The following is a 71,906-nucleotide window of genomic DNA, read 5'->3' on the forward strand; positions in this document are numbered from 1 at the left end:
ATGAACATAATTATGTAAATTGGGTAAAAATATATTACAGATTGAAAATTTTTTCATATCAGTCTCTTGAGATCAGTTTAGGTAAAATAAATATATAATACTCTATTTGTTAGTGCTCTGTTGACAAGGGGACAGATTCTATAGATCTAAGTCAGCGTTTCTCCAGAAGCAGGATTTTGTCTGCCAAAGAAAGCAGCTTCCTTTGGCCAGAATGCAAAAATTATATTGCTATAGGAAAAGTTATAAGGGAAAAGTTTAAAGACATGATTTAATTTTGGCTCAAAAACTGCATTTGCTTAACACTGCTACATAATTTGGGTGAGGTTTCCTTCTGCCTGTTTTTCTTGACCTAGATAAATACTTTTTGAGAAACCGAGATCTAACTAATGTCAACCAACATTGAACATAGCTGTGTGATTAAAGTGAAAGGTGAGTGGTCACTTTTTAATTTATTTATAATTAGCTTTTGCAGGACATGAAATAAAGCAGGGAAGAAGTAACATGCTGCTTTCAGACTGAAAAACAACTGAAACTAAGTATCTTAATAACCCAGAGGATCTAAATTTATTATAAAACAATAAAGAAAATGTTAATTTCTTGTTTTTCCCCAGAATTATATTTTAATGTCTGTAAGTGTATTCCAGATATTCAGTCTTAAGATAAAGGCTTCTTAGCAAATGCTTAAAAATAACATCTTTTAATTCTATAAATCAGTAGTATCTCTTAACTTTTTTTTGGACAAAGTAGTTTTATTTCTTCACCTTATTTAAATGTTTGACACCAAAAACTTGCAGCAATGAGTCAGCCTGATTCCAGCATTTTATTACCTTAAAGCACCATAATTGGCTTCTTTCAGTGTTTTATAATCCTTGGTTAAATTCGTATGTATTTGATGTAAAATAGCTAAGTTACTACTGAATGCTCTCTTAAGGGGGGAGGGAAAAGGCCTTTATTTTTATATGATTAAAATGGAAAAAGTAGGACTTTCAGCAGGATTCATTAAAAAAAAAAATACCTGAGATATTTAGAAACTTGGGTTCTTTATCCATCCAGTCATGTGAATGCTTGCCTGTTATACGTTGAATAGATATTGAAAATAAGTCACTGGACACCTGGAACTACCATAGCATCTAAATGAGACAGTATTGAAGAATATTTCTTGAATTAAAAATATGTGTTTATCCATATTCAAGTATTTTAATACTTCAAATTTGTTATTCATGTTTAAAACTATTGTAAATGTTAGTGTATTCTTTTGAATTGTGCCTTTGTGTTTGTGTCATGAGTCAACTGAGAAAAGTAACCAAATAATATGGAAGTTACTGCCACAGCATGAATGTACGATTGTATTAAATTTAATCCACAGAAGTCTATTTGGATGTGCTTTATGTTATTTGTTAAAACTTCAGATCATCCTTTGGAAGGAAGCTATTTTCACTTGCTAGTTTGGGTTTGTCTGTGCTTTTATTAACCCCATGTTTTTTTCAAATGACTTTAAACCTCTCTTATAACAGGACATCTCTTTTTTGTCATATTGCTCCACAAAAATTTGCATTATTTTCATTTTTTCGGTTGGATTTCCTAGCGAACAAAATCTCTCAAAAATAAGTTCTTCCTTTTCTGTACTAATTATCTCAGGTATCTGTATTCCTTTAGCTCTCCTTAAGAGACTTAGTCAGAATATAGTGACTTTTTTGTTACGTACCCACCAAGGGCAAGGAAAGTCTAGGCACTAAGGACACAGTACTGACAAAACAGTTCCAGCATGTGAGTACAGGAATGTGTAAGGCTTAAGAGAGAAAATATTCTTAAAAGAGCTATTGTGTTCTACTTTAAGGGCCTTTAAGAAAAACAAGCTTTTTTAGAAGATACACATGTAGATAAACCTCATCTGTAAATTAAGATTGCTTTTTACAGAGGCAGAGAAGCTAGTAGCTTTAAGATGGTCATTTTAGTATTTCATTTAATAGAACTTTTAAAAATAGAGTACAACTTAAGTGTATTTAAGGCATTCAAACACTTCGTAGCCAGTATGCTTGAAATGAGACTTTAAGGTAACACCAGAGGAAAGTGGCTGACTGCCAATCTACGCTAGTTCCTCCTGAGTACATCTGTCTTTCAGCAGTGGGAGAAGGAGCCACAGCAGTACAGTTCCAACTCCACCCAGACCAGTGTTCCAGCTTCCCACCTTTTTTTTTTTTCCTCCGTCAACTTAACTTCAGCTTAGATATGTGTTGGCAACTTTAGATAGGTGAGAGAAAAGCCTTGTTATTAAAGTTCTTTCCAAATGTTCACATTAGCTAGCTGAAATTCCAAAGAACAGAAAGATACAAAACAAGCATGGTTGACTTTGTTTCCCTTGTTTTGATCCATGAAAATAACAAGTTAATTTCTGAATAATTACATAGAATTCCAAGGCAATTACATACCAAGACAAATACTATTAATGTTCATGAAAAGGTAGGAATTACAACCTACACACATATTTTTAAAGTGTACTTATTTATAATAAAGGGCAAAAACAAATTCAAATACACAATTGCAGATTCACCTTCCAGCTACTTGTCTAACCTCAGAAGCAGGCACTATTACTGGTTTCTTGAATATCTTTGCAGAGATAATTCTGTGTATATACAAATATGGGGTGAGCAAAAGGTTTATAGTTGTAAATGCATAAAAGTTTACTATTATTGTATTATAACTGTAAACCTACTTTTGCTCATCCCTGTATGTTTACTTACAGCATAAATGGCAGCATCCCACACCCAGTTTTGGTCCTGGTTCTTAATTACCTTGGAAAAGTTCTTTGCCAGTACATGTATGTGTACGTATACACACACACACACATATCTGCCTCATTCTTTGGCTGCACAGTATTCCATTTTTCTACTACACTCTCTTGTCTACCTGTTCATCATCATTCATCTTAGGCCTTGTCTATGTAGCAAGCAATACAATGAAGAGTTTCTGGCAGAGGAAACCTATTCCTTTACAGGTCAGGTCAAGCCCCCAAACTGTAGCCAAAGAATAACTATGTAATATATTCATAAGTATCTGAGATGAGCTGTACTTAAGGAAGAAAGAATGGAGAATTACTAATCTGGTAATCACCACGACTGTAATTCCAATTTCTTTCACCCAACTGTATAAGTCTAGACAGTCATTTAAGCAATCTGGATTGATTAGGTGATTTCTAAAATCCCTTTCAGCAGTAAAATTTGGAATTCCTGAGCAGTTAGAGCTCACAAATACCATGTGATATTCTGTACATTAAAATATATCTCATTTGGTCTCAACCAGGTAGGCAAAAAGGATTAAAATAAACATCAACATTAAAAATTATAGCCAGGGTGATAAACTTAAAACTTCCTAAAATGTTCATCTCAAGCTTTCTAGATAAAATTCACCTCAAATTTCTCAGCAGAGGAATATAATGCAAGCTTGCACCAATTATATGTCTAGCCTTAAACTATCTCCTTGTATTTTTGTAGCAACCCTATAAAGTATAAGTTCAATTTTAAAGATGAAGAAAATAAGTTTCATAGATTAACCTGCTTAAAGGTCATTCATTCTGCTTCCTAAATAAAACTGAACTGGAATATTCATTGAACAAATTATGTTTTACTTCCACGCTTTCTTTGTGGCTATATACTTTGCACTGATTGTCTTACTGGTACAAAAAAAAAATAGGCAAAATGAAGGAGGGTTTATTAACAAGCTGACTATAAATACTGTTCAAATTAACAGAGGTTTTATTTTCTATTCCTTGCAAAGGGGAAAAAAAAGTCTTTTTAAAAGGTCTTTGCTTACATAAGTAACCACATATCAAAAATCTAGTAGTTAGATCTAGCTTAATAGAACAATTCCTTTTCTGACACTCTTCACTTGTGTTGACCTGAGTTACTGAAATATCTCTTCTCAAAGACTTCTAGGAAGTTCAGAGCAATTTTTATATATTTTTCCTTTACTATTGTAATTTTCTTTTCATACCTGAAATTAATCCAACCATAAACACAGGATGTGAGCCAGAAGGGACTGGCATGAAATATTCAAAGGAATGAAAAGCAAGGACCTACAAGACTACTCAGCAAGGCTATCATTTAAAATTGAAGGAGAAATAAAGAGCTGCCCAGATAAGAAAAAGCTAAGGGAGTCTGTTACCACTAAACCAGTATTATAAGCCCATTCCTCCCACCTCCACTTCTGGCAATCACCAATCTGCTCTCTGTACAGAGTGAACCCTAATGTAAACTACTGACCTTTAGTTAGTAAAATTAAAAATAAACACAGGATATGACTACATGAATTATTTTCAACAGAGGAAATTATTTTCTCTAAAATGCACCTAATATGTATATTCAGATTGCTTTAGATGGGCACATTTGTGTTCAGTAAATCCATTTTGTCTTTAATGACAATGCAAATAATTACCAGGTCCAAACAAAGAGCAGCACAGATCTACATACAATGGCTCATTGTCTTCAATGATAACACTGTTGGGATATCTCATGTATTAAAAATTCTTTTTGAAATAGGAGAAAGGTGGAAAAGCATTTATTGAGGAAAACTTTAATTCAGTGAAAACTTAGCCTTCGGTATAAATTAAAACTGATTTGAATATTGCTCTGACGTTTAAAAACTAGGGGGCAGGCTTGACTTACACTGGATGCCCAGAAAAACCAGGATCAGATTAAACATTTGTGTGAATCACAGAACTAGTAATCCAAATTATCATCTGGTAATCCAACTGTTCTCAACCCTAATTATGGATTAAAACAACCTATAAGGTCTATCAAATACAGATACCTATCTAAGTCTATAAAGTTTGGACCTAGGCATGTATTTTTAGGAACTCAAAAGATTAATGTAGTAGACATTGTTGGCTGCCCGCCTTTTTTCCTTTTTTGCCAGAATTCTGATGTGAAAAATCACCCATTCTGCCTACATGTGTCTTAGAGGAAGAAAATTCTACTTCCAGCTCAAGTAGAATGGACTGGGTTAAGGGTTCGTTCATACCACTTGCTACCAACTGGCTCAGCAAGTGGTATGGTCTAACCACATCAATGAGACCCAATGATTTGGGTAGCAAATCATAGTAGCAGGTTTTGGAATTTTCCCATATTAAGAGGGGGCCCATGGAATCCAGCCTGACTCCTCCACAGCATGTAAGTGAAGGTGCACTTGGCCTGAACTGCTACTGGTAACCATTCCACGAAGGCAGCCGCCTTAGGATTCTGCCAATGCTGCAGCTGAAGACGAGGGAAAAAACCCAGACGTTCTGAACAACACAGCTGATCACTGGATGAGAAACACCGCAGCCTGATATGTCAGTAGATTTCGTGTATTACAACTCAATACCTTGTCTTGTCATTTTAAGTTAAATTTTTAGGGTTCTTTTTTTTGCATCTGAAAGCTGAAAAGTGGCCCCAGTACAGCATTCTTTGAGCCGTAATGATCTGTATTAAGTAGATACCATGGGAACACCCCTTTGTATTTAAACTGTAAAATCTGAAATTGATTTTCCTCTTTTAACAAAGAATTATATTTTTCTAATATTTGAGCTTAACTGTATTTAAGTTCGTATGTATTGCATTCACTTCATTATTTACTCAAAGTTTTTGCTGTAGGCTTTGTCTTGTATGTGTAAGACCATTCGCCGTGCATAGAAGTCCCTGTATTCCTCTGGTAATTCAGCCAGTGTTTTCAAGGCTCTGTCCAAAATTTGTGCAGCTCTTGACGCTGCAGTAGGATCTTTATTTCCATAGGTATCTGTTTTATCATAGCATTCAGATGGAAGGTGCTTCCAAAAGACATTCACTCCCACTCCAAACTCTTCAGAAATTACATTATGGAACCATAAAGCTGAGGGGGAAAATGTAGTAAGTTAAAAATAATACTTACAGTTAAAGAAAAACCAAAATGTCACTGAAATATCACGAATTGCATATACCCAATGTAAGAAATAATTCTTATAACTAGATCCCTTCGTTAGCACACTCAGCAGCTTTTAACACAATCATTTTAACTTTTATGAATTGCCAAGCAATTTCAAGTGTCAATAGCACAACCCTACATTTCAAATTTTTGTAAATAGCAATCTTTACTTTTTAACTTGAAAAACATAATAAAGTTGTATTTGTTTTGTAGTTCTGTGATTTGGGGCTGTGTTTTGTTTATGCTTCTGAGTCACCCAACCACGTCAACAGTGTTTACTTTTTGCCCCTGGCTGGTATGGCTCATTGGATTGAGTGCCAAGCTGCAAACCAAAGGGTCGTCAGTTCGATTCCCAGTCAGCGCATGCCTGGATTGTGGGCCAGGTGCCCAACTGGGGGGATGTGAGAGGCAACTAATTTATTGATATATCTCTCACACATTGATGTTTCTCTCCCTCCCCTCCCCTCTCTCTAAAAATAAATAAAATCTTTTTTTGAAAAGTATTTATTTTTTGTACACAGAACATTTCAATTATTTGAAGAGTATTTCTGACCTTTTCTGACTCGGTAGAATACTTTCATTCTCAAAGACTTCCTGTTCAAGCTGCATCTGCTTTTCTAACTTACTTAAATTTGCCTTCACTGTAGCCTCCTCAGTTTGATATTTCTAATGCAATTATAATTGTATTTCAGCTCTTTTAAAATAAGTATGTTAAACAAAAGCAAATACAGGGTTGGGAAAAAGTGGGCTGGTAGTTTTGAGTATGCAAAACAATTCCCATGTTTTTATTTATTAATTATTGTATTATTTATTTGTATTATAATTATAAACCTACAAAATACAGGCCCAGCCCTGTATTTTGGTGAAGGAGAGGATGAGTAATCTTTATCCTATTACACATATAGCTAATGAATTTATTACTTCCACTAGAAAGTTTACTTCTTTGCTTTCACTTGAGTGGAAATATTTTCAATAATACTAAGGCAATACCATAATATAAAAAAGGTAAAATACTATCACATCAAAAAATGTTTTAATTTTGGAAACAAACTCAAAAACTACCATAGGAAAAACAAAAGTTTAAAATATTTTGATTTGTAAAACTAGTTTTCAAACATGGTTTTAATCTTAACCACTCTTTCTTTCAGAATCTTTTTTTAATTCAATGTAAAAAATGCTAGCCATTTTGTTCAATTTAAAGGTGGAGCTTTTAATTTTATTTCAAAATATATGCAAATAGAGCATTTCTGGCTTTTTTTTATTTTTTAAAAATGTAGACAGAATAATGGAAAACTATAGCCCTTGACCATGCTCTAAACAGGAAAATAATGTAAATAATGGCACAGATTTAAAGATTAGTGTGCTTGTTGTTTTCAATGAATATAAGAAGACGACAATGTATCAGATTTTTATAGGCAACCAATTATGTGAAGGACATTGTACCAGGTCCCTTGGGGCACACAAAGATAAACCAAACATGGTTCCTTGTCCTCAAGGAATTTATAATCTGTCCTCAAGTGAGATCAACGTATTTTTATTAATACTTTTTACTTAATTCTATCACCAAAAAGAGGTATTAATGTTTACAAATATATTAACTTAGATATGGGAAAATAACTATATATATAGAATTTATTAATGTAACCATTTCATCTTAATTATGATTTTTATGACTTTCAGGTATTTCCTTTAGAATAATTATAGATGTTTATTGAAGAGGATGCCTATTTATTGTATAAGAAATTTACAATAATTCAGACTGTAGAAAAATAACAAAGACAGGTGTGGGAGATTATGACATTTTTATATTTTATAAAATCTGTTTTGGCTTTGAAATATATTTACCACTTCTTGGAAAGAATGACATAGTTCTGAAAATACATAAGTATTTTAAAATAAAATGATTAAAAAGAACAACCTGGTATAATCTTTTCCCTGATATAAAGCATTTTGCTTTATGTCACTTAACAAAATAACTTGAGTATAATAATATATTTATAGGTTGCCTTTGAAAAACAAGGCTCCATTTTATAAGAATTTGTCTAAGCATACTTTAAACACACAAACACACGGCTGTGTATAAACATCACCTTGTACAGGACAGGATACATATAACAAACATGCTTTAGTGTATTTACAAATAGCAGTCACAGAGGTCCAGAATTCTTACCAGGAATGAATAATACATCTCCAGCTTTAAGGGAACATTCATATCTTCTAGCCTTTGAAAACAGTGGATATTTCGCTAAGTCTGGGTTATCTATATTCAGTACTTCTGATTTAGTACCTGAAAATTTCCGAAAGAGGATAATATATATTGAGCAAAATTAGCATTTTAAAAAACATAATTACAAATATAAATTTGAAAACTTGTTCTCTTCTGTACAATTACTTATGCACCCACACTGTGAAAACTACTATTCTGAAACCTAAGACCTTTTTCAATGACCCACCCTTTATCTATGACAACTGACATCCATGTAATGCAATTAAGAAAATCAGTAAATCTCATTCTTCCTACAGTCTGTCATTACATGTATACATGTACACAATGGAGAACACCATACGTTTTAATTAAGAAGAAGCCACAAAATGTTTTTTTATGAGAATAAAGAGATTTCTCAAAAACAAGTACCAAGTAAGCCAGACTTTGAAAACTTAAAAAAAAATACCTGATAAATACAAATATTGGGCATCTCGAGGACTGAACAGTACAACACGCTTCTTTCCTGTCACTTGTATTAAGAAGTTATCCATTACCTAAAGACCAAAAAAAACTTAAGAATGAACAGTACCTAAAATTTACAGAAATAGAACCAATGGTATTCCAAACAGTTAACTATAAATCCTATCCTTTAATAAGACTTGTCTCAGATTATCTAAAACTCTTACAGTAATGAAAACATTTGTATCCCAAACACAAATGCTCCTTTATTAAAGATATTTCTGTAGCACTCCCTTAAAATGCAAAGGGCTGGCAAGCCATTAGGAAATGTGAAGTCAGAACTGTGTGCCTTGCCCCACTATGATGGGGGTTGTTACACCTATCTGAGGCTCCCCTTGCTGGTATTCTCATGTATTACTTACCTGTCAAAGAATGCTACAGGGCCAATGTTCAACAACAGGTTAAAAGCACTTAGAAAATTAGGTGTTGGGAAAATACAATGCAGTGTGGCAACCACTGCTCTTTTAATAATTTCTGATATGTGGCCAACATAATTTGACTACAGGCATCTTGATTTCTAAATTATTTCTACAGGACTTGCCAATTTCCTTGGCATAGTTATTGACGGAGCACTTTGACTTTTCCTGTGCATGCATGGGTGCACTTCATAGGTGAAGAATGTGGAAAATGTTGGAAGGCAGAGCTACATTAATTCTGATCTAAGGAATTAAATGCTAAAAAAAAATATATTCATGATTATTTACATATCACTCCCATGTAAGGATTTCTCATTTTACCACTAACCCTTTACTTACATAAACCTTAACTACGGAATAACTATATACTAGCATTCCTTTGACTTATTTTTAATATAAGAAAAGCTTTATCATATTCCATTATAAGTCAATATAAAACACATACTACTTAAAAATATAGTCAGAGTTCAGTTAAAAATGTATTCAAGTTATCATATCATTTGCTCACTACATATAACATTTATGTAAAACTTAAAAAACAATAAGCTATGATTTTTATGTCTATTTCACTTAACTATAAAGTTCCTATGTTAAAATCCTCCCAAAAGGTCCTCAGCTGGAATTAAGAACACTCTTATAAAAATATAGTTGGATTTAGAACTTTAAAAAAATACCTTTATAAACCCATTAGGTATTGCTTTAACTTCTTAAATTTCTCTACCCAACACCAAACCATACACAATGCTAGCTTTTTTTAAGTTTTAAAAATATATGCATATATTTAAGCAAGTAAAATTATTAACACCATAGAATAAATGATGGAGATGAATAATTACATATCCTGCTTGTCAACAAATACAGTAGACATCTGACATCCTAAGACCTCCAGATTCCCCAAATTATAACTTGAAAGGGCTCTCCACGAGCTTCTGCCGCCCTTCTCCTGAATGAGAGTTCCATTTAGTCATGTGTATCATTCAACACCCTCATACCACAGCCTTGTCACCTCTCCCACTTTCACCACTTGGCCCCTCATCTGGTGGTCATTTTCACATGTACAAAAAAAAACCACTTCATAAAACTCTGTGTGTGTGTACGTAGTGAGGAATAAAGAACAAAACCACAGAGAAATGCAAATGTGATTAACTAGGCTTTGGCATTAGCTAGTAACTCACTCCCAGATCACCACCTTGCAGAGCACCTGTTTTCAAATGTCCTGTTTCAACAAATTACATGTTGAACTCCTTCAGGGTACCCTACAGAGAGCTGAAACAGTAACTGTTAACTCTATAAATGCTAAGATCTACAGAGACTTTAGATTTCTCATTTATGTAGCATACATCATAGTGGGTCCAAAGTTGTAATCCTGGGGAGCTAATTCGAAAAACACTGGAGAAGAACTGCTCCTCTTTGAAGAATCTTGGAAACTTAATATCTCCTTCCAATAAAGGAAACTGCTTTCTGATATCTGCAACATCCTGCATTGAGAGAAACAGTAAGAATTTTAATAAACACAACACTGGCGTAATCCTTATTGTACCTAAGGCTGCCATCAGAAGCTATGATATAAAGGAGGAATGGAATAAAACTCTGTTCACCGCTTTAAAGCACTAGGATGTGACCAGAGCCAACGAGTGAAGGAATACACAGTTACAAGAATGCAGATTCAACAAAACCACTACTGTTAAGCTTAGTGTGCTTCATTTATAGTTCCTCCTACTTTAAGCAAGATATAGACAATTGTCATCTAATATTCAGTATTTTAAGTTTAGGAGTCAACAACTTGAATGTTACCAGCTGTGTAAAGCCTGTGGTTCTATTGAGGGAGGAGAATTACAAAAGGTAAATAACTAAATGGTGACATAAATGGAAAAAATATTCTTAATCATTTTAGGGACCACTCCTTAACATTGCAGCCATATTAATTAGATTCCAAATGCATAGCAAAGCTTATATAATGAATTATTCAGATTTTTAAAAATTATTTAAGATTCTATTAGCTAAATTGCAATCCATAAAGTATACAGTAGAAAGAATTTAACTGTGTAGAAAAGTTACAGTAGATGACTTTAAACACTAAGATTCTATGGTCCTACTTAAAAAGTAAGTTGTTAACTTTTAATAATTTTACTTATTCAAGGACATGAATCACTGAAAAAAGAATGAACAAGGATAAAACAGGTGACATGTCAGGCAGTAGGTACAAAAACTGTAGTGCCAGTTAAAGCATATGTATCCATTTACGCTTATATTTTCACATTCAGAAGTCTTACCTTTCTAGGGTCTTCCCCAAGTGACCGTAAGTAGTACTTCTCATCCTTAAACATCCCAAAGAAAAAATAACATCAATATTCACTTAAAAATATTAGAAAGTAAAAATGAAAGAAAACAAGTTTTAAAACCTAACCCAGCTGTTTTCGAAAAAGCTGTTTTCTTACTCTTTCTAGTAATGCTCTCTGGTGGCCATATGAAGAAATGTCTTTATATACTGTTTGAAATAATGACTGGATCCACAAAACATAAGTAAAATAAATTCTAAAAGCAATATATACATACCACATCTGAAACCACAATGCTCAATTTAGACTTTATACTTCAAATTACTTAGACTCTTAAAAGAATTCCCATGTGTATAATACACATGATCTCAAGGTATTGCTGAGTGCCAACAACAAACTTCTGTATATAATACAAATGGACAATAGGGGATAAATAAAATATACTTTAATAATTTTTTAAATCTAGAACACTGTATTTTATCAAGCTATGCCTATCCCTGATTATATAAATTGTCAAGTCAAATCCTCAAGTGTAAGCTCCTATATGAATGATAGTGTTATAGTATTAAATTTGATATTTCAAAAAATTATCAATTATACTGCACCAAGTAGCTATATATTAGGGAACTGCCTGAACTGTAAACCACTGCTGCTGCTGGCCTCTCCTGTGAGAAGAGAACTGGGAGACACTGGGTGGAGCACAGGGCGGGCCAAGGCGAGGGTTCTGCTGCTGGTGCACCTGCACGGCCACCACGGCACAAACTTCAGAAAACATCTTACTTCCCGTAGCAGCATGTCATAAATCTGTGATCATAAATGTGCCACATCAGGTAAATTCCATACATTTATTGCTCGCTAAAAATGTTTCAAATTATGTTCTTCAAATTTCTAAGAGTTTTCTACCAGGATTTAATAGTATTTCAGGATTTAAGAATAAGCTCACGTGGCAGATACAGAGATGCACTTCTCAGACCCCTCTTTAAGAAAGAACCCACTGCTAAGCCCAAAGGAGTGTGATTAACTTACAGCTGCCGCCTGTTTACTCCTTCAGGTCCACCCCAGCCTTTGAACCAAGGTCATGACCACCTTGGGGTAGCCCAACTAATGGCTGAGCAAAAGGCCTACTTCCTTCGGAGCCCACAACTCCTCTAACAGACAGCCGTTGCTTAGGAGTTCCATGATATTTAAGGTGAGTTATTTAAAGGAGGACTATAATGTAAATAAGTAAACATTTTTGAATAAATGTTACAGCAAATACAAAAAATCACATTAATAGTAACTAACAATAGTAAAACATAGTAGTAGTTCTCCATTAGCATTTTTAACTTGGTGTATCAAACCAAAGCACTTTCAAAGGAAGTAATGCTATTAGCTAACATTTAGTGAGTAGTTACTAATCAGACACTGTGCTAATGATTTCTCTATGGATTTTATGTAGTTAATTGTCAAAAAAAACCTATGTTATTCATATTTTATAGGTGAGTATACTGAGGCACAGAAAAATAATTTGGCCAAGGTGTGAGATCTAATGAACAACAGGACCAGTATCTACGGCATACACAACCAAACCCGAAGAGTGGCTTTCAGAGAAGAACACAGCTCTTGTATATACAATATTCTCTTATAAGAAAGTAATGCTTTCTGAAACACCCGTTAAAACCAATTACCTCAGAAATGAAGAATTCTTTATGCTTTTCTTCAGCTGCCCTTTGAACCAATTTGTCAAAAGGTAAAGTTCTGAAATAAACACAAAAGAATTCTTGGACTTAATAAATGAGTTAATACTCTAATCACTATATTAACATACAGAAGTTTGTTGAAGTTAGATATGGCCTTCTGTTTTACAGTATCCATAATTTTTATTATAACCTGTATGTGGAATTCTAAATTTTCAAAATTCATTTAACAGTGTGCCTATTTGACAGAGGTGGTCTGAAATTTCACTTTCAAAAATTAAAGCTTTTTAAATCTGTGTTCAGATGAATCCTTCTCATATGTTGATATCCCCTTTCCCAAGTTACTGTTAGAAAAATGTGTCTACGGTGTCTGGTTCCCTTTGGAAACAAACACACACTTTGAACCTCTTGCTGCTCTCTTTCCAGGTGTCCTGGCAAAACCCACCCGGTGACAAGGGGCAAGTGCAAGTGCTCCTCGGGAAGAGACGGGGCAGGAGGGGATGGGACCGGGCCCGCCCTCACTGGGCGTCCGTCCTGCCTTTCGGCACCACCGCGGCACAGAGGCCTGTGGCACTGCTCTAGTCCACCGGCACCACCCTGTGTCGTGATAAGGCTCCTGAGGAATATCTCAAGGTGAATTTCAGTGAAGTGACAGTTTTCTTCTTCTTCAATATCTCTGCACACATGCCTGGCTCCTTCCACCCAGGTGAACAGGGCTGAACATCATAGAAGCAAAGTTCATTTCCTTTACCTCAGGTTCTTGAGCCTCAAGGGTTACTTTCTCCTCAGGTCCCATCCTACCCCTTCAATCTTCTCAAATCAAAAATACTGCCCCCCACATAAGGATGATTCCTTATCAGTTCCATCAGACAACAAAGTCCTCAAAAGCACTGGGTCAAAAGCCTCTCCCTTCCTCCAGCACTGCACCCCAGCCTCCAAACCTGATAAAAAGTTAGAATTGTTTACTCTTATTTTCCGTTTGAAATCTGTACTGGGGCAAAACCTGTTCTCCTCCTCTGTAAGATGACCTTAGGCTTACTTTCTCCTAGCAATGTTTTCCTACAAACATATTTGGTTGAGATAAATGTGGAATGTCAACTGTGACATCAGGTAATACGGTTCACTGTAACATGGTCCCTGACTGGTGAACTATGTCTGACTAGAAAGCTGGTGGTGGAATATAAGTACTTGTTAGGAAGCAGGGGATTTGGCCTCCTTGTGTGCAGTGTAACTCTTGCGACTGAGTATACCCCTTGGGGGAACCTAGAAAATAAGTTCATGGCTTGTTTTGTGCTACTGGTATCTGAGCTAGGGTGTTTTTGCACTTACTTTTACAGTCAAGTTTCCTGACAGCTAAGCTGTTATGGTTGGGAGGCAAAAAATGGCTCCTGGATTGGTATAAGGGCTCCTACTGACACTATCCACTAGGTTGCTGTTTTCTGCAAAGCCAAGTGCATCTGATGCCAGAGTATGGACTACTGGGTCCTGTGAGCATGACTGTCAATCTGAACTCAAGGACACTGCTGGTAATCTTGAGGGAGCACTGCAAGAGAGACAGAAGGAGTCTGCCATCTACACAAACCAATCTCCTATATAGTTTCTGGCTAATTATATCAACAAATTTACTTAGCATCTTCCTATTCAATGTTTTCCATCTCTGACTCCACCATACACCCCCATCCACGCCAAAGCCTTTTTGAAGAGTAGAGGAGTAACATGGAAGCCTTCCTCTGTAACTGGTGCACTTGCCTGGGCTTAGCTTTTTTACTAAGGAGAACCCAGAAGTGTTTCAAGACCTTTGTAAGAACAGGGCAGATAGAGTGGTCAGTCCATAAAAGAACAGGGGTGCCCCGCCACCTTTCTCCCTTAGGTAGTGGTGCCTGTCAGAGGTTCTGCATTAGCAAAGCTGAGAGAAGGGAAACTGAAGTACATGCATTGGGAAGTTCCTTGGCTCTGAGATCTTATCGACCCTATGCATGTTTCAAAAGAGAGCACCTGCTACTGAAGTTCCACTCGTCTGGACTGGCATACGGTCTGGGACGGGAGCTGGTATGAAAGAGGGGTTAGGACCATGGGCTTCTGTGAAGTTGGCAGATCTGGGGGCAAGTCCATCTTCAGCTACGTGAACTCAGATAAGTTACTCAATGTTCTTAAGCCTCTGTTTGCTCATCTGTATAATTAGCATTAAACTGAAGTGCCAATACTGATAAATGTGTGTAGGATTTCCTACTTTCTAGTCTGTGGCCTAGATGCCTCCCTTCTTTCCTACTCCCCATTAACTGCTAAAAGTAACTAAACCTACTTTTTTCTTGCACTAAATAAATAATCTTGCAGCTCTTTAGTACCTCTAGTGAAAGGTTTAGAGGAAGCTAGCATAAGAACTATTACATAATGTATGTGCTTCAAAAACAAGCTTTATAAAGTTTATACACATCAAGACAATTCAAGAGGAAGTTTCAATAACCATTCGCTATGGCAATGGACTCTCTGGAAAATAAACATCGTTAACCACAGGCTGAAAAATGCTGATCATTCCAGCACTTTCTTCCACTTTAATTAATGAAAAATGAAAACTTCTTACAACTGGAAAATTTTATGGCAATTAAATTCAATTCACTGGCCTATTAAAAACCAAAACTATAATGATGAATATTCAAAGGATCAAAAACTGAGAAATGCTTTGGCAAGCTGCTTTATGAGCTTGGAAAACTAATGAGAAAGGAATGGCCCTGGACATTAGAAGCTCTGTTGAACTCATCTCTAAACTCTGGAAGCAACAGTGAGCGCTAACTCCCTTTAAACATTAGGCTACTGTGAGCTACACAGTTTTTAATAGACTGAATTCGCTGGGAACAACACATGCTCAGAATGTGAAAGTCGTTTGTTTTTTAATTTAACATTTTTACCGAAACTCATGGGAATAAGTAGTATATTAAAACTGCAAGACTACAGCATTTCAAATTTAAACATCCAGCAGCTTTTAACTACATCTTATTTACTTTTATGAGATCCTAAAACAAAAAAAAAATGACAACCATGAGGAAAACTTAAAGTACTTAAGGTTATTTTGTCAAAAGACAAAATTAAGTATGACTTCTTTAAAGTTATCTGAATTGATAAAAGATTACACCAAATAAAGCAACTACTTGCCCTACATTTCTGGAGAGGACGAAAGAAAACATAGGCTTATGCTTATCTAAAAACAATGTGGACTTGGAAAAAATAGGTTATGAAGGAAAGCTTTAGAATTTATTACTCTCGGTAATTTTTAATACAGTAGGATCAATTAACGAAGCACTGAGTGAATACAGCACAGCCGACTTCAGGTGTAATCTAACTCTAGTTAGGACAATTCTGTTTCTTCAATGGTTCCAGAGGGTATCAGGTGTACACCCCAAGTAAAAAATGGTGTTTGGAAATGTCTCTGTGTAATTATGTAAACTCAGAATTCTTGTCTTTTAAAAGTCATTGTTCAAAAATTAGTAAGCTATTCCATGATTATATCAAACTAGCCGAAAGATGGTATGGCCTTTGTATAATAATGCAAAAATATTTTCAAGGTTTAAAACAAGTTATGTGAATCCCCAAAGTAAACCTCGGAAGAAAATACCTATACACAAAGTTCTTACTAATGAAGTCCATCTGGGCAACGGCGGCAACGTGAATCTTCACTTCTTTCCTCCCTCCAACCTGAGTTAGGTAATCCACTGTCCATTTGCTTGTGCATGTCCCCAAATCAATTCCTTCCAACACCAGAGGTTTTCTCTGCACATGGGGGGAAAGCACAAAAAAAATTTAGGGAAAATCAACAATATATCATGAGTTGTATCTGGCAATAGAGGGACAAAAATAAAAAGAAATGATCTTGATTCCAAGACACTCAAACTCTAACCTTTTGACAACTCAGCTAGCTGTAACTAAAGTAGGAAGAGGACGCGTGCAAATGCTCAGAACAAAACACTGACCCCATCAACAGCTAAGAGATAAGAAAAGATGAGTATTATTTACAGCATTCTCATGCACGTTACTTATGACTGATTAACATTTGTACTTCTTAATCAAATATTGTAACTTTTTATTTTGATACCATTTCAAACTTACAGAAAGGCTGCAAGAGAATTACAAAGAACTCCCATCACGCTCTACACTTATTCACCAACTGTTTACCTAACATGCTGACCAGTTTCCTTTGTCATTCATTGGCTCTTATTCGCACTATGTGTATACAGAAAACATATTATTAAAAGTAATTTAATTTTTTCTGAACTATTTCAGGGTTAAGTTGCTGATACCATACTCCTTTATCTCTAAAAACTTGAGTATATTTTCTGTGAACAAAGACATTATCTTATATATCTTATATCAAAATTACAGTTTACACCAATATACTATTATCTAATCCACAGTCCATATCCAAATTCTGCTCACTGTCCTAATGATATCCTTGTAGTTATTTTTCCCGTTTCTGAGATACCACATTGCATTTAGTTGCCAAGTGTCTTTTAATGTGGAACAGTTCCTCAGCCTTTTCTTCCATGACCTTGACATTTTTTAAGAGTACAGACCAGTTATTTTGGTGAAGGCCCTTTGGTTTGGGCTCATCTGATGCTTCATAATTAGATTCAAATTATGCATTTTTGGAAGGAATGTACCACAGAAGCCACGTTGTGTCCTTCTCAGTGCAACACACCAGGTAACACACGCACAATATTCTGATCTACTATTTGTGATGAAAACCTACTACTTTCATCAACTGGTACTTCCTGCCTGAGTCAAGTACTTTTAGGGGTAAAGCTGTGATTTTTACATATTCCATCATCATCTATATGTATTAGGTGGTAGTCTAATGTCAAAATGAGCTCTAACTTCTCCATTTATTTTATTCACTGGGTTATAAGCTACTGATAGAATTTTGATGCTGAAACTATCCCAGATTTGGCCAGTAGAAGCCCCTTCAAGCTGGCTCTTGTGACTTTTTCTCAGAGTGCTTCTTTATTTTTAAGGCAAAATAGTACAATCCAACACCCTTTTTTACTTTCTCTGTCTCAGCCCTACAGTCATTTCTTCAAGCTACTGTTTCTTTCAGTGGAGAATGTTATTTAACCATCACGTGGGTGCTAGGTGTGTTCACTGCGAGTGGGGTGACATTACTTCTCAGCGGACAGAGCCAGGAAATATAAAGACATATACACACACAACAGAAATGCTTATACCTACATCCACTTCTCTCTCTCAAATATACTATATACACACACACACTTAATGGATGTGTATGGATGAACCATGATAATTTAAATACTATCTTATATCACAGGATTCATTCTAATATTTGTTTATGTATTTGTAACTCCCTTCTAATAGTGGGAAACCAGGTTCCTATCATACTCAATGTTTAACCAACTGCACATGCCCAGAATTTGCAATAAGTACTTTCACAATTGCTGTAATACCACTATAAAAAATAAGTCTCACTACAGTTCAGTATTTATTTATAGTTCTTTTGTCTTTAGACTGAGAACACAAAATCAAAGTATTATATTAAAAATTGAATTGGGTTACTCCTCATCTTCCCTATTACTCACATTCACCTGTTATTTTTTTAATGTTCCACATTAGAGTTTTGTCTTTTAAAGATTTTATGTAATTATTTTTAGATAGAGGGGAAAGGAAGGAGGGAGAGAAACATCAGTGTGTAGTTGCTTCCTGTACACCCCCCGCTGGGGACTTGGCACACAACACAGGCACATGCCCTTACTGGGAATCGAACCAGTGACCTCTTGGTTCACAGGCCAGCACTCAATCCACTGAACTACACCAGCCAGGGCTAGAGTTTTGTCTTTTAAACATTATTCATTCTTGTTGATTTTATTACTATTTTAGAATGTAAAACATTAATGTGCCCCCCAAATCAAAACTATACAAAAAGATCACCCCATCCCAATTCTTTCACCTTGTACTCACTCATCCCCTATAACCAGTCTCATTAATTTCTTGCTTATGGTTCTTGTATTTCATTTCTGCAGAGTAATCAAAAACATATAAACTTCCTTATTTCCCCTCCATTTTTTTACACAAGAAGTGTCATATCATGTATTTTCTTTTGTAGCCTGTGCTTGTTTTTTTAATTCAAAACTGTATCTTGGAAATCACTGCTTAGTTCAGATTATCTCCCTCATTCTTTTTTCATACTTTAGTATACTGTAATACAAATGCACAGTGTAATCACTCTCCTATCCACTCTCCATAGGTTTTTAGGTAATTTGCAATATTTTCCAAGTATAATTTACAAATGAACACTATTTAGATATTTTCATATTGTAGAAGGTATATACCCAGAGTAAATTTCGGAGTAACTGCAGATCAGAAAGTAAACAGTCACAGTTTTGTTAGACATGTCAAATTCCTCTCCACAGGGTTGTGCCACGTCACACAGTGTGACAGTTTTTTCAGAGCCTCACCAAGAGTACACTATTAAAGCCTTTTAATTTTTGCCAATATGACAGGTAGGAAATGGTATCTTAGTGTAGCTTTCATTTCTCTTAAGAGGCAGAGTTGAACATCTTTTCACACATTTAAATGGCATTTTTAGCTTTTTATTTTTTGTTAACTGCTCACTTGTAATCAGATTTTGGCCTTTCCCCACTGAATTTTTGAAAGTTTTTAACATACATGGACTTTCACTGCCCTTTTATAAAATACATGCTGTGAATCCCACCCCCCAATTTGTATTTTATGTACTTAAATTTTAATCTTTTCTATTATCACACCCGAATTCTGAGTTATAGTCAGAAAGCCCTTTTTTAGACCTATATCAAAATTACAAACACATCAAAATTACAACTAAAATAGAGAACTACCATCACTCAGAACCATCAGAAATCAAGCTGAATGGAAGTCTGACCACTATGGAATTAAAGAAACCACATCCATGAAGACTGGTAAGAGGGGCAGAGATGCAGAATGGGCTGTGCCCACACAAAGGGCACACCTTGAATACCCAGCCATGTGTGATGGATAAAAATTCGGTAGGGATATATTGGAAGCGAAGAGTCTCAGCCCCACACCAGGCCACCGAGCCCTAGGTTCCTGTGCCAGGAAGATAAGTCCCCCAAACTTCTGGCTGTGAAAACCAGTGGGGATTGAGTCAGTGCAAGAAAATTCTAGAGTTCCAAGCAGTTCCCCTTAAAGAACCTATACACGGACTTACTGACTCACTCCCTCTGAGCTCCAGCACCAGGGTAGCAGCTTGAAAGGCACCAGTAGCATAAAGGAAGGAACTGAATCATCTGGCATCAAGGCAGAAGCGGGGGGTCAGCTTTCTCCCAAGCAGAAAGGCGGTCAGAGGCCATCTTCCCTTTTCTCATTTTCCCTTCCCTCCAAAGAGCCACAGACCTAGCAGGCAGGTGCCATATCTGAGTCTCCATCAACCTGGCAAACATTGTTTGCCCTGCCTGAAGATCCCACTCAACTTATAAGCCCACCCAAACTGTTAACAGTTACTTTTTAACATGAATGGCTGGTCTTGGCTCATGCTTCACAACTTCCTAAATCCTGTCAAACAAGCAACAGCAGGCTTCACTGAGCCCCTAGCTCCCATACTTCTAGCTACGTGGCCCAGGCCTAGTACTAGCAGCAACCAGCCTAGATTCACAGCTTGGCTTCACCTAGAAATCTCCAGCACAAGTAGCAACCATCTCAGATTGCTATATAGCTCAGGCAGGGTGGCCCCGGGCAGAACACAAGTTGGAGATGACCTTGGCCTGCATCACTTCAGAAACCCCAGAGCCTGTGCACCCAGTTGACAGCTGCAGACCATGCTGGAGCACCAATACCCTGCCCCTACACAGCTGATTCTCCACAGAGGGTGGAGGTTGGCAGTTAAGTGCTCACAGCCAGTTCTTACAATTAACTGGCCTGTGTAAATTCCTCTCATTGACCTGCCAACAGCCAACAAGGCTCAACTACAAGAGGAAAGTGTACTGAGCCCACACAAAGGGCACACCTTGAATACCCAGCTTGGGTGATAGGCAAGGCTGTGCCACTGGACCCTACAGGACACCTACTACATTAGGCCACACTACTAAGACACGGAGTCGGTCACAGCAACTCTACCTAATACACAGAAACAAACACAGGGAGGCTGTCAAAACAAAGAGACAAAGAAACATGACCCAAATGAAAGAGCATATCAACCCTCCAGAAAAAGAACTAAACACAACAGAGCTATGCAATCTATCAGATGCAGAATTCAAGAAACACTGATTATAAGGAGGCTTAAGGAACTTAGGACCTTAACAGCATAAAAAAGATCCAGTCAGAAAGGATACTGAGTAATATAAAGAACAACTTACAGGGAAACAACATTAAGAGTGGATGAAGCCAAGAATCAAGTCAATGATTTGGAACCTAAGGATGCAAAAAACAAACAATCAGAACAAAAAGAAAAAAGAATCCAAAAAACATAGTGTGAGCAGCCCCTGAAACATCTTAAAGTGTTCCAACCTTTGCATCATAGGGATGCCAAAAGGAGAAAAGCAAGAGCAAGAAATGGGAAATTTATTTGAAAAAATAATGAAAGAAAACTTCCCTAATTTAGCAAAAGATATGCAAGTCCAGGAAGCACAGACAATTCCAAACAAGATGGATGCAAAGAGGTCCACTCCAAGACACATCATAATTAAAGTGCTAAAGCTTAAAGATAAAGAGAGAATCTTAAAAGCTGCAAGAGAAAAGCAGTTAGTTACCTATAAGGGAATTCCCTTAAGCCTGTCAGCTGGTTTCTCAAAAGAAGCTTTGCAGACTAGACGGGATTCTTAAGAAATGTTCAATATCATGAAAGGCATGGACCTACAGCCAAGAGTGCTCTACCCAGCAAAGCTATCATTTGGAATCGAAGGGCAGATAAATAGCTTCCCAGGCAAGAAATAACTAAAGGAATTCATAATCACTAAGCTATTACATAAAATGTTACAGGAACTTATTTAAGAAAAAGATCAAAACTATGAACAATAAAATGGCAATAAATAGGTATCTACCAAGAACTGAATCTCAAAAACAAACTAAGCAAACAAGAACAGAGACAAAATCATGGATACAGACCACGTTTTGGTGGTTGACAAATGAGGTAGGGTATGGGAGAATAGGTCAAGAGGTAATGGGTGAGAAAGTAAAATAGGTAAGTTACAGAACAGCCAGGGGAATGTAAAGTATATTATAGGAAATGGAGTAGCCAAAGAACTTATACACAGGACCATGGACATGAACAATGTTGGGAGGATTGCCTGAGGGAGTGGGGGGGAGTGCCAGAAAGGGGGGGAAAGGGAAAGATTGGGACAACTGTAATAGCATATTCAATAAAATACAACTTTAAAAAATGAAACAAAAAAAGTTCACCTTTGCCCCAGCAATTTTTGAACTGGCCAGTCCATCACATACTAAATTTCCATATGAATAAAAACTTATTTCTGGATATATATTTGTGTATATATTCCCAGAAGACATATATATCACCAGACTTTCTATTCTATTCCTCTGGTCTGTGTATTCATGCACCTGCACCATGCTCTTATCAAAAATGTTTGGAAATCTGATAAGACTATGCCCCCTCACAGCTTTAGTGTTTCCAAGCAGAAAGGTCTTGCTTTGCAATTTTGTTAGCTTTGTGTTATCACATTGTGACCAGAGTGTTATTAGTAATTTCTCACTTTATGAAACTTAGTGGTGCTTTCTTTGTGATATTATATGTCCTGTCTGGGAAGATTAAATTTAAAAATACCTTTTGTTATGCATCTTACATAGCACTTCCACATATACTCATATTACTACACTGAAAGCATCTTACACTAACACACCCTAAGGTGAGGGGAGGTGGACAACAACCCATCCAGCACCAGCCCGCCAAATGAATGAGGGTTTGAATCATCTGTAGGATTCAATTAAAAGAAAACTCCTAAAAGAAAAGAAAAACTTTATCCTGACTTTTATAATACTCAGAACTATACCTCTATGATTTACCTTCATAGAGGTAAATATCAAGTAAAATTACTGGGTATATTTTCTACCATAAGCCCAGTAACTACAAGCCCTTTTTTAGGGCTTTCTTTTCTTTTCTTTTTTTTAATATTTTATTTATTTATCTTTAGGGGGAAGGGAAGGAGAGAGGGAGAGAAACATCAATGTATGGTTGCCTTTTGTGCATCCCCTGCTGGGAACTGGCCTGCAACCCAGGCATGTGCCCTGACTAGGAATTGAACCGCGATTGTCTGGTTCGCAGGCCCTCGCTCAATCCACTGAGCTACACCAGCCAGGGACTTTCTTTTCTTTAAATATCTGCTGGACTCTACTCTCGGTTTTCCAGAAGCTTGGACTCCCTCACAAAGCACTGCAAATAAAAATACATTTTTCTCTTAAAATGTTTTCTGAGATTCGAATTACACATATAAGAGACCCCAACGTTTGAACTAAAACCCAGATTAGTTCTAATCCAAGCCCAAGAGCAGTGTTAATTTCCCCGGGGTGACTCCCATTGCTTCCCTTTGGCTCAGTACAGTGAAAAAAATTACTCCTTTAAATCCAGTAACTCGAGTGGAATGACAGGTGCTGTTCGCTTCAATAGGGGAGCCTCAAAACACAATAGGAAAGCAGGAGGGGGCTGGGGCATGGAAGTAGAGAAAACTTCCTTCACTGCCAAGGAAACGGCAGAAGGCTTCGTAATAAAACTCTGGCAAGGCTGCTCTTCGCAGTGAGCAGTGCTTATTAAGGCAAAACGTTCCTCGCACTCAGCTCTTCGCCCTCATCCGTCTCCCCAGAAACGTGGAGCTTTCTCAGATGAGCCCGTTGACATCCCCATGCACCCTCTCCCTTGGCCGCAGAGCTAACCAGCCATCTTCAGCCGCCCTCTCCCCACACTCTGGCTGGCAAGAAACAAGTTCGGAGCTACCCAAGGGGTAGGGCCTGGTATCCCCTGGCTTCCCAGGTTCGGCGCAGCGCCAGTGCCTCACCTGAGGGTAGAGATGCTGCATGAAATGCTCCTGCGAAACACCCTCCAGCCGGGGTACCTCCAGGTGATGCCCGGCCATGGTGGCGCAAACTCCCCTTCCTCAGTAACACGTTCTCCTAAATCCGATCCGCCCGGAAACACGACTTGGAGAGAAAAGGGCCGGGAGGCAGCTGAACTAGAGAGAGTGGAGGGTTTGGAGCGCTGGGCTCAGGGGCTCCGTGCATTGTATTGCTGAAAAGCATGGATGGGGCGGACTCACCAGAGGTGGCAGCAACAGGCCAGTTCTACTCTTCAGCCTCTTTTTCCAAACCCAGCTTAGGCGGTGGTTTCCCACCGACTTTCTTTTGATTGTGCACAAGCAAGCACAGGGGTGAAAGGTCACAAAAATGGCGCTGGCCGTTCGTCTTTTACCCCGCCTGCTTTTTTGTGGGTCTCTGCCAGGCAGAGCCGCCAGACCCCGGATCTCTCGAGCAGCCGAAGTGAGGCCGCCGTTGGCTGGATTTTGCTGCATCTGCCGCCGCCACCACCTCGGCTCAAGGACGGCCCCTTTTCTTTCAGTCACTTGGGTCTCGGCCAGTCCACTGCCTGCTCCGGGCCCCCAGCGTCCCCTGCTCAGCTCTCCGGGACTTGCCGCAGCCCTCCCGGTTTTTTCTGTCGGCTCTCGGCGCAGCTACAGCACTGAGGAGCAGCCCCAGCAACGCCAGAAAACCAAGATGTTCATTCTGGGCTTCTCCAACCCCATCAACTGGATTCGGACTCGAATTTACGCCTTCCTTATCTGGGCCTATTTCGACAAAGAGTTCAACATCACAGAATTCTCAGAGGGAGCGAAGCAGGTTTGTTTATTTCCCTGGAGTTGTCCTGTACGCCTCTCATGCAGCCAACTATTACACGCGAAAGTGTTTAGCAGTGAAGTGTCCCCACTGGCTCCCACATTATCAAACCTTAGTAGTGACCCATTGGCCTCTTCTTGACTTTAAATTTACCCTCTGCTTCTTTTTCCTCGTCGCCGAGGCCCTCCTTGTTGATGGAGACACCAGGATGAAGTCCTCCAATTACCTTTTCCACTCTACAAGTTTTGAATCAGATAGAAATGGATTCAAAGCCCATTTCTACCTCTCAAAAGTAACGTGGCTTTGTCTTTTCTGTACATGGCTTTATGCAAAATGAAGAAGACAATGTCTGGCACATTGTAGGTACTCCATAAATGTATGCTGAATAAATGAATGAGTGGGTAGGACTGTTTTGAAGAGTAAATGAGATAACATTTCTAAAATGCATAATGTGATTTTGGGTAGAACATCAAAACTTTCTGCCAGCTATTGTCAGAGCTCCTCTGCCCTTTATTCCTCGTACCCTCATTCCCACCTCTCCCCATCATAGTCCTAGAGAATTTTCTCCTTTCGAGGATTTGCTAAGACAATCTGGTCACTGCTAGGTGCACAGCACCCTGAACACTGAGAAAAGGCTTTGGGTGAGTCATTCCCCTGACCATGACAGTTCTGTCCCTCTTTCTGAGTGGCTGGTAATACTCCACCTTAACTCTTGCCACATGTAGGTCACTTTGGTTCCTGAGATTTGCAGGTTTTGTGTATACATGCATTTTTCTACGATGCAAGTCCATCCATAACTTCCTTTTGAACCTTTTAGAGAGTTTGTCATCCCCAAACATTTTTGAACTATTGATAAACAGTAGCAGTCATAGTTTATTTTGCCCTTCATACCTCCATGATTTTAAAATTATGTCATCAATGTAATCATTTTACAGTTGAGTGTATACTGGTATTGATATATTTACTCCTAATCTATAAACACATTTATATTATGTGACCTGTTAGTTGTAAATTAAATGTTATTATGTGTCAATATAAATTCCTTCCCTGATTCAAAAACTCTTCACTGATTGATATTGATTTAAAAATTAAAAAGCAAAGAGAACTTGATTAATAGCATCATAAGGGGTAAACCTTTGCTCATGTCAGTCTCAAAACCTTTTATCCATGCAGATAAATTTGCATGATCCTGCTGTTCTCTACAATGCCCACTGCTGACATGTGAACTTGTCTACCTCATGACACATACATGGCTGAGCTTATTTATGTGTTAATAAGGAATGGAAATCATCTCCCTACCATAGGCAGGAGTTAGGTCTTAGTCCCTATTTGCTTTTGAATGCAGAAGCATGGGATACTTGTTAGTCACTCTGATCTTGGAAGTCCTCCAACTCTCAGCTATTTTAGCCTCCCTCACTTTGCTATTAAGTAGCATCTCCACCCCTTCATCAGCCAGTCTGTGTGCAGTTTTGTCTCTTCTAAATCAATTTCTGTGTATTTAACTATTCTGATGTCCAAAAAGGATGTTGAGTCATCCATGGCATATTTTTGGCAGTTTCCTTAAATTACTGGTTACTTAACATATCTTTCAAATCAAACATTAGTTCTTCAATGCCTGAGATTTAAAAAGACAGGGCTAAAAATCCTTCTCCCTACTAGATGTCAAAATACAACTGTACCTTCCTTTGCATGAGTGTGATTTGAGGCCTCGGGAATAATCTGGTACAAAAACATTAGTGTATTTGCTCTCATGGGTTGTACTTGCCCTTTCTCCTTAGGCTGACCTCCCTGCAATAAGGTGTTATCTTGGATTGTGATTAACAATTTTTACAATTTAATTTTTTTTAATTATAGGACATGAAAATGAAAAGGCAACTTAGGGCTTATTATTCTAGTCCAATGCTATTTCACAGATGAGAAAATTAAGTTCTAGAAAAGTGTACTGATTGGTCCAGAGATGTATAGCTAGTGACTGCTGAGGTACACTGTCTTGTGACCACTCCACAAGCAATCTTGGTTACCCAGAGTCACTGAAATTGAGATGGTTAAGTACAGTCTGGGCAAGCATTTTATTTATCACCTGAGCCAGGAGAATAAGTGACCCAGTGCTGTAAGTGGCTTTATTACCTCCACAGACCACGCTCCCCATTAGTATGTGTATATGACATGCTGTCTTCTCTATTACTGCCATCAAACCACATTCATCACATTGTAGCTTTTACTATGAAAAACAGGGGTATTTCCTAGATGCCTCTAGGCTAGATATTCCTTATCAGTCGAGTTTACGATAGTTCCAATGCTGACTCCTCAGATTTAATGCAGACACCAACCTAGTCCCAGCCTCCCATACTTTTGATCAACTAGCTATAAATTGGGAGTTCTCCTATCCCCCAATAGTTTGCTAGAATGGCTCGCAGAACTCAGGAAACCTCTTTACTTGCTATTTCCAGTTCATTTTAAAGGAACTGCCTGATGGAAGAGATGCACATGTCAAGGTATGTGGGAAGGGGTGTGGAGTCTCCATGCCCTCTGCAAGTGTGCAGTCTTCCCGCATCAACAAGGGTCACCAACCTGGAACCTCTCCTCATAATTGTTTCCCTTAGGGGTTTTATACAGGTTCAGTTATGTAGGCATGATTAATTAAATCATTGGCCTTTGGTGATTAACTCACCCCAGTACCATATTCTCCCTGTAAGTCTAGAGGTGGGCCTGAAAATTCCAGACCTCTAACCACAGCCAGCCCCCGTCTTCTAAGAGTCACCTCATTAGCCTGAACTCAGGAATGGTTGAACAGGCTAGGAGCTCTGTCTGAACCAGGAACCAGAATGCAGACCCAGTATATATTTCTTATATCACAGTATCAAACGACGGATATGTACATACTGAACTCTCCCCTCTTACAGCCTTCTAGCCACATTAATCACTTACTCTTTGTTTTCCTGTATTTTGCTTGCACATTTTAGCTTTGCTGTACAAAAGGGGGCTATTTCCTAGAAGCCTCTTTAGGTTGGACACTTTTTTATCATCAAAGCCTCTTTTTATCAGGGCAGCCTCCGAATGGTTCATTATTATCATGTAGGATAATTTGCTCAGGTGTAATCTTTCTTGACCACACAAACTGGAGTCCCACAGTTGGGCTTCAGTATGATGGTTGTGGTCTTCGGTTCTTTTTACCAAAGTATTACCCATCTTCCACACATGAAGGCTTACTAAAATATGTAAGGGTCTCTTACCCCTGAGGTGTTTGCAAGGGGTCCTTGAATCCATTTGGACTTGTGCATTTTCTCAAAATTCAGCTTCATTATAGTAGTTTGTTATGAGTGCCATAACAAAATACCACACTCTGCATTGCTCGAACCACAGAAGTTTATTTTCTCATAGTTCTGGAGGCTTGAAGTTCAAGATCAAGGGGTTGGCAGGCTTGGTTTCTTCTGAGGCCTCTTTCCGTTGGTTGCAGGAGCTGCCTTCTTTATGTGTCCTCGCGTGGTTTTTTCCCTCTGGGCACAGGTGCTCCCTGGTGTCTCCTTGAGTGTCCAGATTTCCCCTTACGAGACCACTGGTTAGATTCGATTAGGGCCCACCCTCATTTACATAGTCATCCCTTTAAAGGCCCCATCCAAATATGATCACCTTCTGAAGTACTGGTATCTCAGCATACGAATTCGGGGAGAACACAGTTCAGCCCATAATAATTATGGGATGTTGTCTCTGACATGCCTGTGCGACCTCTTTCTCCTTCCAGTTCTTCCGTTTTCCCCTTTGAGGTTCCTTCCTTTGGGAAGTCCTCTCTGGTTCTCCCAGACCGGCTTACGTACCGAGCTCTTCTGCATGCTCCCACATCCTCTTGTTCTCACCCCTGTCGTGATTCTTGAACTTGTCTGTTTACTTGCCTTCTCCTCCTTACCTGAAGACAGGTCAGGCCTCATGTGCAGTTTATTTCTCACTGCTAGCGATGTGGAGGATTGCAGGGGGTTCCCCTCGCTTCAAGGTGACACCTCATACATCACAGTCTAAACACTGCAGTAGGCTGTGTCAGCTCGTGATCTTTTCTGCCACTTGTCCAAACCTGCCTTCTCTAGCTCAGTGGTTCACACCACATTACTGTGAAAGGAAATATGCAGGAGGATTTTTATTGCGGGCCTGCTGTGTACACCCCGCGTTATCTTTCCCAGGTCCTGAGAGTGGATCCGCAGTCAGCAGTGTGCCTACTTACTACCGTGCGGGTGGGGAGACCGCAGGGGGAAAGAAAAGCCAGCCGACCAGGGGTTGGGCCTGACGTTGTCTTAGTGCTCGACATCGTCTATCACCTTTATGTTAAAATAGTCTTTGTTACACTTAGCCGTTTAAGAACTGTACATTGTATGGTATTTTGCCTGGTGTTTTGAAATAATAATCACCACCCTCCCTCCACTAATTTTTTTTAAGGCTTTCGCACATGTGTCCAAGTTGCTGTCAGAGTGTAAATTTGATTTGTTGGAAGAACTTGTAGCCAGAGAGGTAAAATATACCTTTAATTTTCCTTTAAAAATAAATGTATTATTGCCTTGCAATCAAATGATGTATAGTACATTGTCCTTATATATACTTAAAAATACTGTGTGTGCCATCAGCCAGAGTCGAGTCCCTGTGTCATTCCTTCTGGGTACTTTGGGTTTCATAAAAGTGTAGAATGACTTGCTACTAAGGCATAAGTAAGTAAATATGATGTCTCTCAGTTGTTCTCATGTTAGACTGGTCTGTTAGAAATTACCTCACCTAATAACTAGATGGTTTTCAGCCTTGCTGTTGAAGTTGAGTAAATATGGTAGTAAATTTAAAAATAAGACTAGAAAAATACATTTCATGAACAAAGCTTTCAGAAACTCAAGAGGCGAATTACAGTTTGCTTTTTCCAAACTTAGGTGCTACAAGTATTGAAAGAAAAGGTTACTTCTCTACCTGACAACCACAAAAATGCCCTCGCTGCTGACATAGATGAAATTGTGTACACGTCAACAGGAGACATCTCCATTTACTACGATGACAAAGGTAATGCTGGGCCACAGGCCACTGTAAATGACTCACAGTTGTCCAGGTAAGCAAAATCGTGGGAGTTTGTTGGTGGACGTGGATATGTATAGGACTTCAGGGAAAATAATACGTTCTTTGAAGACCGAGCCCTGGGAGAGTTCAGGCACAGTAGAGCTTCTCATGCCCTTCTATCCGGAGCTTTTCCGTACTGCTCTTTAATTCACAGGAGAGAGCGTTGTCACTTAGGTTGCTGAAAAGAGTCTGTCCAGGACGAGCTACTCCCATGTCTCAAACTAAAAATACTTGTCTTTCAGATTTCCTAACTCGAAGGAAACAAGTGAGCATTTTAAATGTCCAGCCGTAGGTTAAATAGAAGGAGTAAAGGAAAAAGTAGATAGTATCAGCTAAAGACTGTTTTGAAAGTAAGCTTAACTGCAGAACTCCCAAGCTGCATTTACCTGGAGACAGTGAAAAAAGTTGAAAGGGACTGCAGTGGTGATTCGGTTCGTCTTCTTGTCCGGTGCACTCATTTTCCCTGCAGCATCCTGAAAACGCGCTGATTGATTTACTCCTGCTGCAGACACTTGCGTGTGTACTGTGTGCCAGGCACATAGGAAATTAGCTTTTGCTTACACAGGGAATTCTGATTTAAAACATTTGTAAAAGTACTTGTACATGTTTTTCATAATTACTTTTTCTTTCCTAATATTTTAAATTGCACCTTTGTACCTCAGTTACTACCTGATTTTTACTTAAGACGTTGTTGTATTCACTGGGCATCGCAAAGTGAATTAGGATGGAACAGAAGTCTTCCTTCTTTCTGGCAGTTGGTATTGATTACCTAGCAGCAAGAAATGTTTTTCCCCCTCATTTTTGGTTTGACAATAAGTATCTTTTATAATTTCAGAAAGTGCCACAAATTGAAAATAACGTGTATGGTACACTTAATAAGTAGTACATGCTCACTAAATAGTAGCTATTATTACTGTGATTCAGAGAAAAGAGCAAGTATGTCATTTGTTCTAAGAGAATTTTATGACAATGGAAAGGTAGCAATATTGGTACCTTAAGTTAGACTAGAATAGGCAAAAAATTTGATCTATAGCAACTGTGTAACTACTACCAGTTTCTATTTCATTTTGGATACATGGGTGATAGATGATTGTGATTTGTATTTGTGTGTTTTTCCTTTAAGGCAGGAAGTTTGTTAGCATCCTGATGTGCTTTTGGTATCTGACCAGTGCCAACATCCCCAGTGAAACACTGAGTGGAGCCAGCGTGTTCCAGGTTAAGCTGGGCAATCAGAACGTGGAAACCAAACAGCTTCTTAGTGCAAGCTATGAGTAAGTCTAATCCCATTTCATTGTTTCCTTTCTCCAGAAAATGGATGGTAACATGAAAGTATGGAAACAAAAGGGAGCTTTAGGAAGAAAGCATTGAAATTTGACAAGTTATTTATGGAGAGAAAAAGTCATAATGACACATTGGCCATGCAGCAGGCGTGTTCAGAACATAGAAGGAGGTAATATTTCTGAATGTCACTAAGCAGTGTGTCAGCCAACTGTTGGTGCATTACCAGCCACTGCAAAGCTCAGTAGCTTTAAACAGTCCATTTATTTTGCCTATTTTACTGCTCGGGAATTTTGGGAAGGCTCCGCTCTGGGGTTGTCTCTGCTTCACCTGGCATCAACCCAGGTGACAGGCTGGAGGGTTCATTTCCACGGTGGCTTCTTCACTGACACATGTGTCACCTTGGTGCTCTTTGGCTTCTCCACATAATGTCTCATTCTGCAAGACTTTTCTTCATGGCAAGGGCTTGTGGTAGTCTCAGCCAGTCACATGTTTCCTGGTGGTTGGCTTTCAAGGGGCAGAAGACAAGATACCTGAAAGGGCTATGCCCAGGGTTCGAACAACATCATTTCTGCCATAGTTCATTTGTCAAAGCAGTCACAGGACGTGCACAGGTAAAAGGGCCTGGAGAGACTCCACGTCTTTAGGGGCAACAGCAAAGGCACATTGCCCGTGAGCGCTGTGGATGGGAGATACGCTGATGGCTCAGGTTGGAAGATGAAATCTGCCATAATTGGCACGTGGACTGTGCGCTCACTAGACATTTATTGACCATCTCCCATTTACCAAGTACCCTAGAAGGGGTTCAAATCCAAAATTAATGGGTTCCTGCCCTTAAGGATTACCATCTAGTGGGAGGTTAGCAAATTATTTAAAAGAGACACGAGTTTGAGATGACATTTATGATTAAAGATATTCCCTGCTAAGACCACAGGCAGTGCGTAAGCTCTGTTACTTTCAAGATTGATCTAATGTGTATGAACCAGCTGACACTGAAATCCTGGTTTCAGCACCATATCCCATACATTTCTCCTCGTATTGGGCATATGTTATAGCTAGTATTTAATGACAGACTAATACCCCAGCTTCTCATAGGATTAGCAGATGTAGGAGATCAGGCCATTAAAAATACTCATTTTAGTTGAGAATGTATAGTACTTTGGATTTTGTGAGACTATTTTTTGTGAAACTTCTTTTTATTTTGATTTTTACCTACCATTGGCCATTAGCTTATTGCCAACAATTTCCTCTGATATACACTTGCAAATTAGTTATCTAAAGAGTGTTTGGACTGATGTAAGATTCACATTATTTGACTTTTTTCCCCCTAGATTTCACCGGGAGTTTACACAAGGGGTAAAGCCTGACTGGACTATTTCACGGATTGATCACTCCAAGTTACTAGAATAATCTTTTCTTGGAAAAATCTGCTTATTGGACTTTTAGCAGTTGCTGTGAGAAACTGAGGAAGAAAATTTTTGGATCAGTCGATGTTCAGTTAGTCAGGCTTATGGATTACTTTTGTATCATTATACTCCTGGTGGTGAACTGGCACGATACAGTAAAGCGCTCTCACAGACTGCTGTCGCCTTCTGTGAAAGAGGTCCAAATAAACTGCGGCAGCCCACTGCTGGTGTCATGTTCACTGTCGTTGCGTGTGTGTGTGTGTGTGTGTGTGTGTATGTGTGTGTGTGTATACAAACTAATTGTATAGGCAATAAAAGAGGTACTGAAAAACTACACATTTCTAAATTAATAGTCCTCAAATATTTTATTTGCTGTTAATACGTTTAAACCAATAATTCAATATATGTAAGGTTTTTATTTTTTATTTCTTAATTTTATTTATTAATTTCTAGAGAGAGAAGCCTCAATTTGTTGTTCCATTTATTGATGCATTCATTGGTTGCTTCTTGTATGTGCCCTGACTAGAGATCAAACCCCCACAACCTTAGTGCGTGGGGATGACGTCCTAACCAACTGAGCTGCCCAGCCAGGGCAAGGCTATTTTTAAATATCAGTGCTACCCTGGCTGCATTGCTCAGTTGGTGTCATCCTGTACACCAAAAGGTTACAGGTTTGATTCCCCATCAGGGCAATACCTAGGTTGCAGGTTCCACCCTCAGTTGGGGCACATGCAGGAGGCAACCAGTGTTTCTCTCTCTCCCTCTTCCTCTCTAAAAGCAATAAAAACATCCTAAGATGAGGATTAAAAAAAAATCAGTGTTACTATTTGTTTACCTCTTTAGCTAGATGAGAAGAATAGAATTATAGCAGATTGGTCACTGCACAGTGAATTTGAAACTTTCTAAAGTACAAAGAGGAAAAATAAATAAACAGGTCATCAGCCACCTGTTAGATAATCTCCATCTTATACTTGAATTTGGAGTCCTAGAAGTTGGGGTAGAGGGGATAAAAACAATATAAGAAATGTCAAAATTTTAAAAATTAATTAGAACTATAAACTCACATGCCCAAGAAATTCAACAAGCAGATTAACACAGAACCTCACTGAGTACATCACAAAGCATTGAAAACCAGAGAAAATTATAAAAGCAGCTGGAGAAACAAAACAACATTCTATACAGAGAATGATCATTTTCCTTGAACTGCAAATCAGAAACCTTGGAATGATGCCTTTAAAATGCTAAAAGAAAATAACCTATTGAACAACAATTCTATATTCAGCAAAATTATTCTTCAGAAAAGGTGAGAGAAGACTTTGTCAAAGACAGTTTGTTGACAGACCTATTTTACAACTGTTCAGGACCAAAGGGGCAGAAGAGACTCAGCAATGGGTGGGGCAATTGATTATCTAAGAAATTGCTCACAAGATTGTGGAGGCTGGTATGTCCCAAATCTGCGGAAGAGACCAGCCAGCCAGAGACCCAGGGAAGAGCTGCTGCACCTCAAGATGAAGGAGTCTGGCAGCGTTCCTTCTGGGGGGTTGGTCTTTTTCCATTAAGACCTTCAACTGATAAAAAATTCCCAACAAACAAGCCCTGGACTGGATGGCTTCCAGGTGAATATTACCAAACATTCCAAGGAGAACTAACACCTCTCCTCAAACTATTTCATAAAATTCAAGAGGGGGAAAGGCTCCCAAACCCATTTTACAAGCCAACATTATCCTAATTCCAAAATCAGATAATGACACCACAGAAAAAAATTTATAGGTTAATGTCCCTGATGAACATAGATGCTAAAATCCTCAACAAACTATTAGCAAACTGAATATAGCAATGCATCAAAAAGGTCATGCACAACGGTCAAGTGGGATTTATTGCAAGGATGCAAGGTTGGTATAACGTTCACAAGTCAATCAATGTGATTCACTACTTAAACAAAATGAAAGATAACCACATGGTCATATCCATAGATGCAGAAAAAGCTTTTGATAGAATCCAGCACCATTTATGATAAAAACAGCAAAGTGGGAATAGACGGAACATACCTATACATAATAAAGGGCATATATGACAAACCCACTGCCAGCATCATATTCCATGGGCAAAAACTACAAGTGTTCCCCTTAAGATCAGGAACAAGACAAGATTATCCACTTTCACTTATTCAACATGTACTGGAAGTCCTAGGCATAGGACTCAGACAAGAAATAAAAGGCATCCAAATGGAAAGAAAGAAGTAAAACTGTCTTTATTTGCAGATGACATTATACTGTACATAGAGAACCCCAAAGCTTCCAGCAAGAAAGTACTAGAATGATAAATGAATTCAGCAAAGTAGCAGGATATAAAAGTAATATCTAGAAATCGGGTGCACTTTTGTATGCCAATAACAAACTAACATAAAGGGAAATTAAGAAACAATCCCATTTACGATTGCTTCAGAAAAAATAAAATACCTAGGAATAAACCTAAACAAGAATGTAATAGACCTGTACTCAGAAAATGATAAGACATTGAAGAAAGAAACTGATAAAGATACAAGTAATTGGAAGCACATACCGTGTTCATAGACAGGAAAAATTAACATCATTAAAATGTACATACTACCCAAAACAATCTATAGATTCAAGGTAATTCCTGTCAAGATTCTAATGATGTATTTCACAGAACTACAACAAATATTTCAAAAATTTATATGGAACCACAAAAGGCCCTGCATAGCAACAGCGATCCTGAGAAAAAACTAAGTTGGAGGAATCACGCTACCTAACATCAGGCTATACAAGGCCATACTATTCAAGACAGCATGATACTGCGTAAAAACAGACACATAAATCAATGGAACAGAATACAGAGCCCAGAAATAACCCTCCACCTTTGTAGTCAATTAATACTCAACAAAGGAAGCAAGCACATACAATGGGCTAATGGTAATTTATTCAATAAAATGGTGCTGGGAAAATTGGACAGATACATGCAGAAAAATGAAACTAGACCATCTTACGCCACACACAAGAATACATTCAAAATGGTTTAAAGACTTAAATCTTCAACCTAAACCATAAAAATCTTAGAAGAAAACATAGGCAGCAAAATCTGACCTTGCTCATAGAAATATTTTGTTGGATATATCACCCCAGGCAAGGGTGAAACAAAAAAAAATAAACACATGGGACTATATCAAATAAAAAGTTTTTGCACAGCAAAGGAAATCATCAACAAAATAAAAACACAACACACAGAATGGAAGAACATATTTGCCAATACATCTGATAAGGGGTTAATATCCAAAATTTATAAAGAATTTCAAAGCTCAACACCAAAAAAACCTAAAAACCCAATTAAAAAATGGGCAAAGGACCTGAATAGACACTTCTCCAAGGAGGACACATAGATGGCCAATAGACACATTAAAAGATGCCCAATGTCTCTAATCATAGAAATGCTAATTAAAACCACAATGAGATATCTCACACCTGTCAGAACGGTTATCAACAATAAACCAACAAACAAGTGCTGGTGAGGATGTGGAGAAAGGGGAGCCCTTTTGCATTGTTGGTGGGAAGCAGTAAAAGAGGTGAGTCAAAAAAATTAAAAATGGATCTGCCTTTGGACCCAGCTATCCCACTCCTGTGAATACATCCAAAGGAATCAGAAACACTAATTTGAAAGAATGCAAGCACCCCTGTGTTCATTGCAGCATTGTTTACAATCACCAAGACATGGAAGCAGCCCAAGTGTCCATTAGTAGATGAGTAGATAAAACAACTATTGTACCTTTACACAGTGGGATACTACTTGCTGTAAAAAGAGAAGAAAATTTCACCCTGTGTGACAATATGGATGGACCTGGAGAGCATTATGCTAAGTGAAATTAGCCAGTCAGAGAAAGACAAATACCATATGGTTTCATATGTGGAATCTAATGAACAAACTGAACTAACAAGGAAAATGGGGAGGTTAAGGGGTGGAGTGATTGAGCAAAAACAGAAAAGGGCTCCTGGACACGGACAACAGTGTGGGGACTGCTGGGGGAGGAGGGTATAAGAGGACTAAACAGTAATGGAAAAAACAATCAAGATTAAATTTTAGCCCTGACTGGTGTGTCTCAGTGCCTGGAGTACTATGAGCCAAGGGTCATTGGTTCAGTTGCTAGTCAGGGTGTGTGCCTGGGTTGTGGGCCAGGTCCCCTGTGGGGGGTGCATGAGAGGCAACCACACATCAATATGTTTCTCTCCTTCTCCCTCCCTTTCTCTCTCACTAAAAATAAAATAAATAAAAATCTTTTAAAGAAGATTAAATTTTTAAAAAAGACCTTCAACTGATCGAATGAGGTCCACTCACATGATGGTGGGTAGTCTGCTTTACTCAGTCTGCTGACTCAAAGGTTAATCTCACCTAAAAAGTATCTTCAGAGAAACGTCTAAAATAATGTTTAACCAAATATCTGAGTACCATGATCTAGTCGAGTTGACAGATAACATTAACTACCACAAGTATGATACACAACTACATACTCTCCCCTTGACTAAAAAAAAAGTTAACACTCTGCCATATTGTTTCATCTCTCTACACACACACACACACACACACACACACACACACACACACACACACACACAGAGACTAATCTGGTACTAGATTCTAGGGGTTTCCCCACAATGTCGGGCAAGTCCGGGACACCATCTGGGTATCAACAATTCAACTCAATTCTAACACTACCTGGGAACGGCACCAGATTCACTGATTAAAGGTTCAGTCCTACAAGATCCCCCCCTCCCTTCAGATGCCAACCACAAGCCCAGGCCATCACCTGGACTTCAACAACTGACTCTAGATTGGAGGTTGCAATGACCTCCCTCCTTTGGTTCCATGAATTTGCTACAGCAGCTCACAGAACTCAGAGAAGCAGTCTCCTTACAGAGTATCCATTTACATAAAAGGACGTGACTCGGGAGCAGCCAGATGGAATGGATGCACAGGGCAAAGTATGCGGGGAGGGGTGTGGAGCTTCCGTGCCCTCTGAGTGTGCCACTCCCCACAGCCGCAGGAGCGCGCCAAGCTGGGAGCTCTCTGAACCTCGTCCTTTTGGGGTTTCATGGAGGGGTCGTTACATAGGTGGTTGATTTCACTATTGGCTGTTGGCTGTTGATTTAACCGTTGGCCCCACTCTCCTCCCCAGAAGTCAGGGAGATGGGACAGAAAGTCCCAACCCTCTAATCGCACATTAGCACCCCACATTCTTAGGTGCTTTTCAAGAGTCACCTCATGAATATAAACTCAGGTGTGGCTGAAAGGGCTTGTTATGAATATCAAGACACATTTATTGGTCTTATCGCTTAGGAATTTCCAAGGGTTTGAGTTCTGTGCCAGAAATGGGTGTGAAGGCCACATTCATATTATAAATCACAATGTCACACACAGTTTTTACCTAAACCATTTGAAAGTGAGTCTCAGGCATACATTAATGTTTTAAGCCACTATGTTTGTAGTGATTTGTTATATCAGTAACAGGAACTTACTATACAACACAATCTTTGCATAATAGTTGGCAAAATGATGATTCTCTATATACCTTCTATTTGTATTCTTCTATGAGATAGTGATATTAAAAATGTCACTGCAAATGCATCCATTTTAACGATGCAACATAGTATTGAGAACAGTTATTCTTCTTGGTGCTTAAACAGCATCCAGTTCGGCCAGTGGGAGCCCCACCATCTGTCTGCTTCGACTGGTTGAAGAGCAATGTCACCCTCTTCTCAGTCCGAGGCTTCTGCACTTTCCAGCCTAATATGTCCCAGGATCTTCTGTCCCTTTCCTGTCTCAGATGAAAAATCAGGTTTCTCCAAGGAATCATGATTTTTTTTCAGGGCAACTGCTCTCCACTGAATGTCTGTGCCCCTCCCTACCCCCCAGATTTGTATGTTGAAATCCTAGCCCCTAATGTGGTGGGAGGCGGGCCTTTGGAGGGGCCAGGTCATGAGGGTGGAGCCCTCACGAGTGGGTCTAGTGATCGTACACACACATACACACACGTATATATAAACATCCACCAGAGAGCTTCCTCGCCGCTTGTGCCAGGTGACGCCACAGCGAGAACATAGCTAACAAGGAAGGGGGCCCTCACCAGACACGGAACTTGCTGACACCTTAGTGTTGGCCTCCCCAGCCTCTAAAACTATGAGAAATAAATGTTTGTTGTTTAAGCTGCCCAGGCTGCAGTATTTTTGTTGTAGCAGCCTGTATGGACTAAGACAGGGATGATGTTTAGATACCAAGATCTGGCCATCTTGAAGCATTTTGACACTTAACGTTTGCAAAAGAATGTTCATATTTGTAAATATTTGAGATTTTGGATCATTTGTCTAGGGGGAAAATGGGAGAGCTAAATGCAGACTATTTGCCTTTATTTCCGTCAACCTTGTTAAAAATATCCTTCCCCCATCACTCTTTATGCTCTAACCCAGTTTTATTTGGGTTTATAGCACAGATCTGGCTCTGTAATATATATCGCCATGCGGATTTGTTCTATCACCTGGCTTTCCAACTGAGGAAGGAACTTTTTCTGTCTTGGTCCTGGAGCACAGCTCAGTGAATATTGGTCGAATGAGAAAACAAATGAGGGAATCTCACTACTATTGAGTTTCCTGATTCACATGACAGGAACAGTGCCCTCCTGGCTCCCGATATGATGAGCCAGCAAGCTCAAGGTGCTTTCTCTTATCTTGGTAGGTACAGTCCCCCACCCAAGAGCTGTGTGGTATTGTTGGATACAGGACCTTGCTTTTATGGTCTTGTAACAAATGTCGCTTACCCTAAACACCACACGGGGGAGCTAATTGTGTACAGAATCTAAACACCAGAACCGGCAGTTCAGTTTGGTAAGGTCTGAAGTCACCGAGCAATTGGAGGATTATTTTGGTTCCTGACAGATTTTTGTAGATAGATATAGGAAAATGCTCAACAACAACACAAATTTATAAACAAACGTTGATGTTAAAAGGGTTAAGGTATGGGTGGGATCAGAGGGAATTTTCCCCCACATCTCTCCTCTGCTGGAACCACCGACTGTGTCACTCAGTGTCTCTGTGGTTACCCCTCTGCTCAGAAGGCTTTTTCTGGGTGGTGTGGTGCACTAGTCAGGAGAATGTAGATTATTCTGCAGTCACCAAACATATCTCCAAATCTCAATGGATCAAGGCTATAGATATAAAACATTTTTTGTTCACACTGAGTGTCCAATAAGAGATACCTGGGGACTCTGTCGGTGGTATCACCTCCCTCCCTCCTGGACACAGCAGATGGGCAGCCACGGACTGACACTGTGTCAAATGAAAAGCACAACTCTGAAGGGTCTCACACGAGTGATTACATGCTGAACTTGTCAGTTGTACAATTCACTGGCCAGAACACGGCCCTGCTCAGCCACAGAGACCCAGGAAGTACAACTGTGTCATGTACCTGGAAGGCAGAGAGCGAGAAGCATGTGGTGAGCAGAAATAACGACTGCCGCCTGCAGCGAGCAACAGTTTCTCTCGCCATCACCCTAGGAATGGCTGTCTTAGGGCCGCTCTGCGCATACCATCGTATCAGAGATCGGGATGCACAGGAGAAAGAGGGAGTTTCTAGAACTTTCCGTGCTATATTAGTATTACTGGATATTTATTGACTTCTCTGCCATAGGAGCCTGATGATGAGGGTCTTTCTTCCTGTATACTAATGACCGCAGTTGTCTTAAACCAGTTTTAAATGAAAAAGGCCATAGAACACCTGAATTCCATTCTCTTCATTTAATGAGCTCTGCCCAGGTGCATTAAAACTCCCCTTGAATTTCTAATGGGGATGCCATATGAAATAAAAATTGGTCAGCTAAGACCTTGGACACTGTTAATCTTATTATAAATTATTTATTGTTTCAAAATAATAATATTAAGAAATTTAGATAAGACTTTATGAGAGTAGTTAATCTTAGTCATTCAGTCTCACAATATAGACAGATTATGCAAATGTTAGTGTGTCATTTAGGATTAGTTCTGACTGCATGAAACAAAAATTTTTAAATCCTTACTTAATATGATTTCTCTTACACTTAACAGAAGTCCAGAGACAGGACTATTTCGACTAGTATGACAACTCCACAATGTCTTCGGGGATGCAGGCTTTATTCTAGTCACCACTGTCTTTCTTTTTTAATTCATTTTATTTATTTATTTTTAGAGAGAGGGGAAGGGAAGGAGAAAAAGAGGGAGAGAAACATCAATGTGTGGTTGCCTCTCACGCACCTCCTACTGGGGGCCTGACCTGGCCCACAACCCAGGCATGTGCCCTGACTGGGAATTGAACCAGCAACCCTTTGGTTCACAGGCCGGTGCTTAATCCAGTGAGCCACATCAGCCAGGGCACCACTTCCTTTCTTAGGCTGTCACACACGTCCTCATAGTACAAAATGGCTGCTAGAGCTCTGGCCATTGTCTCCATACTGTAGGCAGTAGAATGAAGGAAAGGAAAAAAATGGGCAAGGGGTAATACACTATCTTTCTTTTAAGATGCTCTCCCAGAGGTCATACAAAACTCTTCCACTTGTCATTGGATAAGAATTAGTCAAATGGACACAAATAATACTGGTGGGGCATGGAAATATAAATATTGTCTTAGCTGGATACATTTTATTGACTCAAATATAGCTAAGAGTCCTAAGCCTAAGGAGAGGAGGAAGCAAGTAGCAATCTGCGCTAACTGGGTTACTTGAGTCATGAACTAGTGCAGACTCTAGTAAATACCTGGCAGGCTTGCTTTGCTGGCTTCATTAACTGAGAGTTTAGTTTGTAAAGACCCTGGAGTCTGGTAATAGTCCTAAACATTGTCCTAAGTGTGATAGAGCTCCTAGAAAAGTACTTTTGATTTCAGAGCTGTTTAAACATGCTCCAAATAATTCATCCTAACCTCCGAGGGCTCACTAGCTTTTGTTTACACCACACACATTTCTGCCTGGAGGGCCCTGGCTACAGTTTATCCCTTCTTCAAAAAGAGAAACTTCCTCCTTCCTGCCCCCCACCCTCATAAACCAATCAGTCTACTGGTCATTCTATCAAAATTTACTTCCTTCATTTAATAAATTACAACTCTGGCTCTGTTTTGTGAGAAGCAGGCAAAGTACCCTGTGATACTTTTGGCCTTCATGTAAAGAAATCCACCAGAAGCGGTGGAAGAATTGGATAATCAGTTCCTTTTATGAGCCTCTCCTTGGCCTCTGATGTTGTGAGTTCAGAGCAGCTACCAGCAAAGCTCCATGAGTTTAGCAGAGCTAAACTGTCTGCCCTCCTCCTCCCTGTCCCCTACCCAGGCTGTATCGATTCTCAAAATGTGCAGTGCAATACGCACCCCACTCAGGCAGCTGAAAAGCTTCACTGGAGCAAAGTGGAATGGAGGTTTAGTCTCCCTTCCTTTTAGCTTCCTTCTTATGGTACATACAGCATTTGAATAGCTCCCATGCTATCGAGAGCAGGAAGACAAAATATGACTATGAAACCAGAAGTAACCAAATCCAAAATTGACTTTAGTAAACAATTCATTACTAGAAAAAAGACTTCCTATTATTGCTTTCTAAAAAAAAAACTTTTAAATGTATAACACATATCAAATCACACATTTTAATCATCATCAAGTACTCTGGGGCAATATTCTTTTCTAGGAAGTAAACCAAGAAGTAGCATTGTCCAAAGGAAGCCATTCTGTGGGGCCTCATTGGAATTTCACCTGACTCACAACCTCTCCTCCCACCACAGCTCTCTAGCCTCCCATTCTTTCCGCTCCTCAGTCACATCCAGATTGTCCCTGCTTTGGCACTTTTGCAGAATCTATCAATTTGTCAGCCATACATTTTGCTCAGATCGCCAATGGCTGGTCCTTTCTTGTCATTCGGGTTCCAGTTTAAATGCCACCCCCAATCTGAAGCAGTTCGACCCTATCACTCTGTATCTGCCACCATGTTTTATTTTTATCATAGTATTTATTGTCACCTAATAGTTTCTTATTGCTTGATTGATCGTGTAGCGTCCCTCGGTTAGAACCGGGACTTGCAGTCCAACCTAGCGCCTCACCGTATCTGGCAAAACACTCTCCGCCTCACTGGAGTTCAGTTTAGGGTGGGACTTCTCAACGTCCGCACAGTTACATGCAGGGCCACATGGTTCTTTGTGGTGGGGATGGGGGGATGGGTCCTGTACACCGTAGGATGTTTAACAGTATCTTTGGCTTCTACTCATTCAGCGCCCCCTAGTCGTGACAATCAAAAACGTCTCCAGACGTTGCCCAAGGCCACCGGGGAAGGAAATCGCGAAAGGCGAGGAGCACTGGTGTCGGCCAGTGCAGCTTGGTGTTCGGGAGGCCGTATCATCTGAGTAAGAATGCCTGTCGTTTCACGAGTGCCTCTAGGTATTGGATTTTACATTAACCTTTACAACAACCTTACAATCGGTATTAGTTATCCTCATTTTAGAGAGAGGGAAACGGAGGCACACAGACTGATGGGTCTAAATTCACACCGTTAGTAGGTGGTGAAGCCCAGGATTCAAACTGGACAAACAGGCGCCAGAACTGCTGGCGAATCTCACTGTGCCACCTCTGCAGCCAGAGACTGGGCATCGGGTGCGGTCCCCAACCCCACGCCCCGTCATTCCCTTGGAGAGACCACGGGTAAGTAACAACTCTCCTCTCCAAGCCCCGGTTACAATGATACTAGTTTTCATGCAGGGTTGCTTGAGGAATGAATTGCAATAGCATATGCGAAAATACTTAGCCTGGTTTCTGGCACATAGTAGTAGTAAGTCCTGAATCCGTTTTTCCTCTCCTTCCTTTTTCTGTGGCTCCAAGCTCCAAGGTTTGAAAGCAGCTCCTAAAAACCTTGGTCAGAGAAATCCATGGTAAAATCTAACCTTTAAATGATCTGCAGGGCTCTTGTGTTTGCTGACCAGGAACGGAGGGAGAGGGGCAGCAGCCCCTTTACAGACGGCCGGCCGGGAGGGCACCTTGTCCTCTGCTGATGACCAACCGCACAAACCTGCGGCACTTTCCCATTGAGCCACATGGGGCTTTTTAAATCTGGACTGATTAGATATCCCTGGGCCTGGCTGACAAGCAGCCTCCCTGCTCCGTTTCTTAATGTGAGTCAGTGCATTAATTGGCTGACCTGTTGTTTTCTAGCATGGCCGGTGGAGTGTTTTGGTTGAAGAGCGCAAGCCTTTGGCCAGCAGGGGGCGTCCTCTGCTAACATAACTGACTTGGTGCTGACCCCAGCTCTCTCAGAGCCCCTACTAAAAATTGGATGCTTTGGACAAGTTTGCTTAGAACAGGGGTTCTAAATTTGGGGGCCCCTGAGCTCCCTGGATAGAATTCTATGAACTCCGATGAAGAAAAACACTGTTTATTTTCACTAACCTCCAGCAGAAATTCAGCAATTTCTTCCATTGTGAATGGAGGCAACGAATCTCAGGGATTTGTAGATCCCACTATGGTTGCTGCAGAGATCTTAAAATATCATTTATATCTTTCATAACTTCAAAATTACGGTAGCTAGACAACCTGCTGCTGGATCTTGTGATTTAATACATTAATAAAGAAGCACATATGGACCATATCGTAAATTTGTTCTTTTAACTAATGGTATTTTAATATAAAGAACTGTCATCTGATCGTTAGTATGCTTTGTAATCTTATATATTTTATTTCATTTTATTTAGTTTAAAATATTACTCTGAGAAGGGGCCCATGGGCTTCACCAGACTGCCAATAGTGTTTATGGAACAAAAAAAAAAGGATTAAGAAAACCTGGCTGAGAAGCTCCTAGGCCAGTCTCCAGAGAAAAGAAGTTAAGTCTTCAAGGGAATCTTTATACTTAATAACTTTTAGTCATGATTCACCTCTTGCCCTTCCATCTCTTCTGGTGACATAAAGATGTATCACACTTATATCAAAACTATGCACTACAATGCTTGGCAGTGTACAATTACCTCGGAATGAAATTTTGCTGGGCTCAGAATAGTGTTGACTAGATTTCAGAGCTGTGGGGAGGAAGGGGCCGAGCTTCGCCAGCTGCCTTTGACTTCACATTTTTGTTATGCTTGGTTCATTGCCAAGGCTCAGGAATCTTCCAAAGTCATAAGAATTTCTCTCCACACTCAGCACTGTAATCATTTATGTTTCCGTGAGAAGGCCTCAGCACTCTGGGAGTGTTGCTTCCAGAATCAATTCTCTTCTTGCTCTCAGAAGAAAAATTCTGAAATACCTAGACCAGGGGAGGAAGAAGTAGGCGCTTAAGAAGGTTTCTTTCCTTGGATTCTTCTGTGTCTTTTCTCTCAGGAAAATAAGGCCACCCCAGGGAGATGAGCCCACAGGCCAGCCTGAGGTATCCCGTTTCCCTGACCAACGCTGACAGCTCATCCTGGGCGTGTAACTGCAGAGACGTTCTTTAATATGACCTTTTCTCTTTTCTTTCCATGTGATTTAAACCGGCCTCATCCAGGACCCTGACTCACCTGTATCCTCCCTCGCACATCCACTGTCTTAATCACGAAGCCCTCAGGGTGACGAGGTTCTGGCCAGCACTAAACAATCTTAGGAACAAAGCCCCAGGACTACTGACCACAGAGATAGACTGCCCCCTGAACTAAAGGGAACACCTGTGCCTCAGCTGTCTTTCGGCTCCAGGCCCAGAAAAATCAGTGGAGCTGGCCGAAGCAATGCTACGACTGACGGTGGGACCGGACGCGCTGACTGGTCAGTGGCAGCATGACCCTAACTCCCTTCGTCACCATGATCAGTGATTTTTCCCCTAAACAACCCACCCCTCGGAAGCCGTCCGTGGGCCAGGTCCTTGAGCGTTGTTAGCTCACCCGTGACCCAGGCTTTGTGCCACTTTCTCAGCTAATAAACCCTCACTCCTCTTCGTGTCTTCTTGGGCTTTGGTGCCAGTAGGAAAACTAACCCCTGTACTCTGGGAACCGGTGTTGGCATCTGAAGGCTCAGGAACCGCGCAAGCCCAGTAGATGACTGTCTTCTAGCACTTTCTCCTCCCCTTTCTGAACCTCCTACTCTGTGCCACGGCCCCTTCTCCTGCTGCTGCTCGGGTCTGCACCTTTGCCCCCAAATCAGACCTTTTCCTTCGTTCCCTCGGAAAACAACAATAACCCCCACACCAGCAATAATAACAACAAAAAATATATAACATCCTCTTTATTTATTAAAGACTGTAACATGTAACTATTGTTTGGGACACTTCCCATTTAAACCTTTAACCAGCTCTCGTGGGTTGGTGGTACCCTCTTCCCCAAATTTATGTTCATCTGGAAACTTAGAGTTTTATGTTATTTGGAAATAGGGTCTTTGCAGATGTAATTAATTGAAAAGTGAGACGAGATCATCCTGTATTAGGGTCCCCTCTGAACCACTGGTGGCAAACACAAGGCCTGCAGGCTGAATCCGGCCCTCCGCCTTGTTTTATCTGGCCCGGTGCCTTGTTTCTACCCAGCAGCAGTGCCGAGCTCTTCCTTAACTGTTAGGGAATAATTACATTTATACCGTCTTAAAATCACATTTGGCCCTTTGAAGGCAACTGGGAGGTTGATGTGGGCCCCTGTGAAAATGAGTTTGACACCCCTGGTCTAGATGCAGTGACTGATGTCCCTGTAAAAGAGGAGGACACCAAGACAGGGAGAAGACGACCATATAAATATTAGTCAGATTGAATTTATGCTGCCACAGATTAAGGAACCTCTGGATGAGGTAAGGAAGGATTGATCCTTCCCTAGAGCCTTCAGAGAGAACATACCCCATTGGTACCTTAACTTTAGTCTTCCGGTCTCCAGAACCCTTATTTTAAGCCACCTAGTTTATGGCATTTTGTTACTACAGTCCTAGGAAATGAATACACCAGCCAATCTGTCAAATTAAGAAACCAACCCAGTGCTACTGGGAAGCCAGTGTTCGAGTCAGTCTGCCTGTGCACATTGGCCCAAAAAAGGGCATGAGCAGGAGTTTACAGCATAGAAAGAAAAAAAACTTAAAGTCCAATTGGCTGATGCAGAGAATAGGGATCTAAGGCTCTAAGGACCTGGCTCCCTGACGGTGTAGGTTACAGATTGTATAGGGGAAAATCACAAGACCCTGTGGATTAGGGGATTTGAGGTCATGCTGAGAGGTGATTGGTTGGAGGTGAGTTAAGAGTAATATATCATTTTTTCAGGTCTTGAGGTCAGTTCGAGGTCTGCACCAGCATTCCTCTGCCTGGTCTCCTGGGGAAGCAGCCAGGGGGTCATTCCACCTGAGGGCTCAGAAACTGAAATTTAGGTGGACATGTTATCTCTAGTCTCCCAGAGGCTGGATTCTGTGGCCAGCAGTCAGGTCTGGACTGTGGTCTTCTGTGGCCAGCAGTCAGGTCTGGACTGTGGTGTTCTGCTGCTTCAGAGGGCGATGATCGTCCGAGGGAAGGGCTAGGTCTCTGAGGGGTATAGATGATACGTACCTCTCCTGCATGTGGGATTAGAACACTGGGATTAGGGACCTGGGATTAGAACCCTGATTTTAGAAACCTCTGATGCTTTCCATTTGTTCCTTCAGTGGTATTGAGTTTGATTAGTTGTTGACTTTAGTAGCTGATTAAAGTACAGTCATGTGCCACTTAACAATGGGGATATATTATGAGAACTGTATCGTTAGGCAATTTCCCCATTGTGCAAATATTATAGAACATACTCACACAAACCTAGAGGGTATTAACTACGCCACACACCTAGGCTGTGTGGCTTGGTCTCCTGTTCTGTAGGGGAGGAAAAGCAATTTCCCCTCTGCCCTTCTGTGCTCTTAGCTCAGCCATCCCTGCAATAAAGAGAGATTCACAGGAGAAAAACACACAAAAGTTTAATAACATGTATACCTTCTGTATAGATGAGGGAGGCCCAGGAGAACTCTTTGAAATGGCCCATGCCATTACCTTAAATGACAACTCCAGCTAAAGACAAAAGAATATATTGGGAGGTAGAGAACCAGTCAGGGGAGGCCATTAGGAAAAGCTCTGTAAACCAGGGTGAGGTTGTTATGCAGATTTAAGTCTCTGCATTGGTAACAGTTTCTAGAGCTGCCGATAAGGTTATACAGGGGAGGGTGGCACCCTTACAAATGGAGATTTCCCTTACAAATGTGAATGTCTTTTACAAAAGGTAACTTCTACTTGGTTTTTAGACATTATCCCATGTCCGCTGTTTCTTAAAATTAACCAGCCTAAAATAATCCTTAGGCCTAGGGACATATTTAGGGGTGAGGAACTCCGTTCCCCTACAGCTCCTCGGCTACGTGAATGCGGTAGAGGTGTGCGCGCGATGCACTGCGGTTCACATTAGGACGGCTGGGACGGCACCATGTGTTAGGAGTAGGAATGTCTCAACTCCGCTACAATCTAAAGGGACCACCGTTGTGTATGCGGTTTGTCGCGACCTAAACAGCGTTATGAGAAACATGACTATCATTTACTTTCCAGTTTGAGGAGAATTTGGGGCACAAGCTGTGGCAGGTGCATTATAAAGAGGAGTGCAGAATTCCCAAAGGGTTCCTGCCTACCTGGGAAGGGAGGAGAGAAATGGGAGCGGCTCTCCATCATCCTTCTGCTCAACTATCCTTGGAGTGCACTGTGTGGAGCCTACATTCCAGGGCCATTCTTTGGGAAGATTTGCTTTCCTCCCTTCACTTTCATCCCTATCCAAATTATTTTAAGGGGTTCTATAGGCGTTCAAATAAGGAATCAAGCTCTCTCTCTGAGGCGGACCTCTTGTTATTGCAGTGAACCCTGTATTCCCCAGCAGACTAGAGTCCAAAAGGTTAGAAGTGAGGCAGATAATCAGGAAGGAGGAAACTCTGGAGGCGCCCCCGTAAAGGACATGGATACAGGACAGAGACCCTGTTCTAAGACCGATTGTTCCTGCTTTCTGGAAAAGCACTGAATCACAGCGAATCATGAATGCACCTGCGCAGAAGATGCTACATGATCCCTGCTTCATTATAATAGCATTATAATAAATGAACATTGTGGGACCTCCTTCTCCAGTGGCCAGTCAAGAAAAATCATGGGAGACACCTGCACAGTAACCTTAGAGTAATCTAACTACTTCTACACGAGCAATCAAAGCCCACCAAAACTAGCTAGGAACTACCTGCCCTATAAGAATAGAATCCCTCCAGCCCTTGAGGTCAACCTCTGCTTGGAGTTGGCCTGCTCCCATGTTCTCTGGAATGTACTATCACTTAATAAATCTCTCTCTCTTTCTGCTATACACTCAGTGTGTTCGGTTCAGTTCTTTGCGATCACCAAGAACCTGGTTACCTGTGCCCACCTGTGACATTAGGAACTTCTTTATAAGCCTAAAGTGTCACTATAAAAGTGCTGGCTAAAGTCATCTGTTTCTGAACAGAGAAGAGTTGCTTTTGCTCAGGTACACGTTTTTTTTTGTTGTTGTTCTTTAATAGGAACATACTAAAAAAATGGGTGTTTGTCTTTATTAAATTACTCCATTCCCGTAGGCTCTTGGAGGTTTGGCCATGTTCCACATACCAGACCTTGTGAGACGCAGTTTCCAGGGATGTTAGAAATCTGTGGACCGCAGACGGCGTCAGATGGTGGTGCTGCCGGTATTCGGTGCTGTCAGGTCACTCGGTTGAAGGGCTGGCAGTTTATCAATGTCCCTATCCTCGACTTGTCAAGAGTTACAAGGTTACACGCTGACAGGACCGTTTTTATTTAAAACCTAGGATTTCTAAGACAAGACCAATTTTAGTCTTAGCACTTCTGATGCTGTCCCATTAGGTAAAACTCATCACCAGTTCACACCCCAGCTCAGGTGGGTGTACTCGGACAAGTGCTGAGGCTTCTCTGGGATCTGAACCTTTCTGTGGTAAAATCACTAACCCATATCAAAGGCATGTGGTAGACTGAAAATTTAAAAGTCCAACAGGATATAAAAGTAGATTAAAAACAAATTGATAAAAATGTGTGTTATCCCCTTCCCAATTTAATATTAAGGATTATAGTGTGGGCACTGAGAAAAAGGTTCATTCGATGGGAACCCCAAGAAGAAGTGTATCCCTGCGCTCAACCAAGGGCCCACGTTTTATAAATAGAGTCTGGGAGCCATCGGCTGAGAGGAGCTCCTCATGTACCGGGAAGAACCGCAGACTCAACTGTTGGCTTTTTGCATTACGCCCAGCTTGTCTACACCATCTGAATCAACCCCTGCAGGAGAACCCTGGTTTTCTCTTTCTGCCAACAGACTGCGACCTGCCCGATCTAATCTGAACTGCTCGATTTGGATTTACATAAGACGGACCTAACTGAGACCCTGGGCAGGAACATTCACCAGAAAAGACCGCCTCCCTTTTGTCCAGGTAGAAGCCAATTTAGGTTGCTGTGTCTCCCAGACTGCAAATGCTTTGTTTAAATAAATGCTTTTTATTATTTATTGCCACCTAAAATTAATTTTGTTTCACAGTGGTCAGATGTGGCCACAGAGCTATGTGCCAAAACAAAAAACAAAAAAAAAACCAGATTATCCTAGATAATTTTTTAAAAAACCCATTGATCCCTTCTTTTTATTTCCTGTCTAATAGGTGATGGGCAATAATAACCTGTGTCAAGTTGGCAATATTTTACTTTATGTGCAAGACTGTACTACTATCAATTTTTTAAAATCAGAGGGGCGGTAAATATATAAGAGGAGTCGTATTTTCTGGTTGTGGTTTAGCCAGCACCCTGAAGCTCATTCGTATTAAAATCTGAGTATCTGGCAGAAATAGCCTTCAAGGTCACCTGGACTAATCTCCTCATTTGACAAACAGGGAAATGCAGGCCAGAGAGTGTCATAGCCTCTTCGGACTTCAATTTCCTCATCAGCACAATGAGACTGACAATCCTTACGTCTGAGAGTTTTTCTCTATTTTAAGGGCATAGAAAACTACCTGCCATTTGATAAGCCTCATGTAAATATTTGAGAGGCAGCACAGCTTGGTATGAAAGAGAAAATCTGTATATATTAGACTGCTGGGTTCATAACGCTAGTTTTCCCATCACTATTTCATTACCTTGGGTGAATTAACTGGAGTCCATTGTCCTCACAGAACTGTTGCAAGGTGTAAATTATTTATATATGTAAAACAGTGCCTGACTCATGATAAGTGCCATACAAGAATTGGTTTCTATTGCTATTTTAAAAGAGAGTATGTGGTTTATATAAAAGATTGCCCACTTAGTGTTAGAGCTGGAAATAGAGTAAAACGTCTTGGCTCCTAATGGTGCGTCCTCTCCACCAGAACAAAATTCCTTACCAAGGATGCGAGTTACACGTAAGCACAGAGTTCATTTCTAACCTCTCTGAGGCCGTTTCTGATCCCACCATTACAACAGAGCCGAGGCGTTGATTTCATCCAGGACGGTAGGGTTTGCAGCATAGCTTAATCAAGAAGTTGTGGTAAGCTGAATGGGAGAACATATTTGCCAGGGATTCACCTTATAAGGGGTTAATCTCCAAAATTTATAAAAAACTCATACTACTCAACACTCAGAATGCAAAAATCTAATTAAAAAATGGGCAAAAGACCTGAATAGACTTTTCTTCAAAGAAGACATACAGGTGGCCGCTAGACATATGAAAAGATGCCCAATAACACTAATCATCAGAGAAATGCAAAGTAAGATCACAGTTAGATATCACCTCACGCCTGTCAGGATGGCTGTCACCAATAAATCAGCAAACAAGAAGTGCTGGTGAAGATGTGGAGAAAAGGGAACCCTAGTGCACTGCTGGTGGACATGCAGACTGGTGCAGCCACGGTGGAAAACAGCATGGAAGGAATCACTTTCTTTTTTAATGTTTTTTCTTTTGGTTCTTTTGCTTTTTCCATGTTTTTCTTTTTTAATTGCATTTTTTTTCTATTGCCATCTATCTCCCTATACACTCCTCCCCTGAAACCACCACACTATTGTCCATGAGGCCTTTTTCCTTTTTGCTCCATCCCTGCACCTTCTAACCAACCCCCCACCCTGCATAGCTGTCAGCCTGCTTGCTCTCTATCTGTGAGTCTGTCTCTAGTTTGCTTGTTAGTTCTTTAGATTCCACATATGGGTAGAATCATATGTTATTTGTCTTTCTCTGACTGGCTTATTTCACTTAGCACAGTGTAATCCACGTCCACCCATGCTGTCACAAAGGGTAAAATTTTCTTCTTTTCTTTCTTTTAAGGCCAAGTACTATTCCATTGTGTAAATGTCCCATAGCTATTTCTGAAGAAACCCAAAACACTAATTCAAAAGAACATATGCACCCCTATGTTTATTGCAGCATTATTTACAATCACCAAGCTATAGAAGCAGCCTAAATGCCTAGCAGTAGATGAGTGGATAAAACAACTATGGAAGGAATTACTTTCAGTTGGAGAAACCAGCAAAGACTTCATATGGGAGACAGAATTTGGGCTGAATCTTAAAGGATGGCTTGGGCTTGAAAAGCCAGGGAGAACTTTAAGACATCTGGTCTATGCGATCTAGATTCTCTGTTACAGTGAAACAAGTTACTTTCTGCATCACAGAGCAGGATTACACAAAATCCACCTTGAGCTGGGCCCAAGAAGGACACTGTCTATACTTAAACTATGTAACGAAGTGGCCCAAGAAGGAAAATGTCTCTTTCTCCAGTCCAGGGTGAGACGGTTCTGTATCTTCCTGTCCAACTCCCCACGAAACTCATTTTCTCCTTTCTTTATCCTTCCACAGATCTGACCATCAGTACACTGTCCCTCTTTCCCATGCAACTCCACTCAAGGTCCCTCTCCCACCTCAAACACCCAACCCCCCCCCCCCCCCCCAACACTCAACCAACCAGGAGCAAATTTTTAAAATTTACTTTCTTATTCACCTGAATTTGCAGACCCAGGTCTTACATTGAAAGTCAAGCAGTCCTGTTGCATTATCATTTGTAATCCTTTTACATTTTTCCTTAACATCTCAAAAAATTCTCTCATAAACCTCCTCTTTGCTGACCGAGGGCTGTGCGGTTGCTGATTTTGCAAGATATGTGCTAATGTGAAGTATGTCTCCTTTGAGTCTCTTTATCACTTGGTTGCTCTCTGCTCTACCTTCTCCATATTTATGTCCTTATCAGAGCCGCACACAGTATTTCAAATGAGCCTCAGTGTTCTTCCTGCCAGGCCAGAATATTGACTGTAATCCGATAGCCTATCTCAAAATTGGTTTGAGGGATTCTTTTTTTTTCCCACTGGTTAAAATAGCTTGCCTTGTAAATGCCAGAATACGTTTCTGCAGATTAGGGTTTTTACAAAGAATGGTGTCGAAATCTTTCCGGAGAGGTATTTAAGTTATTTGGAGAGGCTTCTCCAGCCATTAACATTTCCCTTTGCTGTTTAACCTCACAGGTGTGCAAAACAGCCTCCACACTGAAAATTTGTGCTGATTTCTTTGTAATTAAACATAACTTTCTTAGCGATTCTTACATTCAAGCTGTGGTTTAGAGCTTCCAAACACTTTTCCCCTGCTGTTGAGATAGGAAGTTCGTGGTCTCTCGGATCCTTTCTAAAAGCTTCTCTTACCAGAGAGGAAGCTTTCACAGCTTCTGTCCTATTCAGCTGTTGTCACTGATAATTTCAAAGACATTCACAGACTCTGCTCTGCATTGGGCGGCTGTCATGTGGTTACCGAGTGTTTGTGGAAGGGTTTGTGGCTCTGTATCTCCTTTCAAGTTCCCACTTGCATGTCGGATTGTGTGTTTGAGAAAGGTTTTGTGCTCTCCCCCTGTGCGGAGTGCTTCCTGTTTTCCTTAGGAAGGCTCTGCACTGTGATGATTTTTCCATTCCAAGTTCCTGCGACGTGGGTTTACTTAACTGTTTGGATGCCTTCTCTGTGTCTATATTTGCATTTCTGCAATACGGCTGTGGCATTCGTTTCCCATGGGTAATGGGCAGAGCACATTTCTTTTCTGTCTCATCCCTCTCGTCGCTCTCTACTCGGTTTATCTGTGCATATGCCACGTCCTTCCAGACCCAAGACCTGAAGCCTTAGTTTTGCTTTTCAAGTGCTTGGACTGATGTCGAGATTGATTTATAAAGCACTCTCATCCCACTGCCATGGGCAAATGATACCATCAGTTTAGCAGCTTCCGAGCAACTTACCTAGGCTTGCCTACTGATTAGGGCCACTACCAAATGTAGCTCATCCCCCGTGTTCCATCCAGCAAGGCCTGGTTTATAAGCCAGTCATCTACAATGAGCATCATTTTGGTCATCATGGCACAATGTGCCTTTGGCACTTTTTTGATTCTCATTCACGGACTGCAGTCACCTGTAATTAAAGCCTGTCACTGTTGCATGAATTATTTTATCTAGTCATATTTAATTCACCTCCTTCTTCTTTCGGAAATCTCTAGTGAGCGTCAGGCCTCTTCCTGGATATCTTTGTCTATTTCTGAAGCTAGAGCTGGACTGATTACACATTCTAGCCTTTGAATACTTCATGCTAGTCCTTATGCCAAGAATAAAAAGCAACCTATGACCAATCTAGTTTTCTTCTTTCATTAGTGGGAGCTGAGCTTTGGCAGATCAACTGCAATCCACCTGAAAGATGATCAGCTTTCCTCTAGACCAGAGGTTCTCAACCAAAGTGATTTTATTTCCTGAGGACATTTAGCAATTTCTGGGGACATTTTTGGTTGTTTACAACAGACGGCAGGATGGTACTGGCATTTAGTGATGGTAGTAAAAGCCATGAGGCGAACAAGAGTGTAGGTCTCTCCATCAGAGGGACTGGTCCCCAGTGGGCAGGCTCCAGCTGCCCTCAAAGATTAGGCATTTTGAAAGGCACAGTAAGCGAGACAAAGAGTGGTCATCTCTGCTGTTGTTCTAAAGCAGAAAGCCACAGGAACAGCAACAACCTCTTGTTTCTCCACCTTGTATTAGTAGTGAGATGGCACTATCTCTATTCTTTCTAGAGCACTTGGAATGTATCTCAGTTGTAACCCACAGAAATGTTAGTGCAGATCATTCTGTTTATAACCTCTGCAATATAAGCAAGCCAGCAGTGGGGTCAGAGTACTGTCTAAAGTATAAATTCTTCTGTGTCCAGAGACCAAGTTTTCTTGGTTTGAATGGTCTGGAATATACCAATTTGTACTTAGAGCAAAAGAGAACCTGCTTTAATTGCAGAGCTCTGAGCTCTGGGGAGTCAGCCATTCTGTTCCTCGGGTAATCTAAACATGACCTTTCCAAACGTTTTCATCCAGAGAAAATGGTTTCAATCTCTTTCCCCAGAGGAGCGTAGTCCTGTTATTATTTTCTTTATTGTTTCTGAGATGTGTAAGGTTTCCTATGTGCTCAACGGTGTTCTTTGGAAATAAAGTCAGACCATTCCCACTGTGTTTCGTACGTTACACTCTGAGGAGGATTCTTCTTCTTCTTTGGCTCCAATATCAACCGGAACCAGTGTATGTGTCGTTAAGTCCTTTCTGCAGCTCCCTCTGTCAGGCTCGGCCACTTGGTCAACCTGAACCCAAGCGTGAAGGGGGAGGGTGGGGAGGCTGCAGACCAGTCAGGAGGAAACTGCTCAGACTTCAGAGTCGTAACCCTTTGAGTATCAGCTCTCCTGCACACTGGCTCATCCACAGCTCTTCAGAAAAAAACCAAGTCAATTGCCCCAAATAGCTCTACCTCTATCTCCATTACCTGCATCTCGCTCTTTATCACTATTAATGTAGGCACATATATACTTTACTTAATTGGCACACAGAATGGGTAGGCAAAGTGGAGTAAAAAAAGGTGCTTTTAAAAACTGCAACACCCTGAAGCCACTCTGCTTCTACAGGACTGGACTGTTTTTGTGGGAGTGGATGGTCCTTTGTTATTTTGAGAGGTAAGTATCCCTTTTCTGCTCCCATTTTGCCCCTTCCCACCACCGCTCTGGTTTGAAGGAACAGGAAGAGAGCACTAAGCTGTGCTCCAGAAGAAGTGAGAGGAAAAGCAGAGGGAAGGGAGAAGAGGGGCTGAGCAATGTCACACAAGCAGAAAATCACTACCAGCAGGGTGGCGGTGGGAGCGGTGGTCAAAGGACTTTGAAGGGCAGGGATGTTTGACATTGAAATTTACCGCTGTTGTGCGGTAAACACTCTGTTGCTTCCTGGGCTGCTGCTTCTCCATCCCGACCACAGCCCCTATACTGCAAGAAAATCCGCCCCATTCTTAAATGCCTGGCAGAGTGGTGTTTTGGGGCAAATGAGAGAGAGAAAGCCCATTTTCCTGTCTGGGTCACGGTGGAGCAGAAAGCTGAGAAAAGGTGTGTGAGAAGAGATGTGAATGAGATTGAGACTTTACAGGAGCAGCAAATTAAAACCAGAAGTGCTCACAAGAACATAAACACCGGGAATTCACAAATGCCCTGAGGAGGGCATTGGCCTTTTGCAGGAAAGGGAGGTAAATCTGAAAGAATGGGTACATCAGCTCGGTTAGCATTCAAATGATTTCGGAGGTAAGACTAGACGTCTCCAGAAGGCACAGGTAACTTGACAGATAAAGCCCACTGAGTCATTCACTCACTATCCAATAAACATAGAGAAAGGCTATGTCCTGGACCACATGATGGTCAACAGGACAGACATGGCCTCTGACTCTGTGGAGTCTTCATTAGTGTGGGAGGAGTGGGAGAAAGGGTGGGTAGACACAGTAAACATTTAAACAAACAAGTGGTCAAAATAATGATGGTTTCAATTCAATATTAATAATGTAACAGAGAAGAGCAAGGTGGGCTATTTCAGGTAGTCAAGGTCTCTGAGAAAGTGACATGTAAGCTGAAACCTACAGGTTGAGAATAGACCATCCATACACAGAGCAAAGGGAACAGCTCTGAGATGGGAAGAGATAGGAACTTTCCAGGAATTCATGGAAGATCAATGACTAAAACTTAACGAGAAAGTTTTTAAAATTTATGAAATAAGGTTGATGCTTTAGATAATGGCCTTTCAAGGCTTTGTAGGCCGGCAGATTGAGTTTATATTTCTTTTTAAGCCCATTGAGAAGCCTCTGAAGGATTTTAAGCAAAGAAGTGATATCATCTGCAGCTGTAAAAAGAACAGATTGGTAAGGAGCAGAAGTGGAAGCAACAAGACAAAAAGAAAGGCTACTTCAGATATCTGGGTGAGGTGGCTATGGGGTGAGGAATGACCAATGGGGAATATGGCTTGGAAGTTTAATCAATCGGATTTGCTGATGAATTCAATGGAGGAGCATGAGAGAAATTGAGGAAATCGTCCAACAAATAAATAGAGTTCCTACTCCGTGTCAGTCACTGTTCTGGTTGTGGGATACATCTGCAATCAGAACAGACAGATCCCATCCGTTGCGGACCTTGCATTCTACAGGGATCACTGGCTTGACCAACTAACCAATAGAATTGGTTATTCATTTCTCTTGGTTGAGGAAGGCTGAGGAAGAAAGAGGAGTTGAAGGGAATCAAAAGTTCCATTTTGGCCATTTGAAATTACCCATGAGACATCCAAAGGAGAATTCTAATAGTGAGTTGAGTCTGGATTTCAGAAGAGAAGTCTGAGGAATATTTATGAACTGAAGAGTAATCAGCACATAAATGGTATTTAAAGAGCTCTAAACCCGTGAGAATGGATAAGACATATCTGACCTTTGAAGGTAGAGTATAAAAAAGAAAAAAGGAAGATCCTAGCTGATGAGTAAGCAACACCAGTATTTAGGGTTGGACAGAAAATGGCTGGCAGAGGAGACCATTAGTGAGTAGGACAGACAACAGGAGGCAGTTGGCATTGTGGACAACGACAGAGGAAAGGTTAACAGGAGGACAGTGGGGAAGTACAATGAAGACAAAAAGCATTCCCCTAGGCTGTCGTCATGAAGATCATCAGAGCTCTGGGGAGCAACAGTGTCAGCAGAGCGATGGGAAGGGAAGCCAGATTGCATTGCGTTCTGGAGGGACCAGGAGTGAGGAAGTAGGGGCAGAGGACCAACAACCCTTCTAGGAGGTTCTGAGAAATGGGGTAGTGGTTAGAGGATGACATAGGTGAGAAGAATATCTCTGTTTTGCTTATTAAATGGGAGATGACAAAACAGATTCATGTGGTGTCAGGAATGAGCCAGGCCAGAGGAAAGTATTGCTAATGAAAAGGGAAGAGGGGCTCACTGAAGGGGACAGAAAAGGGCCTGCGAGCGGAGCCCCAGCAGGGGGCCGGCTTTGAGGGTCTTCTTGCATGGGTGCGAAAGGAAGAAAGTAAGGCAGATGCAGTTCTCACCAAGTCTGCCTCACTGAGGACACAAGCCAGAATCAGCAGCAGGTTCTTTTATTTCGGCCACTCTGGGGCCTCCTGTGTTAACTGAACCCTGTGTGGCCAGGTTCCCCCAGCCCTTGCTAATGTTGCCTGACAAGAGGCAGGTGAGGAGAGAATAAGGGGGTTCGACATGCAAGCAGATCAACAGCCAATATGATCTCACCTTTAACAGGAAGCTAAACAACAAAACAAACAAGCAAACAGAATAAAAACAAAGACACTGAAATAGAGAACAAGTGGGCAGCGACCAGAGGGGAGAGGGAAGGGAATTTAAGGGGAAAAATGGGGAGGGATTTAGAGAAACAAGTATGAAAGATACAGGGATGAGGACTGGGGGTGGGGGTGGGGGTGGGGAGGAAATGGGAGGGAGGTGGGGAGACGGGGCGGGGGGGGGGCTGGGATGGGAGAAATAGACAAAAAACTGTACTTGAAAAATAACTAAATAAAATTTTAAAAAAAAAAGAAAAAAATCAAGAGAAAGCAAAAAAAAAAAAAAAAAAAAAAGAAATTTCCAGGGTTACAGTCTCTCCATGTAGGCCCACATTCTGCTCTGATCCAAGAGGAGATTTTAGTCCCTATGGAGTGTTTCAGAGGGCCCACAGAATCAGGGCATATTCAGCCACAGGGACCACCTGTTTTCACAACTGTGGATTTCCTGACACCCTGGTCTGGCCAGACCCAGGTCCCGGGCTGAGGCACTGCTTAGCCAACAAGCAGTTTCTTTGTAGTAGGAGGAATGAAAGATTTCTTCCTTAAGTCTCCCTGGGGCACGGAGAACTTGACGGGGCCCAGGCAACAGTTTAGAAAGGACATTCTGTGACTGGAGAGAAAAAATGGTCCTGGAGAAAAGAATTAAATGAAAATAGGGCTCAACCAGAGAGCCTGGAATAGTAAGAGAGGGAATTTGTTGCTAAGAGCAGTAGGGGTGGGCAAGGACTATTAGACACAGAAGGTTTCCTGGGCAGGTCCTTCACATGATTCACAATTTCCAGTAGGGGAGAAAGGAAGATGGAAGGAAATTACAGTTTATGTACGCGAACGGGCCAGAACTGTTTGAGGATTTTATGCATGCTATCTTACTTAAGCCTCAGCAATCCTGTGAGGTAGCTCCCCCTCCTCCTCATTTTGCAGGTTGGTCAGAAAGTTATTATGTTTAAGACCACATAACTAGCAAACAGCAGATCTCGAATTTTAAGCTGGAAACACGTGGCTCCAAACCCCATGCATTTGCCAGATGGTGGTCTGCCGTCCTGCGCCTTCAGTGAGTGGTAACTGGTGGAAAGGAAAGAGGAGTGAATTATTACGATAAAGAGTCACCGGTGAGCCAAGTTCGTGCCAGGTCCATTCAGCCTGAGTGGCTGCTTTGCTCACGCTCCATGGGATTTGCATCACTGCCTTTCCCCCCCCAGACTTGCTGTGTGTCTGGAAGACTTGTTGATTTGAGGGGCAAGCAGGAAGGAAGAGGACGGACTCTCGAGGGTTGGACTCATCTGTGAAAAATAGATCCTGCGCTCCCAACTTTCCCCCTCTTTTGTCCTTATCAACACCCTCCCCCGCCCCAGCTCTGCTACATGGGGATGACAGGATTTAGAACTGCTCCTCCCCCACAGGCTGGGTGAAAGCCCTCCCCGGACCCACTAAGCCAACCAAACGTAATGTGAGTTACCCATGCAGAGCACGCCCTCAGTGTTTACATGTTGAATAGTTTATGATTTGCTCTACATCTGATCGAGCAGAGTCAACTACCAAAACTGCTGATGCGTGGGAACTTCCAGGCATAATAATGGCTCCAGCTACCACTCATTCAAAGAGAGACCAGCAGTGCAAGGACAAATTAAGACGTGACTCTCACTCTATATCTGGACAGTAGCCTGCTGCTGTCGGCTTTACTTGGAAAAAATGGGGCTGGGGAACTGGGGATGCTTTTGCCACACCCTCCTAAACAGCAGCAGAAATGCCAGGATGTAAAGGTAGGTATGCTGCCAGGGACTTTTCAGTGCATCAGAAGTGAAAAGAGACCGTTGCTAAGGCAACTCTTTCTGTTATCTCTTCTCTTCCAAACATGTGGCAGCGTCTGCTAATTGTTCCTATGTTTCTGTTATCTACTTCTTTTAGTAGATAACTAAAAACTTGTGGGGTGCAGGGGATCCTGTTCGGCTGGAATAAGTTTTATATTCCTAGCCTTAGACAAGTTGCACATGCCCGTGGGTCTAAGTTCTGGACAATGAGATGAAAGAAGAACTGCCCTGTATGACTTCTAAGGGATATCCTTAAAGTGAGAGGTACATTCTTGATTTTCCCTCTTTGCTGCTGACTGGAACATGGTTGTGATATCTGAAGTTTGAACAACCACCTTGAACTCTGAGGTGGAAACTATTACTCAGAATGGCAGACAGAGGAGCCTGGGCCCCTAAAGATTGTGCCATCAAGATTGCAGCCTGGACTACGACTTTACAAACCATTGATATTTTTGGCACTGGTAGTCAAAACTAATCTATTTTAGGATACCTTCAAAAGTCCCTAATGGCCCCCCCCGAAAGCTACAAAACAGCCTCAGCCAGAGAGGGAGAGGCAAGCACGTTTGCACTGTCAGAAGTTCCAGGGGCCTGCGAAGCTCTGCAGTCTCTCACAGCTTCTACCATCTGTCAGCTCTTGTGGGAATTCCCACTTAGTTTCATTTATTCAGTGATATTCAAACTTCTGCTTGCGTTTCTCCATGTCCCTAAAGTCCTGCAGGACACCTCCACGTGGGTGTCTCACCAACTTTTGGGGTGCATGTGCCTCATCGAACACCAAACTCCTTCATTCTCTCTCCAAACAGCCCTCAGCCTTGAGAGAGAGAAGCCCCTGGGCTGGACCGCAGGCTTCAGGAGGCTTCATTCCCACCCTTCCCCAGCCACGCCGGTCCCCACAGGGGACCGCGTCCACCTGGGTATCTAGGAGCCCAGAATTCCCTGCCCAGGAAGCCTCAGGCCTTGCTCCAGAGCCTGTACGGGCAGCCTCTCTAGGCTGGTTACTCAGCCTGGTGAAGGGAAAATGTTTTCAGGGAGTGTGGATGGAATTTGGGTGTGACGGCTGAGATGTCCACATTGCATCCTTGCAAGAACCCCCACCCCACCCCCTCCCCTACCCCCACCCCCAGGGGGCAAAGCCAGGTCAGAAAGAGAAGAGGATTCTGTGGCAGGTTGGGGCCAAGGATTGGGGTCTAATTCTTACCTGCCATCACATTCTAGGATAAAACTCCTAGGAATCCAATAAATTAAATTTTCAATCTGGGCTTCAAGGACATTTGCCAAGGTCAGAGAATAGAGCATGTTTAATTTAGCAGTTGGGTGGCTTACTGTGTAACTTGAAAATATTTAGACACCCTGTAAAGGGACCTCTATTTGTACTTTCACCTAGGGCTCAGGTACCCCACGTGATGCTGCTGGGATATGAGGGCTTGTTGCACCAGAGAGGACACCAGGAATACCAGCTGATCTACGGGGGGGGGGGGAGTTACTAGTCAGATGCTTTAACGAGGTAAGCAATGGGCAGTGCTAGAGCAGGGGGCAAGATGGGATCAGAGGGCAGCTTGTGCTGGAAGCAGGGAGCAGAAAGAGCAAACCAGGTGAGACTACCAAGGGTGAAAGGACGTGGACCAGGAGATTCGGGACCCAGAAGTTCTGGGTTGGAGGGGTGGGATAGAAAGGAGCTTCTGGTCACAAAGGCTGAAGGCTGAACCCAGGAATTGTCGAGGCTGGAATCAGGGAGGGTGGAAGCCAAACACACAGGATCCTGCTTGAACGAAAGTCTTGCTTCTACCCCCTGTGTTTGCATCTTGTCTGTTTCCATGCATTTGGCTTGACAGCTGCCAGTGCCCAAAACATGAAAAAGAAGAATAACTCCCGATGAGCTCAATAGCACCCATACGAGTGGTGGGGGCAGCGGGAGAGAGCTGTGGGGATACAGGGAGCAGGTCTTATTGTAGTCAGGCAGTGACACTGTGCATCTAGGCAGTTTTACTCACTGAGACATCCAGAACCTGGGAAAAGGAGCTGGGGCAAACTTGGAAGGGTGTCGAGGACACTGAGGGTTAGGACAGGGTTCCAGTCCCAGCAAATTGACTGAGGCAGAACATTGGTTGTATGGACTTTGCCAGTGTAGCAGAAAGCAGGAAATGCTAAGGCTAATGATCAGAGAGAGAATAATGCTAGTTCCAGGCAGAACTACGGCCATAGCAATTGCTCATTGTCTGGGTCTATTGTTACCAGTAGAATGGTTGACTGATTGGATGAGATTCATGCCATATTCATTTTAAAACATCTTTTAATGTCATCCCTGGTTGCCAGTACAACCTCTTCTCAGGCTACGGCTGCGTTTGAAGATGTAAGGAGGGAGGTGGCACTCGGGGCAGCCGAAGGCCTCAGGAATTCCAATAACTAGAAGCCAAGGAGTCTGCAGGACCAAAGGGACATCGAATGCGTGCCTCCCTTCCAGGCCACATGCCAGGTGTCCAGGTCTCTGGAAGTTCCTGCCCAAATGGCCTGTGCAAACCTCTCCTTAGGTTAGTTTATGTGAGTGTGGACCATTCTCTCCCAGTGCACTCCTGAGCTTGACCAGTGGTCAAAAAAGCCAACATCTTTGGGGAGTTTGGATGGAGCTTGGACATGGGGACCAAGGTGTCCATGTGTGTGATCTTGAGGCCCATGACAGTGCAGGATGGAAGAGAATGGGTGGGCCTGGAGTCACCATGTCCAGGGGAGGAACTCTGAGACATCTGAGGTATTCCATATAAATTTGAAAGGAACCTTCAAGGTCAGTGTTATTAAAAATAAGTAAAGGAGGCCTCATTTAAAATGGAGTCTAAAGAACTTGAGACACATGGTCATAAACTAAAGCGAGGGAATGGTGGGGATGGGGGGTAGGGTAGAGGGGAATGAAGGGGGGGAATAGAACAACTGTAATGGCATAATCAGTAAAAAAAATTTTTTTAAATAAATAAAAAAAAATAAATAAAATGGAGTTGGAAGCCCTGAAGGGAAGGCTGTCACACAATGCCACCCAGACCTCAAACAGGAAGACACCACAGCAGGAGGAAGCAAGAATTTCTACTTGCCCATCAAAATACCTCCATCTGTCCCTGAGCCTCTTTAGCTGGTTTCCTTCAGGTTTGGGCTCCTGGGTACAATACACCTCAGCCAATGAGAAACTGCCACACTCAGCCAATGAGAAGCCAGTACCACTCTGAGCTCTCCCAACTTCCTCTCTTTTCCCTGTAAGAGAAGGTTCTCTTTGTTCTTTGAACTTGCTTATGGTTCTCTACAGTTGGCTTGTCCCAAATTGCAATTTCTCTGCTATCCCCAAATAAATGCACTTTGCTGGTAAAGTAACTGGCTCTTTTGTTTTTAAGGTTAATAGTGTGAAGGTATATTTGTCCAGATATGAGGATATATTTTACCGAACTACCTTATTAGCTCCCTTGATACTTTAAACATATTTATACATAAGATATGTGGATTTTCATTTGTCCGCTTGCCTCAGGTCCCACAAGTGTTCAGGGTGTTTACGAAAGGAATGCAGAAAACTTTTTGATAGCAGTGCACCCCAAAGGCATAGTAATGGTCTAATGATCTAGTTGAATGAAACAATGCACTACATGCTAGAAAGATTCACACGTTCCAAACAAAAGGAGGGGCCCTGCCCCCAGGGAGGGCTCAAGCCCAGCTTCTCTGTGGTCAGTGCAGCAAGGTTTTGGGGCTCTGCATGGCTGGTGTTTCGGGTTGCTTCCTCCTCTCTCTGGTAAGCACCGCAGTTATGGCTTCACTGACACAGTGCTGTGTGTAGGTGAAATTTTATCACTGGAGGAAACATGGAAAAGCAAGGCTGCTGCGGGGCGGACACCACCAGTAGTAATACTGGCAGGGGTACACTGTCGTACAATTTTCAAAATCTCTTCAAAAGCCCCACCTTGTTTATTCCTCTCACCTACCTGTGTGGGTAGGCAGGGCAGGTTTCATCATTACCATTAGCAGACGAGAAAGCTTAGTGAGTTTACTTAACTCCAAGGTCTCATAGCAAATAGACAGAAGAGTCTAGACTGGAAGCCAAGCCCTTTAACTCTGAATTTAGTACCCTCTTGACCTCACATAGTCCCACTTTAACTCAGAAACCAGCATTTTTTCCCCCTGAATGAGTCCATGAACTGTATTTGGTTAAAGTTGTTGTGTCTATTTTTGAGACTTCATTAGTTCTGTTTGGTTAATGATATTTAATCACATATACCTTTTGATGAGCCAGAATAATTGGGAGAAATTTGTAGGGGTGAATTAGCAATAGGTAATCTGTTAAAGCCCCAAAGTTTTTAGGGAGCACAATGGATCCTTTAGCTACGATTTCACAAGCCACAGGTAAAACTAGAGTTAGAGAAATGGTCTAAAAGTGTCAAGTTGGTACAGTGGACCATGACATTTCTTTTTTTCAGGTAGTTTCAAGAACCTGACAACCTAGCAAGATTGACAACTTTACATGTGAAAGTGGGGTATATAAAACAAGTCAGTAATAAGAGTCAGTGTTCCTTCCGATGAACTGGTATATCTGATGTCTCTAGTGAGCCGCATAATAACGTCTCTGGCTGTGCTGACCAGGGAAATCCTCAGTGGCTGTTCCTGGTGCCGAGATTTCTATCACTAGGTGCGGGACAGTTAACTTAATCGGTACCATGTAACAAGCCATCTCCAAAACTTAGTGAATTCAAACAATGACCATTCATTAGCTCTGATTCTGTTGGTTAACTGATTGGGCTGGACTCACAAGGCCAATTCTGCTGGGCTTACCGGCATGTTTGCAGTCAGCCCGGACAGGCTGGTTGGCCCTGGCCTATTTTCACACCCTCTCATCCCTTAGGAAGCTAGTTCAATCTTGCTTCCATGGTTTCCAAGCAACAATTCTGAACCTCCAGCGTGCAAGCACATTTCAAAGCTTCTCTTTGCATCATGTTTGCTAATGTCTCCTTGGCAAAAGCAGGTCACAGGACCAAGTGTTAATGGGAGGAAAGTCAAAGAAATTGTGATTCTCTTTTGCAATCTACTGTAGTTTCCACAGGCTCCTCCAAAGTCTCATGACATTGTGACATCAGACTTCAAGTCCAGGGTTTCATTACTGAAATCAGGTCTAACTGCAGATGAGCTGCTTTATATATACTCCTCCACTGCAGCTCCTCTTGATCTGGAGACTTAGGAGCTAAAAATGCAGTTATCTCCATGCCTTCCTCTATGCTCACATACCCTGCATCAATGGTGAGACAGGCAGGGACACGCCAAACACTCTCATTTATAAAGGGGATCGGTCACAGCAATTGAGTGCAGCTGGGCACACGCTACCAGGTGCCCTTCTCTGCAGAGAGCAAAGGTTCTTGATGAGGGCCCAGTTCTGCTCCCTGGGAGTGCTTCTTCCCATGCCTTATTCCCCCTGGCTCCCTGGACGTGCTCTCTAATCTGTCATCTCACACCAGTTTCTGTGAGCAAACAAGATATGTTAGAAAAGATCCCTGCCCTCAAAGGGCTGAACACTTAGATTATACAAAAGTCAGACATGGTCAGTATTGCAGGCTTAACCTGCAGATGCAGAGTATCCTCGAAGGTCAGAAGCACAGATGAGGATCTGATGCCACGTGCATGATCTCTCAGGTGGATGAAGCAACCAAAATAAGCGAACACTTTCTATCTTGGTCTTTTGATGAAAACCTAGCAGGTTAGGCCTCTATAGATTGGTGTGGTTTTAGTTTTTAATGAGAAAGTTATTAGTTCTGTCTGTAAAATGTCTAATTTTATAATGTTCTTGTTTGCTATGAATTTAAATTATTCGATAGACCCTCAAGTTGTTCCCCCTCTCTCTGTCCCCAGACAGTCTTGTAGGCTTTAAATTTTTGCTCATTACAAGGACAAAAATACTTCAAGATAGCTAATTAATTAATCCTTATACTTGAAGTGGTATTTCACACTACGATGTCCTAACACAGTGGCTGTCAGGGACACCTTTCCCTAAGGGCTATTTGGAAACATGGGGGAGAATTTCCAACTGTCCCAATGTTTGAGGAGTGCAATTGCCATTCAGCAAGTGAGTGTTAGGGATTCTGTGCATTCTGAAGCACACAAGACAGTCCTGCATCAGGAGTAACCAATGCTTGACTTGTGTGGCTTCAAAAGGTCCCACAAGACATTGACATATGTGGAAACCCTGTTTATAATTATCTAAGCCTAAAGCCTAACTCTATTTTTATATAAAAACAGATTATTTGGGGTACAGTTGAACTAGACACTAAATTTCCCTTGACTGCCCCTACCATGCAGGTAGAGGGAAGACTGTACTTTGCTTTGCTGGAAACGTAACCACTCATTAGCCACTTCCGGAAAGTTTGCCACTGACAGCAATGCCGCTTGGGGCACTGGAGTTGCCATGTGGCAGCTGCATCAGTTGGCATTTTCAGTTGTTACCATCACAGTGTTCCTGCACGCAGGTGCAAACACCTGGCTTCTTCATTTCATCTTCTGAAACAGTCATGTCTGAGCTTCTACATATGGACGTATGTAGTATTTTAGGATAAGTTACTTTTCTTTTACTTCTCCTTAAAATCACAACTATGGCATTGTGTTAATTGTTCAAAAACTATATGTAAAGGTAACATATATTATCTGTGATTTCAATCTCAAGATAGGAAAGTAGGTGTTAGAAGATACTTGCTCTAAAAGGAGGTGTTGGGTTGGATAAGGTTTAGAAGCATCATCCTGATAGAGGCATATCAGGACAGAACATCTCTCAGATGCCTAGGTGGCACACGTTAAACATGAGAGGGACTACCTGTTCCATGAATTCATACCCAGGGTCGAGGGTAAACAGGAATATAGATTTAGCATTGGAAATGGATGAGACTCTGGCAAGTTTTCATAGCATAAGAGATAGTGTGAGTTTCTTATTGATCATTTAGAAAAATATTTTCTGGCTAATTTTTATTTCAATATGTTCCAGAATTTAACTGTCTTTATGTCCACCTTAGATGTTTCTGTCAATGGCCTTGGGTTCCAGGTGTATGGAAGCAACATTCCTGTGCTCAGGTCCTCACCCTCCAGACTCGGGCTTGATTTGGGGGTCTGCTGCAGCTCTTGCCCCAGGCCAGGAGGAACTGGGCCCCCAGGCACCTGCCTCTTACAGTGTTTGAATAGCGAATGGACCAATCAGGTGCCTGGACAAGGTGATTCTGGCTCTGAAACAGCCTTGCCTCCAATTCCGGCCAACATCTTGTTTCCTGGCTTTGACCCACATTTTGCTCATATCAACTCTACTGACATTAACTTTCACAAGTTACAGTCACCTTCTGGGCCTTTTGGTATCCCCTCCTCCAAAACCAGAAACTTGAATAAATCCTCAGAGAAGACAAATGATCTGCAATATCCATAACTTGCACAGAAAGTAGAAATTTGGTTATTTTTCAATTCCCAGAATCCCTTGTTTTTCTCAGTTTGTGTGAATGAACCTCAAGCCATCTAGATTCTCCAGCACCTCCCTAGACAGACCAGAGTTGTTGGTGATGGATAGCGATTTCCTGCACCACAATGGAAAGAAGTCAGTCAATGTGATCTCCCAACCCCTTTTCATCAGTGCGAATCCAGCAGGAACATTTCATTCCGTTCTACTTCAAGACCTGCCGAGGCCTAGCAAAGCTGTTAATCTTTTGTAGACAGTAAATCAGTTATTTTACTTTTTTTGACACCTTCTTTTTCCATCTCTGCAGCACTGATAGAAGCCATAAACTAACTGGCTGGCATTTTAAAAAAGCCCTTCTTTCTTCTGTCCTAAATTACGTCTTGCAGAAGGGGATGCATCTTACTTGGCCACGGAGATTTTCTTTTCCGAACTTGGTCTGTTGCATTCAGTAGGTATACTGTAGCCTGCTGCTAGCTCTGCACTCTCTGCACTATGTCAAGCTGACCCGAAAAGCATTTTAAAATCCATGGAAACATTTGTCCTGAAAGACTGTGCCATGCTTTTAGGAGGAAGAAACAATACTTTAAGCCACTGTTGTAAGTATCGTGGCAAAGTATTGGAGAAATGCTTACCAGGAGTGGTTGTATTCAAAGCACTGGACAGACAGGGGTTCTTGAGCTTCACATGCCTCTAGGTGTCTCCTTTCAGCTCAGATCCATTTTCCCTTTCCCTCAGGGAAACTGCCCTGGATAGACAAGGGAGGGGTCCGTCATGTTATACCAGGTAGCCTTCCCTCCTGGCTATAGCAGGCCGATACAGCAGTGGACACTTGACCCCAGCCAAGCAAATCAGATTCTCACTAGGCTCCAATTTAGGATTTGAATGGAGACACACAGAGAGGGGATCACTTGGAGCTGACTCTGGTCAATGGCAGCACCCTGGAGACAAGGTCTGCAGATTCCTGTTGCCTAGGTTTCAGCCATCAACTTGGCTGTTTACTTCATTCCCAGATTTTGGGAGCTGCCTCAGCACCCTCTCAATAAATTACCCCTTTTCTACTTAGCCAGAAACTGTTTTTCTCTTGCAACCAAAAGAATGGTAACTGTTATACAGACTATGGCAGAGAATACCAATGTATCAAATGCCTGCCACTCTGAAGGACACAGGAATTAAGATGGACAGCCTGTACAAAACAGGGCAGTATTTTCATCTTTGACATACTGGTGACCTTGATTTCCAAATTAAAAAGTAGAAAACATGACCTGACTGGTATGAGTATGCTTATGGAGAAAAGAACATAATACCTAAAAACAGAAGTATCTAGAAATATGTAACATGTTCGATTGGTACTCAATGTCTAAATGTATATGCAGGACCAATAAAACCCCATAATGGGGCATAGAGAGGAGGGGGTAATAGAGAATTTGACATACTACTCTAAGATTAAAATTTTTAAAACCCAGTTTGCTTCATGCCGGGATGGCCCTGCTTTCTCCTGCTAACCCCAAATTCAACTTTCTCTCCGGAGGAAACCAGGAACAGCATATTAATGAGAGTTCAACTTCACATTTTTATGATCACTGAGAACAGCCTAATATTCTCTTGATCACATTGGGTCACCTTCCTGCCTGGCTTGTTTGTTTTAAATGCAGCAGAAAAGCTGCTTTGTCTACAGCTCTGGAAGTCACTGGTTCCAGGGGGAAAAGGACAGGAGGAAGAAGACTCTGTCATGTATCACTCGGAAGGGTGACTTTTCAGATGTGAAGGGCAGTTTGGCTTCCTAAACCTGCTTGTATGGAGTCGGCTCTTGGAGAACATAGCTGCCCTGTTCCTGGTGCCCTGAAAGGGTTAATGCTACTCCCAAACCTTGGACTCCCGACAGCAGAGTCCCTCGGTGCAGGTGCCATGGCGGTATTTATGACCTGCCAGGAGATCCATTTGGCTATGTGAGTTTAATGTTTTCGGTTTGATAGGTGATAACTCTGATTAGATTTATGCATCCAATAATCAACTGGGAAATATTTCTGATTCAACAAGATACATTACACGGCTGCATCCATTTCAGTAAGTGATGTCTCCAGATTACTGTACACTGCCAGGGAACTCATCCCAGTTTTTTCAGGAGGGCTGTATCAGATTTTTAGGACAGTATATTTCTTTCAGAACAAAGACAAACTATTGCCAGTCCCATAAGCTGGCTAAGTTAATCTAGTTTGTGGTAATGCAGTCATTTTGAGGGCTAATTCATGGATACCATCGGTAAAATCTGAAGTGAAACAGAAATGTTCATAGTCTTTGATTAAATGAAAGATGGGCCAATTAGAGCAAATGCACTATTCGGTATTCCACCAGTATTCCAACTAGTGATACTTTATGTAATTTGGAGAAAATCAGACACAGTAACAGCCTCAGTTAATGGCATGTTCAACTTCAACCACTGGTATGGGGAGAAACGCTTCCATCCTCAACGGCTCCGGTGCCACTCAACTTTCGTAGGCAGCTTAGGGCGACCTTGACTAGCTTCCACAGCTTCTTGATTCCCAACGTATCAAATTCAGAACTGGGTCTTCTCTGAATGGAAACCGTCGCTGCCGGATTTCCGCGGAAGTGCCAGTGACATTTTCAGAAAGATACAGGGGCGGATCCAAGTTTTCAAAGGCCTGTGTTTCGTTTTCCACTGGGATGTTAAAGCTCGACAGTGGTGAGTCTGCGCATGCAGATTCACTCCAGAGTTCTCTTTGACTTTTCTAAAAAAGAACCGTGAGACTCTAACATTAGGAAGCACTTCTCCCATGGGAGGAACTTTTTAAAAGAGCGTTGCATGTGTTAAGCCATTGAATCGTCACAGTGGTCTCACTGAGTGCCGTTGTCACAAGGTCGTTTTACAGCTGGGAGGCGGACTAACTTGCCTAGGGTCTCAGCAATAGTGGCGGACCGGGGCCTGAACCCTCCCCCTGGAGATGAGGGTTGAATTCCGCTGCAGCACTGTGCTTTATCGCACATTTTGTCCTCAAAACTATGGCTGTTGATAGACATGAAAATCTGGGGAAGTTTCACGAGTGCTTGAATTTCATGGTGAATATCTGTTACCAGGCTCTCCAGGAAAGCAGATGTGTCAGCGCACTTGGAGTTGAACATGAAGCTCCCTCTGAATGCCCCCACCTTTGATCTCCTGACTCACTGACTCTGTCTCAGTAACTGTTTTATGCATGCACATATATATATGTATATACACACACACATACATATGCAGACACAGTATATATTTGAATATATATATACACACAAATATCTTTACTTTCTCTTCACAGTAAAGTGAACAGGTCTCAGTTGCACAGGTTGATGCATTTCGACAAAGGAATGCATGGACTTCTAAACCAATACCCCAATCAAGTACAGAATGTTGCCATCGCCCTAGAAAATTCTCTTCAGTGTCTACAACCCTTCCCCATGGATTTTGCCTGTTGTTGACCACCCAGTGTGTAGTTGAAGGGTCTAGCCTCTTTTGCCCAGCAGAGCCTTTTAGAGATTCACTCCAGCTGTCACACGCGCCCGCAGAGTCCCCCCACTGAGTCCATCGCTCAGCAGTGTTCTGTGGTAAGAACGTGACGTGACTGGTTTCCACATCCTTTTGTTGATGGACGATTTGGTCATTTCTAATTTTATGCTATAGTAAATGACGCCGGGGTGAATATTTTTGTTTAAATCTTTTCATGAACATGCATTTTCATTTCTTTGGGGTAAATATCTGAGTGTAGTTGCTAGACCATAAAGTCAGGTATATTGGGAACTTTATAAAAAACTGTCAAATAATTTTTCAAAGTGGTTATATCATTTAACCATTCTATTAGCCATGTATGAAAGATTGAATTGCTCCACAAAATACCCACACTCACTAAAGGAAAATAATTTAAAAAATTCTTGACCACTTCTGTCTTTTCATTGTGGTCATACTTTCGATAGGCCATGTAAAATAATGTTCACCCCCTGCTTTCCTACACTGATTTGAGATCCAACCAGTAGTAAGGCAACTGCATTTCTGATACTAGGCTTGCTTGCTTCTCTCTAAAACTCTGGCAGAAAAATATAAGTTATTGCCATCTTTAGACATCATGAAAATTAACACCATGGTTGAACAATCTCTACAGCATAGTTACAAGAAGTCCATGTAAGGCGAGCTCATGAAAGAGCATTTTATTGTCAGGATACAAAAGCGTCTCAAGGTGACCAATTTTAGAAAGTTTAGCCAAATTTTATAGAAGCAGAGACTTACCAGTAAAATTCTCTCTCTCTCTTTTTCTCGCATTCTCTTTCTCTCCCTGTCTCTCCAGCTCCACGGCCCCAGGGTCTGCTGTTCCTGTTTCATGCCTTTTCTCTGGAAAAAAAAATCTCATTATGAATGTCCTTAAAACAGCATTTTCCATC

The 71,906-nt window shown here is 41.3% G+C and overlaps 3 protein-coding genes and 1 long non-coding RNA gene across 5 annotated transcripts in view; 3 read left to right on the forward strand and 1 right to left on the reverse strand.

The window, feature by feature from the left end:
* The window catches only part of CUNH2orf69 (chromosome unknown C2orf69 homolog), a 10,463-nt gene extending 9,974 nt beyond the window's left edge, over positions 1 to 489 (forward strand). The window contains exon 2 of the mRNA XM_037167527.2: positions 1 to 489. This exon is cut by the window's left edge and continues 1,564 nt beyond it. The gene's annotated coding sequence lies outside the window, so the exon portion shown is untranslated.
* Positions 490 to 3,691: 3,202 nt separating this feature from the next.
* TYW5 (tRNA-yW synthesizing protein 5) lies at positions 3,692 to 24,122 on the reverse strand. Its single transcript, XM_037167528.2, has 8 exons — positions 24,031 to 24,122; positions 16,641 to 16,795; positions 13,022 to 13,091; positions 11,349 to 11,393; positions 10,416 to 10,553; positions 8,607 to 8,694; positions 8,105 to 8,221; positions 3,692 to 5,862 (listed from the first exon to the last, which is right to left on the reverse strand). Exons 1-8 carry the CDS (start codon positions 24,106 to 24,108, stop codon positions 5,606 to 5,608), a joined length of 948 nt encoding a protein of 315 aa, XP_037023423.2. The 5' UTR covers positions 24,109 to 24,122; the 3' UTR covers positions 3,692 to 5,605.
* LOC128627395 (uncharacterized) lies at positions 11,163 to 15,098 on the forward strand. The gene is made up of 3 exons (XR_008391586.1): positions 11,163 to 12,543; positions 12,833 to 13,083; positions 13,457 to 15,098. It is a non-coding gene; the product is annotated as an uncharacterized LOC128627395 (long non-coding RNA).
* A 94-nt stretch (positions 24,123 to 24,216) lies between the features above and the next one.
* On the forward strand, positions 24,217 to 32,849 carry MAIP1 (matrix AAA peptidase interacting protein 1). 2 transcript variants are annotated; one of them, XM_037167529.2, is made up of 5 exons: positions 24,222 to 24,865; positions 29,288 to 29,359; positions 29,764 to 29,890; positions 31,068 to 31,215; positions 32,554 to 32,849. In XM_037167529.2, the coding sequence occupies exons 1-5, from the start codon at positions 24,416 to 24,418 to the stop codon at positions 32,630 to 32,632; spliced, it is 876 nt and encodes a 291-aa protein (XP_037023424.2). In that variant the 5' UTR covers positions 24,222 to 24,415; the 3' UTR covers positions 32,633 to 32,849. The 2 variants fall into 2 exon arrangements, with proteins under 2 accessions (XP_037023425.2, XP_037023424.2); XM_037167530.2 differs by lacking the exon at positions 29,288 to 29,359 and having other exon boundaries at positions 24,217 to 24,865.
* Positions 32,850 to 71,906: the final 39,057 nt, after the last annotated feature.

The sequence above is a fragment of the Artibeus jamaicensis genome, unplaced genomic scaffold, assembly GCF_021234435.1.
Source record: "Artibeus jamaicensis isolate MK-2021 breed Jamaican fruit bat unplaced genomic scaffold, CSHL_Jam_final contig_391, whole genome shotgun sequence".
In the NCBI taxonomy this organism is placed as follows: Eukaryota; Metazoa; Chordata; class Mammalia; order Chiroptera; family Phyllostomidae; genus Artibeus; species Artibeus jamaicensis.

Bases quoted from the DNA above. Each gene is read 5' to 3' on its own strand.
- MAIP1 (XM_037167529.2), top strand. From the start codon at position 24,416: ATGGCGCTGGCCGTTCGTCTTTTACCCCGCCTGCTTTTTTGTGGGTCT. The intron at 24,866-29,287 runs GTTTGTTTATTT...ATTTTTTTTAAG, and splicing joins TCTCAGAGGGAGCGAAGCAG to GCTTTCGCACATGTGTCCAA. The intron at 31,216-32,553 runs GTAAGTCTAATC...TTTTCCCCCTAG, and splicing joins CTTCTTAGTGCAAGCTATGA to ATTTCACCGGGAGTTTACAC.
- TYW5 (XM_037167528.2), bottom strand. From the start codon at position 24,108: ATGGCCGGGCATCACCTGGAGGTACCCCGGCTGGAGGGTGTTTCGCAG. The intron at 13,092-16,640 runs GTATTTTCTTCC...TGTTTATTTCAG, and splicing joins AGTAAGAACTTTGTGTATAG to AACTTTACCTTTTGACAAAT. The intron at 11,394-13,021 runs GTAATTGGTTTT...GGGATGTTTAAG, and splicing joins AAGAATTCTTCATTTCTGAG to GATGAGAAGTACTACTTACG.